Genomic DNA, 62,441 nt, shown 5'->3' with positions numbered 1-62,441 from the left:
TGTGCCCACCCGCCACTCTAGATGTATTAATAAGAGAGGAAGGGGGAAGACACACACAAACCTACTCACACACACACTCACTGTCAAACACACATGCCAGCTCACTCACATACAGTGCCTAGTGAAAGTCTACACACCACTTGCTTGTCCCCGGCAGGGACTGGTGAGTTTGTCAGGATCAAAATAAATATGAAACAAGCAAATTCAAGGTAAAAAGTTAGAGAAAAACCTGCCTCAGTTTTCTGAATACCCTGGTGTTATGACTGTCTGATAGAGTTTATTTTACAGCAAGACAATTACACCAATATTAATGCCAAAGACACACCAGAATGGCTTTCAAAGTGGTGTTGAGTGTTTCTGAATGGTCCAGTCTCAGTCCTGACAAAGTGGTGTTGAGTGTTTCTGAATGGTCCAGTCTCAGTCCTGACAAAGTGGTGTTGAGTGTTTCTGAATGGTCCAGTCTCAGTCCTGACAAAGTGGTGTTGAGTGTTTCTGAATGGTCCAGTCTCAGTCCTGACAAAGTGGTGTTGAGTGTTTCTGAATGGTCCAGTCTCAGTCCTGACAAAGTGGTGTTGAGTGTTTCTGAATGGTCCAGTCTCAGTCCTGACAAAGTGGTGTTGAGTGTTTCTGAATGGTCCAGTCTCAGTCCTGACAAAGTGGTGTTGAGTGTTTCTGAATGGTCCAGTCTCAGTCCTGACAAAGTGGTGTTGAGTGTTTCTGAATGGTCCAGTCTCAGTCTTGACTTAAATCTGCTTGAAAATCAGAGACAATGTTTGAATATTGCAGTCCATCAATGATTCCCTACCAAATGTACTGAGCTTGAGCAATTTTGACAAAAACAATGGATATGTGTTGCCCTAAGAGTTGTGCATAGTTGGTAGAATCTTATTCTAAATGATTTACAGCTGTAATTGCTGCCAAAGGTGCTTCCACCTAGTATTAACTATGGGGTCTGAAGACATCTTCATTTTTAATTTAATAAAAACAGTTCTATACTTTCTTTCACTTTGAAAATCTGGAGCTTGTTGTATATATCAGTAGGAAATAAAAACTATATGTAATCTCTTTTTGAAATATTTAATTTGGCGGCAGAAAATGTGACAACTGTGCAAGGGGTGTATAGATTTTCACTAGGCACTGAACTTTCACCACACCCCCTCCCAGAGAGACCTACTGTAGCATGTCACCTGAATGTACTTGCATTCAAATTCAACTTTATTTATAGTGCTTCTAAACATGCAGGTCCAATAACATACTTCACAAACAAGTTGATCAGAGGAAGGACTCTTACGTTTACAGTCAAATCGGATTCAGAATAATCTAAAGCAGTAACAGACAGGTATTGCAACTAAAACATTTCTGTACATCATTTATCCTTTATTTTTGGTGTCCTTCAGTGATTTGACAGACACTTATAAATAGAACGTAGGATTATATTTTTATTTATACAAACTGAACAGACAGCCCTGGTCAGAAAATTGTCAACAATTATATATGCGGTCATATAGGATACAGTTCTTTACACAACTCTTGATTGTATTAATATGGCAGGTTCACACTTTTGTTACCATGTTTTATCATGTTATAAAGTAAAAAGTTGTAGTGTTTTTGATTGTTTCCTCAAGAAACACCAAAACTGCATGAGGCATCAAAATGTGTGAAATATATGTGGATTTTAGGGAAATTGGTGATAGATCTTTGTTAGAGATAGCTAGAAATCAAATAGTGTATCCTTTTGTGTTTTGTAAACTACTGGTGTCCAGGGTTAAGTGAATACTTGTATAAAAAAAATGTATCCAAAATAAACATGTGAATTTTCAAATGCCTTTGATGGGGTGCAAAAGTATGTTTCAGCAATGTCATTCATTCATTCAACCTGTTGAGAAGTTACTTTAAAGGAGAGTGAGCGTTTGCCCTTCCGGGTTTCCTAAGAAGGAAACAGTGTCAGGTGTTGGCCACGAGGGGGAGTTATGTGACAAAGAATCAAGTGAGAAGAACCTGTCCTGTTTTGGTGAAGAAACTACTACAACAACAAGAACTAAATCACAGATGATCAATCTGTTGAATGATTAATGATTCAAAACCACTGATTCTTGAAGAATATAATTTGAAATGCCTAATGAGCTTACTAATGAGTCTTATCCTCCGTTGTGTACAGTAACTAAGTAAAAATCATTTGAAGTACTTCCTAAAGGAAAATGCCACCCTTTTGGTATTTGTTTCATTAGTACCTTGTTTGATATAGTCCCAAATGTTTTGCATGTCAGCAAGCAAGTTTTCAAGATATATCACTTTCAAAGTACAGAAATATAGCTGGTATGATGCATTTATCATATCATGCAAACCGTAGTGTCATGTGATGCAAAAATCATCATACTGGTTGTATTTCTGTATTTTGAAAGTTATATATCTTGATAACCTGATTGCTGACATGCAAAACATTTTGCGACTATATAAACAATGGACTAATGAAAGAAATACCAAAATATTGTTTTTGGGTGGAATTTTCCTTGTAGTTTTTTTTAGGGGTATCTGTACTTTATAATTTATATTTTTGACAAATTTTACTTTTACTCCACTACATTACTAAAGAAAATATGTGCTTTTTACTCCCATACAATTTCCTTGACCCAAAAGTACTCATTACATTTCGAATGCTCAGGCAGTACAGCAATTATGGCCCAATTCACACACCTATCAATATAATGCATTGTCATTGCTACTGCCTCACTAAGCACAAATACTGTTTTTGTAAATGATGTCTGAGTTTTGGAGTGTGTCCCTGGCTATTTGTAAATAAATAAAAAACAAGAAAATTGTGTCAACTGGTTTGCTTAATATAAGGAATTTGATGTATAGCATTTACTTCAACTTTGAACTTTTACTCAAGTATGACCGTTGAATACTTTTCCCACCACTGTACTTAAGTACATTTTAAACCAGATACTTTTAGATATTTACTCAAGTAGTATTTTACTGGGTGACACTTTCACTTGAGTCATTTCTATTAAGGAATTTTGACAAATGACAATTTAGTACTTTTTCCACCACTGCTTACCCTATCACAACCCTATGATAACCCTATCACAACCCTTTGATAACCCTATCACAACCCTATGATAACCCTATCACAACCCTATGATAACCCTATCACAACCCTTTGATAACCCTATCACAACCCTATGATAACCCTATCACAACCCTATGATAACCCTATCACAACCCTTTGATAACCCTATCACAACCCTATGATAACCCTATCACAACCCTATGATAACCCTATCACAACCCTATGATAACCCTATGATAACCCTATCACAACCCTATGATAACCCTATCACAACCCTATGATAACCCTATCACAACCCTATGATAACCCAAAATGTAAGGTTGTAGAAATTGGATTTAGACGTAGTGTATTATTAGATCTGATACACAGAAAGTTTTGTAGAATTACACTTTTTTTTATACAAAATGGTGTAGTCTATTCAGTGATTTACAGTGAACACTTACTTACCCCCAGCTGTGTTAGTCCTGTGAGGTTTTAAACAAAACCTACCTCTTTCTCCCTCTCTATTTTCTTATCTGTATGTACAGCTCTACATCTCCCCCTTTCTCAGTTTCTCTCTCTTTCCACCTCTCTTCAACTCATGTCCAAATCTCATTATCTTTTTCTTCCCTCAACGCCTATTCCTCTCTCCACACTTCTCCGCCCTGCCTCCCTCCTCCTCTCTCTTGCTTGGGCTCTGTTTTTCCCATTCTTGCTTCCTCTCTCACCTGGTAACCAGACCTCCGGGGAGAAGTGTTGAGTTTCCACTTTCCCAGAGAAGAAGACAATCTGAGCCTCACAAAAGCCCCACAATGGAGCCTCAGCAGCACTGTACCTCCCTGTCTCCCTACCCTGCCTCCCTCTCTCATTTTCGTTCTCTCTCCTGTCACTCTGTTAAATGGTTTTAAGTGAACTATATTATGTGAATTGTCAAACATTTGTTATGTCTGTTTGACGTTTACCTTCATGTTGTACTTCCGGTTCGGTCCACGAGAAGGCCCCTCCAGCCGACCTGCTCCTTTCAATATTGAAATGTGATACAGATATTACATTGAATTTTGCTAAATGACTGGCCAAAATCTAAACTGTTGAAGAGTTTCTGCAAATCTTCAGCGAGTTTCTGCTCCTGCTGATTTTGTCATCTTGATATTTCCTTACTGGTGAGGTCACACAAATCAGGACACTATCAAACTATAGGCGTCTGAATCAGATAGTTCAATCTGCCTCTTCCCAATGAATCAAGAACCATATAGGGGTCGTTGATTGGCATCTGCCATTTCTTTCACCCCTCTCCCTTCTGGTTGGGATCAGTGCAGATGAAGGAGAGGAGAGGAGGTCACTGTTGATTATTGAAATGCACCCCCATGTCTGTGCTTAGGCAGGGGGAGCGGATGAGGGGACAGTCGTATCCTATAAATAGCAGGGAGGTATGGCGTTGATAGGCCCTGTGGATGGAAGTAGGGGGAGTGGGGAGGGGAAGGATTAAAAGAGTACAGGGCCATATTCTGACTTCACTTGTGCATGTGCGTGTGTGTGTGTGTGTGTGTGTTTGTGTGTGTGTGTCTTTGGCAGAGGTGCTTTGTAAATGAGAGCTGTAGATTTTGCCGCTGGGCAAAGTCCTTCCCCCAAAGGTCCCTATGGGGGAGTTTCTGATCTGACGGACTATTAACGTTATTTGGTAGTTGATCTGTCACATTGGTCATGACCACAATATTTGAATTTAGATCTCACATTGACCATCTTCAATGGCCAAAGACATTACGGTAATGTTAAATATGTAATGATGGGCGTCTACACGGTTACTATGGTGTCTAGAAAACGGTCATTTTCTGCACTTAAGCAAAGGTTATGTCACGTTCTGACCTTAGTTCTTTTGTTATGTCTTTGTTTTGGTATGGTCAGGGCGTGAGTTGGGTGGGTTGTCTATGTTCGTTTTTCTATGATTTGGTGTTCCTGTGTTTGGCCTGGTATGGTTCTCAATCGGAGGCAGCTGTCAGTCGTTGTCCCTGATTGAGAACCATACTTAGGCAGCCTGTTTTCACCCTTGAGTTGTGGGCTATTGTTTTCTGTTGAGTGTTGGTATCTGCACCAGACAGAACTGTTTCGGTTTCGTTCGTTCAGTGTTCATTTACTTGAGAATAAAAAGAGAATTGAGAATTGAGAATAAAAAGATGGACACTTACCACGCTGCGCATTGGTTCTCCGATCCTTCCTACTACTTCTCGTCAGAGGAGGAAGAAGACCGTTACAGGTTATCCAACGTTAATTGCGCTGATGTATAATGTTTGTACAACCATGGTACTACTGCTTTAAAAGTGAATGCATGCCCAAGTCTGAAAGTTACCATGAACCACACAACCCTCAAAGCTAGAGATTTTCAACAAGAAAACACCATCTATCAATGTAACCTTCCTTTCCAAAGATAGCAATTGTAACATTATAGCACATGTGCAAAATACTCAAAGGGCAGCTAATAGTGCAAAAGGAGTTTGGTCAATGTCTAGAAATGACATGATCAGTGGATTGTGAGTTAGTTGGGAGAGACTATAATGCAATAAGACAACGATGGATATAAAGTTTCCCTAATGGTGCCGTGTTTCCCGTAGCCATTGTCTTTGTGGTAACTTTGTATTGACAAGCTGTCCGTAAGTGTTAGGCCTGTGCTAAATCGTAGCCTCTGTTGTGACTGTGTTGTGTGTATGTGTCACTCCCAGTTTCTTATTTTGAAACACCTAAAATAGTCACCCAGTTGTCTGAGTAAAATAATGTGTAAATAAACCCTTTTTTCCCTCACCCCTTTCCTTTCTCCCCCTTTGCTTTTCCTTGCTTCCATATACTATCAATCATTTGATAGTATATCTATTGTGCTTATGAGATTAAAGATGTATCAAAATGAATTAAAACCAGCTAAACGTCTACCTGTTGGCTGTCTGAAGCATTCCTCTACATTTCACCCTTTCTCTCTTTCTCTCCTCCCTTTGTCTCATTCCCTCGCTAAACCCTTCCCTGGGGATGGAAGGATTGTCATACCAGGAGAACAGAGGTGGAGCTCTGTCCTAGCAGCACAGGTGTGCTTGTTTTTTTTTCACTCCTTCTCCTAAAGCCTTCCCTTCCTCCTCTTGCCACCTGCCAGTTGAACAAATACCTCAATTAAAGTGAATTACTTCTTTCCTCTTGGTGTCCTTTTGGTCTATTGGCTTCCTCCCCGATACCCAAGGCAAAGGCTTCCTGGCGTGCCATGAACCTACAACGCAGTGGCATTGGGCAAGTGATTTGTGAGGGAAATCTCTCACTCAGCAGTAATTTCCATTTCCCTGCCACTGTTCATTTACATGGCAGAGGTGCAAGATTCTACGAAGGCATGCCCCGAATTTGCTACCATATGACAAAATTATCTCGGAGTCTGTGTTGGCCTGCACAGCATTTATGTATTGAGAACGTACACAAAGCCATAGAACTTATGAAACCTACAGCCTAGCCACTAACACTCCCAGTGATTTTGGGGATTGCAGCAGCAACCCCAAATTCCCTTCAGGGTCTCTCTGAGCAGGTCCTAGGAAATAAAGGGTCAAAGGTCAAGGTTGAACAATATGCTTCCCACACTGGGTCTGTTGTGATCAAGGAAACAAATATACAGGAGAGTCAGATTGGACAAACTATCACTGTGTTTGGAGTTGGTGGGGAGAGAGAGAGAGCGAGAGAGAGAGAGAGAGAGAGAGAGAGAGAGAAGCTGAAGCCATTTTGGTTTGGTGAGGTTAATTAACAAACCAGAGTATGAAGAAACCATAACCATATCTTTGTCCAAATTACTGAATCAAACATAACTAATCTGTTACAGGTCTCTTGAGGACAAAAATGCATGTCGTGTAGAGGTTGAAAAGTTGAATGACTGAAGCTGACATTAATAAATATAATATTGCTCAAATAACTAATTTCTAAAGGAAAATGGGTTAATCAAGTGTTATAACACACAGGTGTGCATGCGTGCATCCCATCCCATTCTTGTTCATTCAAGTGTTGCTGAAGAGCTTCAAAGCAAGTGGACAAAGGTTGGATATGGCATAACTTACATACTTTAAGTCTTAATCTTTCTCCCTACTATTCTTATAAGCGTCTATTTTGTACTGATTGGAGTTCTGTTTGCCTTCTCTCTTTTTTAGCCCATTTTTACTCATTCCCATTTACTCATTCATATACAGTATACTAATATACTTCCCAAGTGTCTCCCTCTCTCCATCATATCATATCTAGCACCTAGTCCCATCACTTTCTTTTGCAAAAATGTTCCCTACCTTTCTCCTTTTGCTCGTTTTCCTATCACTTTCACAACTCATTCCTTCCCCTCCCCCTCTCACTCCCTCTCTCTCGCTCCCTCTATCTCTCTTTATTCAGCCCCATTGATCATGCATGCAGAAATGTATCACGCCCACAGCTCCAGTCAGTCAGTCAGTCAGGATAGGGCGCTAGCTAGGCTCTGTCCTACATACTGTTCTCTCGACATGGTCCACCTCTCCCCCCGCCAGCCCCCACCGCGCCAGCCCCCACCCCCAACACCAGCCCTCACAACCGTTTGACACACATACGCCTGACAGCACGTCTCGTGAGGCTGCACATAAACAGCCACCACTCATTATTGTGTGTGTGTGTGTGTGTGTGTGTGTGTGTGTGTGTGTGTGTGTGTGTGTGTGTGTGTGTGTGTGTGTGTGTGTGTGTGTGTGTGTGTATTAAGTGCAGTTTGATGCATTGGAGGTATTGTAAACACACGTTTATGTGTGGAAAATGAGAGTCTGGTCTAGAGTTTTTAGTTGTTGGAGCCCCCTTTCTCTCTCTCTCTGTCCTTTCTCTTTCTTTCTCTCTTTCTCTCATTCTCTCTCTCTGTCACCACTCAGTGTTTCGATGCATTAGATGTCTCCCATTTCTCTGTAATGCACACATTATGTAGGCTATAGCTCAATGTGCACCTTTCAAATCTGCACAGTAAATAGCAGTAAACAAACTACAGTTTTGACAAGTACACTTTGACAGTTCAGCTAATATACACATAGCTTGTAGGGTAGTACATGCACCTCACTGTACCATAGGACAGGAGCAGTCCCACCAATGCATTTAAAGCCCTCAGGTGACTTTCTTGGCCCAGTGAAGAGGGTAGCCTACTTAGGGGAAAAGCTGTTAATCTGCCACTTAGTTGGTTAAGGCAGTCACATGGGTGGTCACATGGGCATGCAGTGTGGGGGCATAAGGACTTTTGTCTCAAATGTCACCATAATCCCTACACAGTGCACACTTTTTTAACATAGCCATATGGGATCTGGTCAAATCTAGTACACTATGGAATAGAGGACCATTTGAGACATATCCAGGGTGACTTAAAACCTCAGCCATTTGTAAAGAGACAGAGAGCCATAGCAACCTGCTGCGACTAAGAACAGGCATGTACAGTACAGTTAAAACTGTTCAAAATGAGCAGAGGCAGGGTACTGTGTAGCTTACATATCAGGCCTCTGGCACCCCGTGAGCAGAGCAGTTCCTAGAGAGAATGCCTACTATAGGCTTTAGCTCAGCAGGTTAACACAGTTTTGTGGTGTGCAAGAGACACAGGTTGATGGTTTGAACCCAGTCAGTCAGATTGGTGGCACAACCTGGATGGGTCTCTGCAAGGAGGATGTCTAAGGGGGTGTACTGAGCTGGGCCAATAAAAGCTGTACTACCCTGTCCTGGTTATGCATCCAGAAATTGCTGGAACGGTGAAATAAAATATCGTTGCCAGCAGTGTAAAAATAGTAAATCAACAGTATGGTTAGGGTCAACGTGATAGTGTAAAAATCATGTATCTGTGTCTGCAAGGCTTAGTGTAGTTGTCATGAATCCCTGGGGTGTACCCCATATCAAATCCATAAAAGTGTCTTGACGCCACTCCATCCTCTCTGATGCATTAGAAGACGCCTTCCACATTTCACTACATCCCCCCTACACTCAGATTTAGTCACAGAGTGTACTTTATACTTACTTAAAAGCTGGAAGCCTTATTTTACTAGGCATATACTGTGTACTAATAATTTATTCGCATAGAATAGACTTCCTCAAAACTTCCACTATGCACATCATTATCCTTCCGCGGGGAAACGTTTCAAGAGAGCGCCAAACCAACAAGGTGGTGTGGTGAGGGGAGGGAATCGCGAGCACGGAAAAGCGAGAGAGAGGCGGAGCCTGCTTGTGTGTGTGTGTGTGTGTGTGTCAGCGTGCGTGTGCGGGCGCCACGCTCGCTCGTCCCTCCTCCTCTAGACAAACCACCCCCACACCCCTCCGCCACCCTGAGTCTGCTACTCACTGCCTTTCCTCACCTCATAGTCGAGAACAGAGGAACGGAATGGATACGGAAGGGAGCCAAAGCAGCCTGTCCTCGGTGGACAACTCCCCCCACGACCCTTGGTAAATCTCCGGCGCCGTCTCTCCAGCGTCTTGGCCTTGCTTGCTTCCCTATGTATGAGAGATAATAGTGGAGTTTGGTTTGTGTGAAGCCGACCGGAGCGCGGAGACAAAAGACAGGCAGGCATGCTTGTTCTGATGTGCTGTGCTCTCCAATGTGGTCCGCTCAACCGTGTATCAGTGCCGCTCAACCGGGCAGGACCCAATACCTATTCTCTTTTTTCTTTTGAGTGAGGAGATAACTATTGTAACAACTTTTTATTTCCATTTGGAGAGCACTTGATTACAGTATTTTCTCGTAAGCATTTTACTGGCCCGACTTGACCACTCGTGCATTCACAACATGGCCGATTTTCCCCCTTTACTTTATTTAAGTTATTGTGTATATAAATCTATGAATTGCAGTATGGTTTTAGTGTCTGAGGTCTATTTTACGGTAATATGTTGTTCTTACTCTCGCCTTTATCTCTCCCATTCAGCAAAATGTTCATCGGGGGTCTCAGTTGGCAGACAACACAAGGTGAGCTGTCCCGCGAGCGACTTTTAAAGTCCCTGGATGCAAATAGAATGCTTTGATAGATTTAGGCTAGTGTTATTACCCGTTGTATATACTATGTGTAGAAGAATTCTTAACGTTGTTGAGTGGGCTATGTGAAGCTCTCGGAAGTTTGTTAAACAAAACAGTTTTATAGCCTATCCTGCCGAAATCAAAGCTTTCATTCAACGAGGATCAGTAGGCAGCGCAGGATTTGAACTGCAGACTGAAACAGCCGAGACGATATGGGATTAACATTGTATATTTGGACTAGTATTTTAATGTTTAAATGTATTTTATGTTATTTGGGCGGTTGGTTACCATATGGAACACGTTTTTTTATTTTGATATCTGATTGAAGCAGGTGATAACATCGTGCCTTTTGCAGCTTTGAGGGTGTTTTTGTTTGTGATATTGCGTTGTTTCGCTTATTACAGCATCATTGAGGCTAGTGTTCTTCAAAAGCTCATTGTTTGTAAACTGTGTTGCCTATTGGTTGATTATAAAAGTATAGTCTATAGTCAAATCGGCTTATTTGTATACCCTACGTTATATCAATTGTGAAGTAACTATGGTTGTATCAACATAATATAACATGGGCTATCAACCCAGACAGCCATGAGTTGAATAGTCTACCCTTATCCTACTTTCAATGAATGACGTTTCGACAGACTAACAACAACGTGGTCTTGTTCAGATGCGTTGTCTGTCGTCTTAAATACCCTATTATTGCCTACATTTAAATAATATTTCGTCTTTGGAACGCTGTTCGACCATCCTTTCATATATATCTTTTTTTACAGAGGGTTTGAATGAATACTTCTGTAAATTCGGCGAGGTGAAGGAGTGTATGGTGATGCGAGATCCAGTTACGAAGAGATCAAGGTAAGGAGGCGTGCGCACCTCACCGTCCTATCATAGGCGCGCGCTCATTGGTTTATTTTCTTTATAGCCGGGGCGATAGGTTGTGTTTTGTTGTGTCAGCCAGTTATAATTCAAAGGCATTGTTTTTTTCTTCAGGGGATTCGGGTTTGTCACATACATAGACCAAGCTGGTGTGGATAAAGTTTTGGCGCAAAACAGACATGAGCTGGATTCTAAAACAGTAAGTTTATGCTGGCATCCTTATATTTATTTAATCTGATTTTAGAACAGTACATTTATTATTAGGCCTACATGCATCTATGTATTTTATATGGATGACATAATATATACCATGTCATGAAAAGGTAGGCCCTGGTAGAACAGTTTGGGAGATACTATGGGAGCCTCTTTCCTCCCCTACAACCAAATGCTGGTTTAGGGCAGCCAACAAGAAAGGTTCTTTCTTGCTGTTCATCGCCATGGTTACCTGGGGACTGAGACAGGGAGGAGGAGGCTTGAGCTCTCACACCAAAAAGAAAGTAGCGTTTTAGACACACAAAAAAATACTAGGGCTGTGAAACATAAGTTGGGTTGTGACTCACTGTGAGTTCGTAAAACTCTTCAATTACGTTTAACCAAAATCAGAGAACTGTTTAGATTAAGTTAAGCCTACAAAAACTTGAAGCGGTCTATTGTTGTCAACTAGGTCTTGAGTTCAGTCCTTTTTATTATTTTTTATTTCGTTAACTAGGCAAGTCAGTTAAGAACAAATTCTTATTTACAATGAAGGCCTACCCCGGAAAAAACCCTAACCTGTACTACGCTGGGCCAATATGTCAGCATTTCCCAAACTAGGGCCTGCTACCCCATGTGGGGTTGCCTGATTTGAATATGGGGTTGCAGGAGAAACGCAGACCCCTAGTTCATAGACCCACATTTACTTCAGTAACCTCTGGTAACTGCTAGATTCCCATGTAATAAACAGCGGTTTCTGTTTCCTTCCAACAAATGTGTCTCTGTTTTGAATGGTTTAAGCTACAAAATATTATGACCCCATCACTGAAAGATAAGACTCTCTGAAACACGTGCATGTCTTCTGTTTCCCTCTACAATGTCCACAAGCCACCGCAGGACTCATTAGAGCAGAGTGGACAAGACCAGGAAATACATTGGACTGGGGGGAAATAACATCAATAATGATAATGTTCTTTTCATAGCCCCAATTAAGAAATGTAACATTGGCCGTTGATTACATCACCTTTTTACATGGTGGGGTCGCAATTTATTTTAAATATCAAAATGGGGTCGTTGGCCAAAACAGTTTGGGAACCCCTGGGCTATGTTGACTTCAGTGTTGTAGTACTCGAGACTGGTCTTGTCTTAGTCTTGTCTCGGTGTCCAATACATTTGTGCTCGGCCTTGACTCGGTTTCGGACAGTGAGGACTTGCAATTTCTTCCCGAGACCAGCGGAGTACAAAGCTCATCATTATCAGCTTTCATTCAGTCAGCGCATAAAACTACTTTGCCAGGCCAAATATATACACTCCTTTCTTGAAACATTAATACTGTCGGTCTTTGTATCTAGACATGTTTGCTCAGTGGCGGACCTATTGGACATTCAGTGTGTGGCAGGTTCATGATGCTGAAAGGACAGCAATGGTAATACCAGCGCACTCATGTAGGAGAGTGTACTTTTTGTAAAACACAAAGGGCCAGTGGCATAGTGGAGGGTATACGCTGGTATACACCGTATACCCACTTAAAAAAAAATGGGCATTGCATAGACTCACTTCTTATTCCCCACTGATGCTTATCAAAGTAGTAGTGTAGGTATACCATTTTTGATAAGTATAGTGTAGGTATATCAAGGATGTAGTACAATAGATAAATCATGCACAAAGTAGCCTACGCAATCACAAAGCACGTGAAAACTATTCACACAGCCTAGTTTTAGCAGAATATCATCTGCGGGCAACAAAAGCGTGTAGTGCTCAACTGGTTTTGGAATGGAGCAGCTCACAGAAGAATGACATCGGTCAACTAGGGGTCGACCGATTAATCGGAATGGCCGATTAATTAGGGCCGATTTCAAGTTTTCATAACAATCGGAAATCGGTATTTTTGGGCGCCGATTTCCGACTACATTTTTTTTTAATAACTTTTTTAATACCTTTTATTTAACTAGGCAAGTCAGTTAAGAACACATTCTTATTTTCAATGACGGCCTAGGAACTGTGGGTTAACGGCAGAATTTCACTTTGTCAGCTCAGGGGTTCCAATCTTGCAACCGCACAGTTAACTAGTCCAACGCTCTAACCATTGCACTCCACGAGTAGCCTGCCTGTTACGCGAATGCAGTAGAAGCCAAGGTAAATTGCTAGCTAGCATTCGTTCATTGCACGCAGAGTCAGGGTATATGCAACAGTTTGGGCTGCCTCGCTCATTGCGAACTAATTTGCCAGGATTTTACGTAATTATGACATACATTGAAGGTTGTGCAATGTAACAAGAATATTTAGACTTAGGGATGCCACCTGTTAGATAAAATACCGAACGGTTCCGTATTTCACTGAAATAATAAACGTTTTGTTTTCGAGATGATAGTTTCCGGATTTGACCATATTAATGACCAAAGGCTCGTATTTCTGTGTGTTATTATGTTATAATTAAGTCTGATTTGATAGAGCAGTCTGACTGAGCAGCAGCAGGCCCGTAATCATTCATTCAAACAGCACTTTCGTGCGTTTTGCCAGCAGCTCTTCGCAAGCACAGCGCTGTTTATGACTTCAAGCCTATCAGCCTAATGGCTGGTGTAACCAATGTGAAATGGCTAGCTAGTTAGCTGGGTGTGCGCTAATACTGTTTCAAACGTCACTCGCTTTTAGATTTGGAGTAGTTATTCACCTTGCGCTGCAAGGGCCGCGGCTTTTGTGGAGTGATGGGTAACGATGCTTCGAGTGTGGCTGTTGTCGATGTGTTCCTGGTTCGAGCCCAGGTAGGGGCGAGGAGGGGGATGGAAGCTATACTGTTACACTGGCAATACTATAGTGCCTATAAGGACATCCAATAGTCAAAGGTATATGAAATACAAATGGTATAGAGAGAAATAGTCCTATAAATACTATATTAACTACAACCTAAAACCTCTTACCTTGGAATATTGAAGTCTCATGTTAAAAGGAACCACCAACTTTCATATGTTTTCATGTTCTGAGAAAGGAACTTAAACGTTAGCTTTTTTACATGGCACATATTTTACATGGCACACATTTTTACATGGCACATATTACTTTCTTCTCCAACACTTTGTTTTTGCATTATTTAAACCAAATTGAACATGTTTCATTATTTATTTGAGGCTAAATTGATTTTATTGATGTTTTATATTAAATTAAAATAAGTGTTAATTCAGGACAGGCCGTTTGCGAAATTACTGGGCTGGTCGTTTGGGAAATGATTAGCAAAATTTGAGTATGCCCACCTCTCCAGGCACCACTACACTAAATGCAACAATGTTACGCACATACATTATTTTCAAAGAAATGGCTAACAAGAGCAAGCGAGCTGCAATAAAAACACAGTTCCACTCACCAAATGACGATCAGTTGAACCTTAACTTCTTGTTGAAAGTCATTCTTGAAAAGGGAGAATCTATCAAATTAGCAACAATATCCTCTTTGATAACACCTGTTGCAGTTGCTGCAAACTAGCCTACAACAGAAGATAGCAAGCTAGACAGTGGGAAAACTACTGCTCGCTATTGCACAGTGACCTGTTGGACTTTGAGAAGGCAGAAGTTTCCATACATTTTTGGAAAAACGGTCCCACCCATTACAAGTAAAAATGTGATTTGTTGATTCCACTGTCACTCCAAAATGTTGCCCTAATACAGTTGAATGGCAGATGCCTTCTATCTAGCTTCTGATGGCCTAGCCAATGGCTGACTTAGCTAGCTAGATTTATCTCCCCAGACACTCCGGTCTTGGTCTTCAATCGCTCTGGCTTTAGGTGGTCTCGAACACAACACTGGTTTACTTGAATGGAAATGTCAGGTCTATTCATTCTAATTCTATGGAAATCACTGTAGTGTTTGAAGCCGACTGGTGATGCCACGCACAGTAACATAACCATTGACGAAGCTTGTGTCTAAACACTTTGTTGTTGATGGCCAACACAAAGATTGATTGCTGCTAATATCAACATTTGAATGACTATACAAGGTGTGAGTATGTGTCTGTGTGACTTTGTGTTGCATACAGCTTTGTCAGCAATGGATGTGTGGGTGTTTCTCCATCCTCCACCCCTCGATACATACTCTCACATGTGCACACACTACTATTACCACAAACACACACTGCCTGGCCCTGGAGGGTGAAAGAGAGAGGGAGGATAGAAGGCAAGTGTGGTTACATGAAGCAGGTCTGTTGCCCTAGGTGAAATCATTCACATTCACAGGGGACATTAAGGTGACTCGACAGCCTAGTGGGACTTTTGTCTTCATGATCAATGCAGCATGTGCTGCTGCCACCCAAAGGATAATAGCCAGTATGTCATAAAGACATACAGTTGACTTCGGAAGTTTACATACACCGTAGCCAAATACATTTCAACTTAGTTTTTCACAATTCCTGCCATTTAATCCTAGTAAAAATTCCCTGTCTTAGGTCAGTCAGGATCACCTCTTTATTTTAAGAATGTGAAATGTCAAAATAATAGAGAGAATGATTTATTTCAGCTTTTATTTCTTTCATCACATTCCCAGTGCGTCAGAAGTTTACATACACTCAATTAGTATTTGGTAGCATTGCCTTTAAATTGTTTAACTTGGGTCAAACGTTTCAGGTAGCCTTCCACAACCTTCCCACAATAAGTTGGGTGAATGTTGAACCATTCCCCCTGACAGAGCTGATGTAACTGAGTCAGGTTTGTAGGCCTCCTTGCTCCCTAACGCTTTCACAAATTTTCTATAGGATGAGGTCGAGGCTTTTTGATGGCCACACCAATACCTTGACTATGTTGTCCTTAAGCCATTTTCCACAACTTTTGAAGTATGCTTTGGGTCATTGTCCATTTGGAAGACCCATTTGCGACCAAGCTTTAACTTCCTGACTGATGCCTTGAGATGTTGCTTCAACATCGGCTTGCAAGCATCCCCTTTTTTCCTCCAAACGTAACGATGGTCATTATGGCCAAACAGTTATATTTTTGTTTCATCAGACCAGAGGACATTTCTCCAAAAAGTACGATATTTGTCCCTATGTGCAGTTGTAAACCGTAGTCTGGCTTTTTTATGGCGGTTTTGGAGCAGTGGCTCCTTCCTTGCTGAGCGGCCTTTCAGGTTATGTTGATATAGGATTCGTTTTACTGTGGATATAGATACGTTTGTGCCTGTTTCCTCCAGCACCTTCACAGGGTCATTTGCTGTTGTTCTGGGATTGATTTGCACTTTTCCCACCAAAGTACGTTAATCTCTAGGAGACAGAACGCGTCTCCTTCCTGAGCGGTATGACGGCTGTGTGGTCCCATGGTGTTTATACTTGCGTACTATTGTTTGTACAGATGAACGTGGTACCTTCAGGGCGTTTGGAAATTGCTCCCAAGGATGAACCAGACTTGTGGAGGTCTACATTTTTTTCTGAGGTCTTGGATGATTTCTTTGGATTTTCCCATGATGTCAAACAAAGAGGCACTGAGTTTGAAGGTAGGCCTTGAAATACATCCACAGGTACACCTCCAATTGAGTCAAAAGATGTCAATTAGCCTGTCAGAAGCTTCTAAAGCCATGACATAATTTCCAAAGCTGTTTAAAGGCACAGTCAACTTAGTGTATGTAAACTTCTGACCCACTGTGATACAGTGAATTAATTATAAGTTAAATAATCTGTCTGGAAACAATTGTTGGAAAAATTACTTGTTTCATGCACAAAGTAGATGTCCTAACCGACTTACCAAAACTATAGTTTGTTAACAAGAAATTTGTGGAGTGGTTGAAAAATGAGCTTTAATGACTCCAACATAAGTGTATGTAAACTTCCGACTTCAAATGTGTTTACATGTTTGTCATTTGGCAGATGTTCTTATCCAGAGCAACATACAGTATTAGTGAGTACATGCTTTGTCATACTGCCCCCCACATGGGAATTGAACCCACAATGCTGTCATTGCAAGCACCATGCTCTACCAACTGAGCCACATGGCAATAGGAAGTAGTTTTACAGGTCCTTAGTTACATAGCTTTGACGTGTAAAACGTGTTTTTCAGTTACAATTCACCTCTTCAATATAGCTAACAGTTTATGATGCGATAATATGCCTATTATAATTTTTTTGCAAAGCAAATGCACTGGCTACAGGCTATAGATTCTACAGTAATTACAGTAAAATTTGTGGGTTTTGTGTATACAGTAAGCACATTGTCATAACATGGTAGATATACAGTATGTTTGTGAAGATGTTGAGTTGTATTCATATGACCACCACTCCAAATGAATCACCTGTTCAAGACAGATAAAAATACTATTACGTTAACTATCCTATAAATAGATCACACCATTTATATCTTGTTTACTTGATCGAGGTGGTAATGTTTTTTGTGTAACCCTGTTGGTATTTTATAGCCTGGTTGCCATCTCTGTTCAGCTATTACATTCCACTCCTTGTACATATCTTTGGCATATGACACAAAGAGTCGACTGTTACAGAGACAGGTACCCAGACTAGGTATTTTACACTTCAGAAATGGTTTGAAATCAGGAGCAGATGTGTGGGTTGGGTGTCATGGCGATATCTTTGTGGATCCTAGTGACAGAAGGCCTTGTATTGTCAGAATTGTGTGTGTGTGTGTGTGTGTGTGCGTGCGTGTGTTTCTCAATCTGATCTTTGAATATCTGATGAGCTTGGTGACATTTGACGACCCCGGGCTCTACTGTGTTGATGTGTGTGTGTGTAAAAGTGTGATGGTCAATCATTGAGTTACCGTGTCTGGATGACGCAGCGCATAATGTTTGAGAATGAGAGGGGAGTCTGTGATGCTAATGCTTGGCCATAGGTAGGAGGAGGCCAAGCCTCTGAAATCACAGCAGGGTTTGGTTTGAGACATATCACCCTGAAAGGTGAATGTTGTGACCATGTTGAGGGTTGAACGGCAGGGACACCATTTTTGATTTGTAACAATATTTTGGTGCAGCTCACCGTGTTATGTTTCGGTGTGCTGATTTCACATACAGTACGTCAATGGATAAATCATGTCTCTGTGTAATTGGAAAAAAAGGTCCATTTTGGTCTTCCCGTCTCCCTAACTCTGTCTCTCTCTTTCAATTAAATTCTATTAAATGTGCTTTATTGGCATGACGTAACAATGTACATATTGCCAAAGCCTGCTTTGGATATTTACAATATGAGAATTGTAAATATAAGAATAAATAATAAGAATCAAAATTGTCAACGGGACAACAGTAACAACAATAACCAAGGGTCAAAATAACTATACATTGAACAATAACAATAAGCATACAGTGGAGGATATGTGCAGGTTGATTGGTCTGTCAGACACTGTCCCTCATCTCTGGCAGCAATGTAGTGCGCTGCCAGAGAGGTCTTTGAAACCTTGAATAAGGGTTTCAAATTTGGGGAAATGACACTAATTGTTTTATATTTTTGACATATTGTCAGGAAATGCAGCTATGTCTCAGGTTCTGCTGTTGTGCAGTGGTTGCACAGCCTTTCCTCTACAGGGAGCCAGGTTTTCCTGTGTCTACCCTTCTCAATGACAAGGCTGTGCTCACTGAACCTGTACTTTGTCAAGGTTTTTCTAAGGTTTTGATCAGTAGCCATGGTCAAATAGTTAGCCACGGTGTACTGCCGATTTTGGGCCAGATAGCACTGCATTAGGCTTTGTGCTTGTGTTTCCCAATAAGCAATGTAGTTTTGTTTTGATGGTGTTGTAATTTGGTTTATTCTGATTGATTGGATGTTCTGGTCCTGAGGCTTCAGTGTGTTAGTAGGTGTGTTAGTAGCCCCAGGACCAGCTCTTGGCATTGCAGGGCTTGGTAATGATATTAGAGGGGGTCACTGAATGTTAGATGATTCCAAAACTGAATTGCTCTTTTTTGAGTTTGTATTATTAGTGGATATTGGCCTAATTCTGCCCTGCATGCATTGTTTGTAGTTTTCCTCTGGACATATAGGAGAATCTTACAGAACTCTGCATGCAGGGTTTCAATGGGGTGTTTGTCCCTTTTGATGAAATCTTGATTTGCAAGTGGACACTACACCTCGCTGCCATAAAGTGCAATTGGTTCAATGACACATTCAATTAGTTTTAGCCAAATCTTAATAGGTATTTCATTTTGAATCTGTTTTTTAATGGCGTAGAATGCCCTGTGTGCTTTCTCTCTCAGTTCATTCACTGCCTCATTAAGGTGTCCAGTGGAGCTTATTTTTAAACCTAAGTAATTGTAGTGTGTGCAGTACTCTATATTTTGTACCAATTGAGAACTTTGGTCTAATTCCCTGAGATCTGGATCTTCTCTGGAAAATCATTATTTTGTCTTTTTGGGGTCTACTGCCAGGGCCCAAGTCTGGCAGTACTGCTCTAGCAGGTCCAGGCTCTGCTGTAGACCATGTGCTGTGGGTGACAGCAGGCATAGGTCATCTGTGAAGAGTAGGGATTTAACCTCTGATTTGTGGAGACTAACACCAGGGGCTGAGGATTTTTCTAGAATAGGGGCCAATTTGTTGATGTAAATATTGAAGAGTGCAGGGCTCAGATTGCAACCCTGGCGAAGGCCCCGTCCCTGGTTAAAGAATTTGGTTATTTTCTTGCCAATTTTAATGCTGCACGTATTGCCAGTAAACATTGATTTAATTATGTCATATGTTTTACCCCCTACACCACTTTCAATAACTTTGCAGAACAGTCCTGTATGCCAAATAGAATCAAACGCTTTTTGGAAGTAGATAAAGCAAGCGTATATTTTGGTATTATTTTCGTGGACATGTTTATCTATCAGGGTGTGTAGGGTGTAAATATGATCAGTCGTGCGATGTTTTGGTATAAATCCAATTTGGCTTTTACTCAAGACATTGTGCTTATTAAGGAAGTTTAGAACTCTTATATTTATAATACTACAGAAAACCTTCCACAGGTTACTGTTCACACAAATACCTCTGTAATTGTTAGGGCCAAATTGTCTCCGTTCTTAAAGATTGGGGTTATGAGTCCTTGATTCCAGATGTCAGGGAAATAACCTACACTCAGGATCAAATTAAACCGTTTCAATATAGCCAATTGAGATTTTGCACTAGTGAGTTTGAGCATCTCATTTAGGATGCCATCAGGTCCACATGATTTTTTAAATTTGAGGGCCTGAAGTTTCTTATAGAGCTCCTGGTCAGTAATTGGGGAGTCCAATGGATTTTGATTGTCCTTTATAGCTTTTTCTAAACCATTCAACTTCTCGTGAATTTGGCGTTGTTCTGCGTTTGTGTCAATTTGAACAGTGTTGTAGAGTGTTTTAATATGGGTTGTCCATATGTCACCATTTTGTATCGCAAAATTTTTTTTTATCCAATTTTGCCAGAAGTTGTTTGTGTTTATGGACTCTTCAATTAGTGTCAGCTGCTTGCTGTTGTACTGTGCTTTTATGGTTCTGAGTGTCCGTTTATAGAGTTTTAAAGTCTCACAGCAACGAAGGCATAATTCACCATTATTTGGGTCTCAGTGCTTTTGGTTGGTAGTGTTCTATGTTTTTTCCTCATAATTTTACAATCTACATCAAACATTTCTCTCTCTCGTGCTTTCTCTCTCTATCTGACTCTTCCATATTTTTAACTTCTCAATGTCCCTCACCTTCTCTCTGCCTATCTATTCACCTATTTCAGCCTGTCCTCTTTTTGTACCATCTCTTCTACTTTCCTTGTGCACTTTTACCTCTCGAAAACTCCCTCCCTCTCTCCCTCCAAACCGTTTTCCCTCTCCCTTGTGGATGGCTATTGTTTGACCAGCATGAGATGAGAAGGAGAGTGAAATTCCTTTCTGGAATTAGAAAGAATGTTCCACACTTTGAGTGTTTTTTTTCTATGCTAACCCCATGGAGGGTGAGAAAGAAACAGAGAGAGAAAGGCCAAGGTGAATGAGAGGGGTTTGGCAGTAGGAATGGGGGCAAGTTTAAGCACTTTGAAAAGCAGTGACAATACGCTTGACACTGTAAAATCAAAGAGCTGGGGACAAATAGAAGAGATGTGATGTATTTTTGCCAACTACGTGATTAGGAAAGTCTGTGTTGCTAATTGTAATTTTCAGATAGAAAACATAGCACAGTCTAATCATATAAAGGAAAGGGAAAGGCGGATACCTACACCTCACACACATGGTTATGGGCTTAAAAAAAGAAGCCACTTGTACCATGTCAGGTATAGAGTTGAAATTTATTCAATTTTGAGTTTGCATTCCACCCATGAGGCCAAAGAGGGCGCTTTTGGTCACTGACTGCAGGAAAGGGCTTAGTCACCCATATCTCAAGTTAGGCCTCGCCCCTCAGAAGCCAACTTTCGTGTTGTTATTGACAATGACACTATTGACCAATTGAATACGTTTTCTATGAGCGATGCATATTGTTGATATTTTGTTCTACTTGTTTGGCTACTTCAGAGGACTTGGACACAGGGCAGTAGTGTGATGTAGTGCATAGAAAAGAGGACCCGTGTTGTTTCCTGTCTGCAGTAGGACTATCCAGGGTCGTTTTTTATTAGTGCACCTAATGGGAAAATGTTTTGTACCGGAAAATGGAAATTAGTCTTTCTTATTGGACTAGTCTGGGTAGTCCTGTCTAAGTCATATTTATTCCATTTGATGCCTAATGAACTAGACCCGGGTCCTATTTTGACTATGCAAAACAAATATAGTATATTACTAATAGACTTTAGCACATCAAATCGTCGTTACTAGTACAACGTAAGTTTGGATTGCACGGATTTCCAAAGCACGTAGTCAAATTCCAAGCCCACACAATTTTTTGTTGATGTTCTAGCACAACACAGCTAAGTAAACCAATCAGTTTATTAGGTATGTTAATCCTACTGCGTTAAATATACCTCATGAAGAGTGTGAGAAAGAGAAATAACTTTGGTTACACTTTAATATCATATTTGAAGGTCTGGTTAAGGGCTTGTCAGTAAGCATTTCACGGTAAGGTCTATCTGCACTTGTTGTATTCGGTGCATGTGACAAATAAAGTTTGATTTGATTTGGTCATAAACTGCCCATAAACGTTACCATTACATGTAGTTAACCATTGCATTAGATTAATACACAATTATGTTGATTATAATTTAGGCAGATTACTAACAATGCTTTATGCATACATGTATTTACATATTCTAATACATACATGTATTTACATATTCTAATACATACATGTATTTACATATTCTAATACATACATGAATGGACAGTCTACTGATGTTAGTAATTCTAGAGCAGTTTAGTGATGACCGCTGCAGTCTAAGGTGTCACTACAGACACCCTGGTTCGATTCCAGGCTGTATCACAACCGGCCATGATTGCGAGTCCCATAAGGTGGCGCACAATTGGCCCAGTGTTGTCCGGGTTTGGCCGGTGTAGGCCGTCCTTGTAAATAAGAATTTGTTCTTAACTGACTTGCCAAGTTCAATTTTAAAAAAATGCCACAGGCCTGGTTAAAGTTAGCTATCAATGCTGAGATGCCGCACCAAGAAAAGGCTATTAAATGTTTTTGTCACAAGGGTATAACTCATTACTGGACTCAGAGCAAGTAAAGAGATTTAGCATGATTACAAAATCTGCTACGCTTGCAAATCTGATCATTGGATTTGGCTGTGTGTCTGTTTACTGGTGAGTGATTGGTCTCCATATGGGGTGAGACCTAAAAATTCTAAATATGGGATGAGAACTAGGTTAGCATTAACATTAGCTGTTTGCAATGTCGCAGGTCATGGCTCTGTGGAGATTAGCGCTCTGGTGGTGGCGGGCAGAGGAGACAGAGAAGGGGATGGAGGAGAAGATGGAAAGGAAGAGAGAGACAGAGAGGCCCTGGTCTGTAATTAGTATGGATCTGAAAGGAACCTAATCGGATTGAAGGAAATAAAGTGTTTCTTCTGAAGTATAGCATCATCCCTGAATGTGTATCTTCCCTCCTGAAGGAATTGATCAAGTTACACACACACACACACACACACACACACACACACTCACAAACACACATGAAAACACTCACACACACATTCACTCGCACATTAAAACACACACACACACACACACACACACACACACACACACACAGGTTGTCCTAGCTGGGTCTTAGGGGTAGGGGGCCTTCGTTAACTAATTACTCTGCCATTGTTCAGCTGTGCAGATTGACCCCGATAGCCCAGACCCAAATCCAATCGCTGTCCACAGTGGTACAATAGCCTAGCCACCTTCCAAATGTCTTGTTATGGCTGTTTCTAAACAGATTTTATAATGTCTTGAATTATGAGATGATAGGATAGCACATTTTTGTTAACTATTTGTGTGTGTTTTCCTCGCAAACATTTTGTGAATGAGAGTGTTAGAAAAAACAGTGATTTGGTGGAGCATATTGTGTGGGTGTGCGTGTTTTAGGTGTTTAACCGCACAATGAGTGTGTGTGTGTGTGGGGGGGGTCCCCTGTTCCTCTGTGGGCCTGTTCCTCTGTGGGCCTGTGCCTCTGTGGGCCTGTGCCTCTGTGGGCCCATCTGTTTTTTCCTCCTTTTGTCCTGTTAATTAATCAAATCAGAAGGGCTGCCTTCTGGGCCAGGACTCCCTGCACACACACGGTGGAGTTTTTGTTTTAAAATGAATGGTCACGCTTTCTCTTTCTCTCACATCTTTTCCTCTTCCTCGATCTAGGCCTATCTCCCTTTTCATCCTTTTCACCCTCCCCTTCACTCCTCTTTGGTTTACATTTACATGTTTAGTTTAGCAGACACTCTTATCCAGAGTGACTTACAAGAGCAATTAAGTAGTTAAGATTTTTCACCTAGTCGGCTCGGGGATTTGAACCTGCGACGTTTCGGTTTCTTGCCCAAAGCTCTTAAAGGGATACTTAAAGCAATACGTATGTTTATCTACATCCACAGCGTCTGATGAACTCGTGGATAACTTTTATGTCTCCGCGTGTAGTTTGAAGGAAGTTGCTAACTAGTGCTAACGCAATTCCTAACTAGCGTTAGCGCAATAACTGGAAGTCATACCCATAGACTTCCAATCATTGCTCTAATGCTAGTTAGCATTGGCGTGCCGAACTACCTCTAACTTCCTTCAAGACATAAAAATTGTATCCACGAGTTCATCTGTAGATAACAGGCCTCATTGCCAACATCCCAAAGTATCCCTTAACCACTAGGCTACCAATAGACTACCTGCCACCCTAGTTCTTACTGTTTATTCAGTTCATTCTTGCTTTCATTCTATCTCTTCCCCCATCTCGATCCGAAAAAAAAAAATACACAAGATAAAAATGTGAAAATATCAGTAGTGCTGTGAGAGTATAATGCGAATGTTGTAAGACTGCAACTTTTTATGTTGTTCTCTGCCTTTGCGACATGTGTTGGCAACTGGGTGCTAATGATGATTTGTAATGCCTTCACTTTGTTTGTTTGTTTCAGTTTTAAACATATAGGATAGGATAGGTTTGGCAGTTTGAGGTGACTATCGGATGTAGTCTAGTCCTAAAGGGATACCTCGGGATGTTGGAAATTAATCTACTTCCCCAGAGTCAGATGAACTTGTGGATAACATTTTTATTTCTCTGCGTGCAGTTTGAAGGAAGTTGCCAACTAGCGCTAGTGCAATTACTAACTAGCGTTAACCAATGACTGGAAGTCTGCTAGCGTTAGGTATCCCCTATCATGCTAGCAGATAACAATAGACTTCCAGTCATTCCTTCATACTGGACACAGAGACAATGAAATGGTATCCATAAGTTAATCTAACTCTGTGGAAGTAGAGGTCTCAGAGTATTAATTATTATTTGTTATTATTTGTTACTTTATTTCTTAATTTTTTGGGGTATGTTTCCTAAAACTGCGTTGTTGGTTAAGGGCGTGTGAGTAAGCATTTCACTGTAAGGTGAAATTGTATTCGGCGCATGAGACAAATAAAATTTGATTTGTATTCCTTTAACATAAAGCACTCAACCAATACGCTCTGGCTTGATGGGATCCTTCTCTGCTCTCTAGTATCCACCCGGGATGTATGTCACAAAGCAAGAAGTTGGCCGGCGAACATTTATAAACTCAGTTATAACTTTGTTACTATTATTCTCTGCTTTATAACGTAGAATATGTTATTGAGTCAGTTATACCATTGCCATTTTAAGTTGTTATTCGCGATCAAGGACATGTTTCTGAATATTTATGGATGTTAGTTGGGAAATTGCTCCTGGTTTGTGGAATAGACTGATTTGGGCTAAACTAAAATAGTTTCCTATAGCGGCCATGTAGTCCGAACATTCACTGTACTATCGATACCTATATATACCTACCTGCTTTCTGCTTCATTCAAGGTGCTGTAGATCTGTACCCTGTCATGTCTTTATAATGTAATGATACTAAACAGCATGGCAAGATGTAGCCTATGTAGCTTATAGCACAACTCTAGTAGTCGATACTTTAGGTCCAATACTTAGTTAGGGGTGTCGGTCCTTTCCTCTTTGATGTGTTTCTCTATCGTTATGACGAACATGCTTTGTTTTACTGATTCATGAGCACTAGAGGGAACAGGAACATGCTTTGTTTTACTGATTCATGAGCACTAGAGGGAACAGGAACATGCTTTGTTTTACTGATTCATGAGCACTAGAGGGAACAGGAACATGCTTTGTTTTACTGATTCATGAGCCCTAGAGGGAACAGGAACATGCTTTGTTTTACTGATTCATGAGCACTAGAGGGAACATGAACATGCTTTGTTTTACTGATTCATGAGCACTAGAGGGAACATGAACATGCTTTGTTTTACTGATTCATGAGCACTAGAGGGAACATGAACATGCTTTGTTTTACTGATTCATGAGCACTAGAGGGAACAGGAACATGCTTTGTTTTACTGATTCATGAGCACTAGAGGGAACAGGAACATGCTTTGTTTTACTGATTCATGAGCCCTAGAGGGAACAGGAACATGCTTTGTTTTACTGATTCATGAGCACTAGAGGGAACATGAACATGCTTTGTTTTACTGATTCATGAGCACTAGAGGGAACAGGAACATGCTTTGTTTTACTGATTCATGAGCACTAGAGGGAACATGAACATGCTTTGTTTTACTGATTCATGAGCACTAGAGGGAACAGGAACATGCTTTGTTTTACTGATTCATGAGCACTAGAGGGAACAGGAACATGCTTGATAGGAATGTTTTGAAATAAAATGGCACTAAACTATTGGGATGATCAGGCTCTTGTTTGACCCCAAAAATTATTGTTTGTATCATGGTGTGATCACTCTGCCACAAGGGCCAATTCAGTCAAGTGTCATTAGGCATATGTATCGAGCGTCAAGTGTGAGATCATCAGTAGAATTCATGGTTTCTTCCAGGCATACGGGGTAAATGAGAAGCAGAATTTGAAAAGTTCCAGGTGCTCAACACTCAACAAGAGCTGTTGTGCCACACCTGCCAACGTAGCCATGCTATGTAGTCCCCTTCCGTCGTCAACAGTACCCTCTGACACTGAAGGCAGCCGGAGATGACAGTCCTCCCCTCCTCTCCATCCTACACCATGGGGTGAGGAGGAGCCCTCTGTCTCACTCAAACATCAGCCATTAATGTGTCATTTAGCAGATGCTTTTATCCAGAGTGACTAAAAGTAGAGTGAGTACATACACTGAGTGTACAAAACATTAAGAACACCTTCCTAATATTGAGTTGCACCCCCTTTTGGCCTCAGAACAGTCTCAATTCGTCGGGCATGGACGCTACACGGTGTCGATAGCGTTCCACAGCGATGCGGGCCCATGTTGACTCCCAATGCTTCCCACACTTGTGTCAAGTTGGCTGGATGTCCTTTGGGTGGACAACCATTAATGATACACACAGGTAACTGTTGAGCGTGAGAAACCCAGCAGAGTTGCAGTTCTTGACACGCTCAAACCGTTGCACCTACTACCATACCCTGTTCAAAATCACTTTCCTAATGTTTTGTACAGTCATTGTAGATTTTAGTAGTATGTAACCCCAGCATGAATGGAACCCGTAACCCTGCCATTCCTAGACCAATGCTCATACCAACAGAGCCTCACACGACCGCAGCCCCTGATTTGACTTGAAAACCTGAGCCTTTATGCAAATTTTCCACAGCATACAATGCTCTGATTTGCACAGAAGCTTTTTTCTCAGTTCAGACAGTGTTTTCCACAAGTACTCACTGTCAACATGAGTCTATTCATTGATATACTGTGTGAACTTAAAGTTTTTTTGTTTGTTGCTATTGTAGAGTATTATACTGTGGTATGCTAGCCCGGTCCCAGATCTGTTCTTGCTGTCTTGCCAACTCATATGGCGTGACCATAGGAGTTTGCCAGACAGAACAAGCAGATCTGGGACCAGGCTGGTGGTATGCAGTCTGCCACTACATTGGATAAAGTCATATAATTCCAGTGTATCACAGGTTGGGGATTGTCAAAGAAATGGAATGTAATACTTTTAAAATACCAGAAAAGCTTTGTATCATAAAGTTTGTATCATTCAAGTTTGTGATCCATTGTCTTGAACTTTGAGTCACAATTACCAGTATGGTCTCTAAATGTTTTTCTCCGTCTGTTTCTAACACATCGTCTCTCCCTTGCTCTCTCTATCTCCCTCTCTTTCCAGATTGATCCCAAGGTAGCGTTTCCTCGTAGAGCCCAGCCCAAGGTGAGTTCTCATCCCTGCCAGGGTTAACTCCTAGATGCCTAGGTGACGTCACAGCCGCCATGTATCATCAGGAGAGGCCTGCCTGGCGCACCAGATTATGTTCCTATATTCCGTTCACGTGATGAAGGGGCAGTAATCCTCCGTCCTCCCTTACCCCCAACCTCATCCGACCTGTATATGACCCCAATACATAAGAAACGGGGTGGCTCTACCAGCCTAAAGACTCATGCACACATACACACTCATACACACAGTCACACACTGGGTCAAATGAATTGTGTTATTACTGTACTATGCTGTTCCGAGTGCCTGGCAACCACCGCCCTAGATATTTTTTTTTACTGCTTAACAGATCTTAGAGCTTTATTATCTGAAACATCTACCTTTTCAATTTGCTGCGTGTTAATGATTGTGTGTCCTCTTCCCCTGTGTTGTCAGCTGGTGACCAGGACAAAGAAGATATTTGTGGGAGGTCTCTCTGTGAACACAACCATCGAAGACGTCAAGCAGTACTTTGACCAGTTTGGAAAGGTAAATGTGACACACTGTCTTAAGACACGTTTGTTGACATGATCAGGGATCGGGAACTGGCGGGCCGCATGCAGACAGGCTACCATTTGAAAGCCCTCGGATAAAATGTCGATTTTTTTGGGAACTCAACTTACTGTTGTGAGGCAGAATAGTAGAACAAGGTGCAATTTAGAAATGTGTTTGTCCATCAATGGGTTTTCTCTTGTTATGTCAGTCCCTGATAGTGACTCGTTTTTTTAGATTGGCCAGCTATCTAAACTTGTAGTAATCAAGGTCGAATTAGAGCCCGGCAGGCCCTCATTGATTTTGTTAGTCAGTGTCACTCAAATATCATATTAAAAATTGCAAACACTTCTTTCCACCCAATGGCAAAATGTTTAGAATGGCAGGAAATTAGCTGTACAACATTTTTTTGTTCCCCCACCCCATCAAAGTTGCCCATCCCTGTACTACTTGTATATATTGAATCAGTAGTAGTTCTCCAGTTCTCCCCCATCACTCTATATCTCATGTTTTCTCAGTCTATGTGTCTCCCTGTTTCTCTCTCTTTTTCTCTTATTCCACATTTGGGTTAGAGACAGGGTAAGCGTGGCTAATTTCAGAGAACAGTTGAAAGGGAGGAAGAGAAGAGGGAGAGAGGGATCCCAAAAGAGGGAACACAACAGCATTATGTTTGATATTTACTGTCAAAAGGCATTCTGATGGATATTAGCACTTCTGTCTTCCATTTTTCTCCCGTTGTTGTTGTTTGAGTTGCTTCGGCTGTTCAATTTTTCTTCAAGCCAGTTAAGCCTATTTGAATGAGATGCAGTGAAAGGCAAACTCATGCTGGGATGACAGAGGAGTGGATAGAGAGAGAGAAAGAGGGAAGGGGGAGAAAGAGGGACACCACCTGGAGAGAGGTTGGGGTACTCAGAAGGGAAGTGTTTTCAAGCTGCAGGAGAGAAGAGGAACACAGACATGTATGAGAAGAACCAACTCTCACTCAAATATAAGAGAGGTTCCAAATAGGCTGAAGAACAAGTGTCATAAAGGGATGACAAGTGGAACAGATGGAAAGAAAGTTGACAAACAGTCTTGAATCAGTGGGAAGGAAGAGGTGGAGCGGTGTTAGGGAGAGAACGAGTGAAGAGGTGGAGCGGTGTTAGGGAGAGAATGAGTGAAGAGGTGGAGCTGTGTTAGGGAGAGAATGAGTGAAGAGGTGGAGAGGTGTTGGGGAGAGAACGAGTGAAGAGGTGGAGCGGTGTTAGGGAGAGAACGAGTGAAGAGGTGGAGAGGTGTTAGGGAGAGAATGAGTGAAGAGGTGGAGAGGTGTTAGGGAGAGAATGAGTGAAGAGGTGGGAAGTGTTAGGGAGAGAACGAGTGAAGAGGTGGAGAGGTGTTAGGGAGAGAACGAGTGAAGAGGTGGAGAGGTGTTAGGGAGAGAACGAGTGAGGGGTGAAGAGGTGTTAGGGATAGAACGAGTGGAGAGGTAGGGAGGTGTTAGGGAGAGAACGAGTGAAGAGGTGGGAAGTGTTAGGGAGAGAACGAGTGAAGAGGTGGAGAGGTGTTAGGGAGAGAACGAGTTAAGAGTTGGAGAGGTGTTAGGGAGAGAACGAGTGAAGAGGTGGAGAGGTGTTAGGGAGAGAACGAGTTAAGAGTTGGAGAGGTGTTAGGGAGAGAACGAGTGAAGAGGTGGAGAGGTGTTAGGGAGAGAACGAGTGAAGAGGCGGGAGGTGTTCGGGAGAAAACGAGTGAAGAGGTGGAGAGGTGTTGGGGAGAGAACAAGTGAAGAGGTGGAGAGGTGTTAGGGAGAGAACAAGTGAAGAGGTGGAGAGGTATTAGGGAGAGAACGAGTGAAGAGGTATAAAGTGTTAGGGAGAGAACGAGTGAAGAGGTGGAGAGGTGTTAGGGAGAGAACAAGTGGAGAGGTGTTTGGGAGAGAACGAGTGAAAAGGTGAGAGGTGTTAGGGAGAGAACGAGTGAAGAGGTGGAAGGTGTTAGGGGGAGAACGAGTGAAGTGGCGGGAGGTGTTAGGGGGAGAACGAGTGAAGAGGTTTTAGTGAGAGAGAGGTGTAGTTAGGGAGGGAGGATAGTGGGGAGGAGGAGGAGAAGGGTCTCTAATTCTGAACTAATCTAATGCAACAGCTGCTCTTGCCACGAGACCCCCCCCCCCCACACACACACATAAAAAAACACACACACTATCATAAACACACACACACACACACCCCATCCCAAAACACACTCTTACCCCCTGCACCTGTCTCAGTATGTTGCCTTGTTGACCTGCTTTAGCCAATGTCCCTTGGTAATTTAGCAGTATGTCTGTGTGTGAGGCTTATGTCTCACACTCACCGACTTAAAAGAGTGTGTCCTGACTGTATTGAGCAGCAGTGGACAGAAAACCTTCTAGAAAGACAGAATCACCATCCCCTCAGAAGGGGCTTAATGATGTCACTTTGAGGCGGGAGAGAGAGGAATAAACTAAAGGATGGAAGAGACTGAGAGAAAGGGGAAGAAAAGGAGTTCTGGTGGAGGATCCTGTCAAGTATCTCTACATAGTGGATGCTTGGGCCAAATAAAATCTTTGCAGATTTCCACATTGCGTTTTCAGCATTTGATTTGTACAGCAGCGTGTTTTGGACAGAGTTTGTCACATGATTTAAGAATGGACAGTCTCGTCAAATCATCTGGTACACTCAACAGAACTGTTAGTTTCTTACCATTGTGGTCTGTGCACTTTCAAATTAGGTCAATGTCAGTGTAGTGCAACACATAAGCCCTTTTTTCTTTGATGTGATTGACCAACCGGATGTAACTGTACGCGGGTTGCTCAACCGAGCCGATCCCAGCGCTCACGGGCGACCATGTTTATCTGGGAAGCAGGTCAGAATCCCACAGAGACGCGTCTCATTTTACACCCCTGCCTTGCCTGGCCAGAAGTCCGCTGTGTTGCCCGGCACTCTGTCCTGGTGTTCCCACTATCCCATTCCCAGACCTGTCCTCCCAAACAGTACTGGGAAACCATCGGATAGCACTCTACCTCAAAGTACAGTGCAATAATTCCACAGCACCAGCTTCACTTTGAAGAGTCAGCAAACTATAGGCCTAATTTAGGGGGAGGGGAGGGGTGGAGATAGAGGGAGGGGAGAGATAGAGGGAGGGGAGAGATATAGGGGGGGAGAGATAGAGGGGTGGAGAGATAGAAGGAGGGGAGAGATAGAGGGGTGGAGAGATAGAGGGAGGGGATAGATAGAGGGGTGGAGAGATAGAGGGAGTGGAGAGATAGAGGGGTGGAGAGATAGAGGGAGGGGAGAGATAGAGGGAGGGGAGAGATAGAGGGAGGGGAGAGATAGAGGGGTGGACAGGACAGACGGATAAGTTGGGCTCCAGTCAGCCATGTGAGTTTGCAATTAGAGGGCTTCACTGGACACTTTGTCTGCTGGCTTGTTTGGAGAGGTGGGTGGAGAGAGGGATGAGAGAGAGGGAAGGAAAGAGAGCTAGGGAAGAGTGAAACAGAAAGGAATGAGTGAGGTGGTTGAGGTGAGAGTGTGACCGAAAATGTCCTCAGAACGTTCCTGAAAAGTTCCTTGTCAATGTAACCTAATGAGAATGTTATGTGCCATGCTGCAAGGGGCATGCTCTCTCTACTGGGCAGTGAGTGTGAACTGTGCTGAGGTAAATACTAGACACTATAGTTCAGCCAGATAGTATTAAACTGCTCTGGACACAGTGGACAACAGGTTGTTTACCTTTGACTTCGGCCTCGAGGCTAACTTTCCTCTCAGACACAAAGATAGCTTGTTGCATATCCTAGTGACTCTGTAACAGTTGGCCTAACACTTTTGTTATTGATACTGACGGCAATAAAGCTTACCCACAGCTATACGCTTCAAGATGTTAGCTAGCTAGTAAATTTGTATAATTCACCATTAGCCATCCTCACAGCTCGATAATAGGGCTGAAGGTGACTGATTTGTGTTCACACCCACACGCGTTAGCCTAATGCTAACGGGCCTAAATGAACATGTAACACACCGCTTATGATAACATGTCTCTGGTGCTGCAGCTGTCCACTTGCTGTCCCTGGCCCGACTTTGCTCTGTCATTGGGTTTAAAGGACCGTAAGGGTGAAGGGAGAGGGGGGAGATAAAACTGAATGAAGGACAGAGGGTGGACTGGGGGGGTTGTGTGTGTGTGTGTGTGTGTGTGTGTGTGTGTGTGTGTGTGTGTGTGTGTGTGTGTGTGTGTGTGTGTGTGTGTGTGTGTGTGTGTGTGTGTGTGTGTGTGTGTGTGTGTGTGTGTGTGTGTGTGTGTGTGTGTGTGTGGTGTGGTGTGGAAGAGAGAGAGAGACTCACTTGGACTAACGGGTCTCCAACCCTGACCTTTTCCATATTTCATGGTCACACGCAGGGACACACACCCAGATACATACACTCACACACAAAATCTTTCTCTCACAGTCAGAGAGACAGATGCACACATGCACAGCTTGTGTGAGCTTACTTGACAGATTGAAATAAATATTTTTTTTTATATGCACTGCTTTCATTAAGACACTATCAGATGATCTCAAAGGTTAGAAATCAAACTGAGTCTAGAGCTTTCCTCCACTCACATTTCACCCTGTGTTAGGTTTCATTGCACTTCACTGATAGGTAATGAAAATAGCAATGCAGTCATGCTGTGTGTGCGTGTGTTAGCGTTGGTACAACTGATGATGTCTCTCACTGGCAAAGCGTGGAGTAGTTTCACAGTTTCTCTATTAGAGGAGAGTTTGTGCTAACTTTCTTAGGAGAGCGAAGAGGGCAGGGAGGGAGGAGGTCAGCATGAATAGGGCTGCAGGGAGTGGGACAGAAAAAAAGAAAAGCGAGGAAGAATTAAATGGGTGCGTGTTGACAAAGCCCCACTTCTCTTTGTTCTCTCTCTCTCTCACTTTTTCTCTCCCTGTCTCTCCCTCAGTCTGTCTTTCTGTCCATCCATCCAACCCTCTCTCGCCCCCAACTCTTTTCTCCTTTTCACTCTCAACCCACTCTTTCATATGCACCAATCCGCCTCCCATCTTTATTCTGTCCTGAACTATCTCTCGTTTCCTCTCTTCTCTTCAAGTCCACGAAAAATTCATTTTCTCTCCTTCTAGTAAGCCCTTTTTCAACTGTGTCCCCCTCTCTACATTCCCCCACCCCTCTCTCTCCCTCTCTGTAGTTCTATTCATAGTGAGAGTAGTGAGAGGAGGGTGAATTCTCCTAATTTAAATTCTTTACAGGGTCTCCATGGGAATAGTAAACTTTGTGGAGAGGAGAAGAAAGAGAGAGAGTGAAACAAAGAGAGAACAGGACACAGAGTTTGTGAAAAGCTTATCCCCCTTACCAAACAGAGAGAGAGAGAGAGAGAGAGAATGGGGGAGAGAATAGTCCCTCCTCCACTCTTAGAAAAAAGGGTTCCAAAAGGGTTCTTCGGTCTCTCTTCTGAGTAAAGGGTTCTTTATGAAACCCAAAAGTGTTCTACCTCGAACCAAAGGGGTTCTACCTTGAACCAAAGGGGGTGTACACTGAACCAAAATGGGTTCTTCAAAGGGTTCTCCTATGTGGACAGCCGAATAACCATTTTATGGTTCTAGATAGCACTTTTTTTTGTAAGAGTGTGGAACTTTGGGAGTGAGTTAAACAGCAACTCTTTAACTTCACAGAGATGGGACCTCCTTTTCCTATCTCTTCTCATTCTCCGCTTTTCTCTTTACCTCCCCCACATTCTTTCTCCTGTCCCCCCTTCTTTCTGTCCTCCTCCTTTGTCACCTGTCACCCCCCTGCTCCCTTCCTCTTTCTCCATCTGTTGGCCCCCTCTCCTCTCTTGCTCCAAAGGACAGGCCCTGAAGGAGGGACAATGAAGCCCCATGCTGTGTAATGGCCTGTGCGTGTGTGCGCGTGCGTGCGTGGTGTCCAAGCTCATCTCTCTCAATGAAGTTAAATTCAAACAGTTTTAATGGCATGGGGGGAAATGTGTTTACATTGCCAAAGCAAGTGGAATAGACAATCAACAAAAAGGGAAATAAACAATCAGAAAATAACTGTAAACATTTCACTCACAAACATTTTAAAAGAATATAGACATTGTTATATTATTGGCTATGTTGTAACAGTGTGGGAAATATTGCTGCTGTGGTGGCACTCTGGTATTTAACCTACTAGAAATGGGGGTTTATCAATATTGGATTTGTTTTAAAATTCTTTGTGGGTCTATGTAATCTGAGGGAAATATGTATCTCTATACATTTGTCAGGAGGTTAGGAAGTGCAGCTCTGTTTCCAACTCATTTAGTAGGCAATGGGCACACAGCCTATCTTCTCTTGAGAGCCAGGTCTGCCTATGGCAGCCTCTCTCAATAGCAAGGCTATGCTCACTGAGTCTGTACATAGTCAAAGCTTTCCTTCATTTTGGGTCAGTCACAGTGGTCACACTCAACGTCAACAAAACTAAGGAGATGATTGTGGACTTCAGGAAACAGCAGAGGGAACACCCCCCTATCCACATCGATGGAACAGTAGTGGAGAGGGTAGCAAGTTTTAAGTTCCTCGGCATACACACCACAGACAAACTGAATTGGTCCACTCACACAGACAGCATTGTGAAGAAGGCGCAGCAGCGCCTCTTCAACCTCAGGAGGCTGAAGAAATTTGGCTTGTCACCAAAAGCACTCACAAACTTCTACAGATGCACAATCGAGAGCATCCTGTCGGGCTGTATCACCGCCTGGTACGGCAACTGCTCCGCCCTCAACCGTAAGGCTCTCCAGAGGGTAGTGAGGTCTGCACAACGCATCACCGGGGGCAAACTACCTGCCCTCCAGGACACCTACACCACCCGATGTCACAGGAAGGCCATAAAGATCATCAAGGACATCAACCACCCGAGCCACTGCCTGTTCACCCCGCTATCATCCAGGCGAGGTCAGTACAGGTGCATCAAAGCTGGGACCGAGAGACTGAAAAACAGCTTCTATCTCAAGGCCATCAGACTGTTAAACAGCCACCACTAACATTGAGTGGCTGCTGCCAACACACTGACACTGACTCAACTCCAGCCACTTTAATAATGGGAATTGATGGGAAATGATGTAAATATATCACTAGCCACTTTAAACAATGCTACCTTATATAATGTTACTTACCCTACATTATTCATCTCATATGCATACGTATATACTGTACTCTATATCATCGACTGTATTCTTATGTAATACATGTATCACTAGCCACTTTAACTATGCCACTTTGTTTACATACTCATCTCATATGTATATACTGTACTCGATACCATCTACTGTATCTTGCCTATGTTGCTCTGTACCATCACTCATTCATATATCATTATGTACATATTCTTTATCCCCTTACACTGTGTACAAGACAGTAGTTTTGGAATTGTTAGTTAGATTACTTGTTATTACTGCATTGTCGGAACTAGAAGCACAAGCATTTCGCTACACTCGCATTAACATCTGCTAACCATGTGTATGTGACAAATAAAATTTGATTTGATTTGGTCAGGTATTCTGCCACTGTGTACTCTCTGTTTGGGCCAAATAACATTCCAGTTTGCTATGTTTTTGTTGTTGATTCATTCCAATGTTTAAAGTAGTTATCTTTTTGTTTTCTCATAATTTGTGTTGTTGTCCTGCAGCTCTGTGCAGTCTGTTTGTGTTTGTGAACTGTTTGTGTCTCTCTGTCTCTCATAGGTTGATGATGCCATGCTCATGTTCGACAAAACCACCAACAGACACAGAGGTATTGCCACGAAACACCAGCCCACATACACACACACACACACACACACACACACACACACACACACACACACACACACACACACACACACACACACATACAATTAAAATTTTACTGCAGTGGGCTAAATCAGGGTCACACAGAATCCCACAGAGATTCTTGGTGAGTCTTAAACAAATCTACTGTGAAACAAAAGTATTCACCTCACACACATGGTTATGTGCTTTATAAAAGAGACACATGCACCATGTCACACACACACACACACACACAAATATATATATATATATATATATATATATATATATATATATATATATATATATATATATCAATAAACTCAGCAAAAAAAGAAACGTCCCCTTTTCAGGACCCTGTCTTTCAAAGATAATTTGTAAAAATCCAAATCACTTCACAGATCTTCATTGTAAAGGGTTTAAACACTGTTTCCCATGTGTCACGGTTGTCGTAAGAACGGGACCAAGGCGCAGCGGATTTGAGTTACACATTTTTATTGAAAAGTGAAACATAAAGCAAAAACAAATAAATCAATAAACAAACAACTAAACGTGACTAAGTGGTTCACAGGCACAAACACAAAACAATATCCCACAAACACAGGTGGGAGAAATATCTACTTAAATATGATCCCCAATTAGAGACAATGATTACCAGCTGCCTCTAATTGGGAATCATACCAACATAGAAAATATAAACTAGAACACAACATAGAAATTATAAACTAGAATACCCCCTAGTCACGCCCTGACCTACTACACCATAGAGAAACAAGCCCCCCCCCCCCTTCAAAGGTGCGGACTCCGGTCGAAAAACCTGAAACCAAATTTGGTGGTTAGGGGGGGGTGACTAGTGTCGGTGGCGGCTCCGGGGCGGGTCGTAGCCCTCCTCCCAGACTCCGGATCCGACCATTGACCCGGGCTGAACACAGAGGAGGACTCCGGCCCGGGAGTTGGGTTGGACGCCGTTCCTGGACCTGGCATCGGCGCAGAAGAAGGCTCCAGCCATGGAGTGGGACTGGACACCATGCCTGGACGGGGCACCGGCGCAGAGGAAGGCTCCGGCCTTGGAGCGGGGCTGGACACCGTGCCTGTACTGGTCATCGGCGCAGAGGAAGGCTCCGGCCTTGGAGTGGAGCTGGACACCGTGCCTGTATTGGTCATCGGCGCAGTGGAAGGCTCCGTCCTTGGAGCGGGGCTGGACACCGTGCCTGAACTGGGCACCGGTGCAGAGGAAGGCTCCTGCCATGGAGTGGGACTGGACACCGTGCCTGGATGGGGCACTGGCGCAGAGGAAGGCTCCGGCCTTGGAGCGGGGCTGGACACCATGCCTGGACTGGTCATCGGTGCAGAGTAAGGCTCCGGCCTTGGAGCGGGGCTGGACACCATGCCTGGACTGGGCACCGGCACAGAGGAAGGCTCCTGCCCTGGAGCGGAACTGGACACCGTACCTGGACTCTCTGGACCGTTGATCCTCGCTGGAGGTTCCGGACCATGGACCGTTGCTGGAGGTTCCGGACCGTGGACCATCGCTGGAGGTTCCTCACCGTGGACCTTCGCTGGAGATTCCGCACCGTGGACCTTCGCTGGAGATTCCGCACCGTGGACCGTCGCATGAGGTTCCGGACCGTGGACCGTCGCCGGAGGTTCCGGACCGTCGCCGGAGGTTCCGGACCGGGGACCGTCGCCGGAGGTTCCAGACCGGGGACCGTCGCCGGAGGTTCCAGACCGGGGACCGTCGCTGGAGGTTCCGGACAATTTCCAAACGCCTGAAGGTACCACGTTCATCTGTACAAACAATTGTACGCATGTATAAACACCATGGGGCCACACAGCCGTCACACCGCTCAGGAAGAAGACACGTTCTGTCTCCTAGATCAATCCAAGATGGCGTAGCAGTCAGACGTATTTGTCCTTCGTCTTGTCGTGTCCCATGTATATATATTTTTATATATTTTTCTTCGCATATCTTTTTATATTTTTCTAAACCCTTACTTCAAAATACTCTCCTGCAGCCCGCCTCACCCAATGTGGTGTGGACCTGCTTTTTCTCGAAAGTATTTTTCTTTGCCTCTATTACTGGAGCCTCTCCAACATAAACTAGCCAGCTAACGGTCATCAGCTAACCCCTAGTTCGGAAAGCTCTCGCCAGTTTGTACACCGCGATTCAACCAGAGCATACCGGACCTATTTTTCTCTCCATATCCCCGGATTCCTATCGCAAGCTCTGAACCCTCTCACCTTCCGACCTTCGCAGCTAACGTCCCCTGAATGCTAGCTGTCTAGAGCACAACGGACTGTTGGCTTACAAGGCCCATCGAATCCATTCCGAAGCCACTAGCTAGCAGTCAGCTATCCTTTGCTAGCGGTCATCAGCCAACTTTATCCCGGACAACTCTCGCCAGTCTGTACAGCGTGACTCAAACTAGAGCTAGTCTGACTTATTCTTCTCCATATCTCCGGATTCTTACCGCAAGCTCTGAAGCTATTTAAAAAAAAAAAACATTTTCATTATGATAAAAGAAATCCCCACCTGGAATTATAGCAGCTAACGACCCCTGAACGCACAGCGACTAATCTGCGGCCTGCTAGCTATCTAAAGCACATTGGACTGCTGGCTTAAATGCTATTTCTAGAGATAATATCTCTTTCATTATCACTATATGCACAGGTTTACCCCCACTGTATTCACATCCTACTATACCTTTGTCTGTACATTATGCCTTGAATATATTCTACCGTGCCCAGAAATCTGCTCCTTTTACTCTCTGTTCTGAACGTACTAGGCGTCCAGTTCTGTTAGCTTTTAGGCGTACCCTTATCCTACTCCTCCTCTGTTCCTCTGGTGATGTAGAGGGTAATCCAGGCCCTGCAGTGTCAACCTCCACTCCCATCCCCCAGGCTCTCTCATTTGTTGACTTCTGCAACCGTAAAAGCCTTGGTTTCATGCATGTTAACATTAGAAGCCTCCTCCCTAAGTTTGTTTTATTCACTGCCCTAGCACACTCCACCAATCCGGATGTCCTAACCTTGTCTGAATCCTGGCTTAGGAAGACCACCTAAAACCTTGAAATTTCCATTCCTAACTATAACATTTTCAGACAAGATAGAACTGCCAAAGGGGGCGGTGTTGCAATTTACTGCAAAGATAACCTGCAGAGTTCTGTCTTACTATCCAGATCTGTACCCAAACAATTTGATCTTCTACTTCTAAAAATGAACCTTTCCAGAAACAAGACTCTCACCGTTGCCGCTTGCTATAGACCACCCTCTGCCCCCAGCTGTGCCCTCAACACCATATGTGATTTGATTGCCCCCCATCTATCTTCTGAGCTCGTGCTGCTAGGTGACCTAAACTGGGACATGCTTAACACCCCGACCATCCTACAATCTAAGCTTGATGCCCTCAATCTCACACAATTTATCAATGAACCTACCAGATATAACCCCAAATCCCTAAACACGGGCACCCTCATAGATATCATCCTAACTAACTCACCCTCCAAATACACCTCTGCTGTTTTCAACCAAGATCTCAGAGATCACTGCCTCATTGCCTGGATCCGTAATGGGTCTGCGAGCAAATGACCACCCTCATCACTGTCAAACGCTCCCTAAAACACTTCTGCGAGCAGGCCTTTCTAATCGACCTGGACGGGATATCCTGGAATGACATTGACCTCATCCCGACAGTAGAGGATGCCTGGTTATTCTTTAAAAGTCCCTTCCTCACCATCTTAAATAGGCATGCTGTAACGACGGGTGAGTGAAATGAGTGAGGAGTCAGATGCAGAGAGCGAAATGAACGGGAAAACGCTTTAATATTCTTCAAATCGTAACAGATCCAAAACATGGGTGAATGCCCAAAACACTGGCGCTAAACCAACCCAAAACCTAGACGCACACTGGACAACGAAAAACCCCAAAACCAAAACACGATACATCACCAAACGTAACAACCAACAAGCCCGCACATACACCAGTGGGCAAAACGAACTTAAATAACACCCATCCCAAAACCCCAACAAGGAACAGGTGAAAACATTTAGACAAAAACAAACAAAAAGGAAAAAGGGATCGGTGGCAGCTAATAGACCGGCGACAACGACCGTCGAGCGCCACCCGAGCAGGAAGGGGAGCCACCTTCGGTGGTATTCGTGACACATGCCCCATTCAAAAAATGTAGAACCAGGAATAGATAAGCCCTTGGTTCACTCCAGACCTGTCTGCCCTTGACCAGCACAAAAACATCCTGTGGCGTTCTGCATTAGCATCGAATAGCCCCCGTGATATGCAACTTTTCAGGGAAGTTAGGAACCAATATACACAGGCAGTTAGGAAAGCTAAGGCTAGCTTTTTTAAACAGAAATTCAAAAAAACTCAAAAAAGTTCTGGGACACTGTAAAATCCATGGAGAATAATAGCACCTCTTCCCAGCTACCCACTGCTCTGAGGCTAGGAAACACGGTTACAACCGACAAATCCACTATAATTGAGAATGTCAATAAGCATTTTTCTACGGCTGGCCATGCGTTCCACCTAGCTCCCCCTACCCCGGTCAACTGCCCGGCACCCTCCACAGCAACCAGCCCAAGCCCCCACCATTTCTCCTTCACCCAAATCCAGATAGCTGATGTTCTGAAAGAGCTGCAAAATCTGAACCCCTACAAATCAGCTGGGCTAGACAATCTGGACCCTCTCTTTCTAAAATGATCTGCCGAAATTGTTGCAACCCCTATTACTAGCCTGTTCAACCTCTCTTTCATATCATCTGAGATTCCCAAAGATTGGAAAGCTGCCGCGGTCGTCCCCCTCTTCAAAGGGGGAGACACTCCAGACCCAAACTGCTACAGACCTATATCTGTCCTACCCTGCATCTCTATAGTCTTCGAAAGCCAAGTTAACAAACAGATTACTGACCATTTTGAATCACATCGTACCTTCTCCGCTATGCAATCTGGTTTCCGAGCTGGTCATGGGTGCACCTCAGCCACGCTCAAGGTCCTTAACGATATCATAACCGCCATCGATAAGAGACATTACTGTGCAGCTGTATTCATCAACCTGGCCAAGGCTTTTGACTCTGTCAATCACCACATTCTTATTGGCAGACTCAACAGCATTGGTTTCTCAAATGATTGCCTCGACTGGTTCACAAACTACTTCTCTAATAGAGTTCAGTGTGTCAAATCGGAGGGCCTGTTGTCCGGACCTCTGGCAGTCTCTATGGGGTGCCACAGGGTTCAAATCTCGGGCCGACTCTCTTCTCTGTATACATAAATGATGTCGCTCTTGCTGCTGGTGATTCTCTGATCCACCTCTACGCAGACGGCACCATTCTGTATACTTCTGGCCCTTCTTTGGACACTGTGTTAACTAACTAATACAACTCTCCTTCCGTGGCCTCCAACTGCTCTTAAACGCAAATAAAACTAAATGCATGCTATTCAACCGATCAATGCCCGCACCTGCCCGCCCATCCAGCATCACTACTCCGGACGGCTCTGACTTAGAATACGTGGATAACTACAAATACCTAGGTGTCTGGCTAGACTGTAAACTCTCCTTCCAGACTCACATTAAGCATCTCCAACTCAAAATTAAATCTAGAATCGGCTTCCTATATCGCAACAAAGCCTCCTTCACTCATGCTGCCAAACATACCCTCGTAAAACTGACCATCCTACCGATCCTTGACTTCGGCGATGTCATCTATAAAATAGCCCCCAACACTCTACTCAGCAAACTGGATGTTGTCTATCACAGTGCCATCCGTTTTGCCACCAAAGCCCCATACACTACTCACCACTGCGACCTGTACGCTCTCGTTGGCTGGCCCTCGCTTCATACTCGTCGCCAAACCCACTGGCTACAGGTTATCTACAAGTCTCTGCTAGGTAAAGCCCCGCCTTATCTCAGCTCGCTGGTCACCATAGCAGCACCCACTCGTAGCACGCGCTCCAGCAGGTATATCTCACCGGTCACCCCCAAAGCCAATTCCTCCTTTGGTCGCGTTTCCTTCCAATTCTCTGCTGCCACTGACTGGAACGAACTGCAAAAATCACTGAAGCGGGAGATTCCCATCTCCCTCACTAGCTTTAAGAACCAGCTGTCAGAGCAGCTCACAGATCACTGCACCTGTTCATAGCCCATCTGTATACAGCCCATCTATCTACCTCATCCCCATACTGTATTTATTTATTTTGCTCCTTTTGCACCACAGTATCTCTACTTGCACATCCATCTCCATTCCAGTGTTTAATTGCCATATTGTAATTACTTCGCCACCATGGCCTATTTATTGCCTTAACTCCCTTATTTGACCTAATTTGCACTAACTGTATATAGACTTTGTTTTCTTTTTTTCTACTGTATTATAGACTGTATGTTTTCTTCATTCCATGTGTAACTAACTCTGTGTTGTTGTATGTGTCTGCTTTATCTTGGCCAGGTCACAGTTGCAAATGAGAACTTGTTCTCAACTAGCTTACCTGGTTCAATAAAGGTGAAATAATTAAATAAAAAATGAACATACTTTGGTGCGAAAAGTGCAAATCAATCCCAGAACAACAGCGAAGGACCCTGTGAAGATGCTGGAGGAAACAGGTTCAAAATTATCTATATCCACAGTAAAACGAGTCCTATATCGACATAACCTGAATGGCCACTCAGCAAGGAAGAAGCCACTGCTCCAAAACCGTCATAAAAAAGCAAGACAACGGTTTGCAACTGCACATAGGGACAAAGATCGTACTTTTTGAAATGTCCTCTGGTCTGATGAACACCATCCCAACCGTGAAGCACGAGGGTGGCGGGATCATGTTGTGGGGGTGTTTTGCTGTAGGAGTGTCTGGTGCACTTCACAAAACAGATGGCATCATGAAGTAGGACAATTATGTGGATTTATTGAAGCAACATCAGTCAGGATGTTAAAGTTTCGTCGCAAATGGTTCTTCCAAATGGACAATGACCCCAAGCATACTTCCAAAGTTGTGACAAAAATGTCTTAAGGACAACAAAGTCAAGTTATTGGAGTGGCCATCACAAAGCCCTGACCTCAACCCTATAGAAAATGTGTGGGCAGAACTGAAAAAGTGTGTGCGAGCAAAGAGGCCTACAAGCCTGACTCAGTTACACCAGCTCTGTCAGGAGGAATGGCCAAAATTCAACCAACTTATTGTGGGAAGTTTGTGGAGGGCTACCCGTACCGTTTGACCCAAGTTAAACTATTTAAAGGCAATGCTACCAAATACTAATTGAGTGTATGTAAATTTCTGACCCACTAGGAATGTGATGAAAGAAATAAAAGCTGAAATAAATATTTTGAAATAAAACTATTATTCTGACATTCACATTCTTAAAATAAAGTGGTGATCCTAACTGACCTAAGACAGGGATTTTTACTAGGATTAAATGGATATATATAGGCAAGATGCAGTAGATGGTATAGAGTACAGTATATAAATATGAGATGAGTAATGTAGGGTATGTAAACATATAAAGTGGCTAGTGATACATTTATTCCATAATTTTTTCCATTATCGAAGTAGCTAGAGCTGAGTCAGTATGTTGGCAGCAGCCACTCAATGTTAGTGATGGCTGTTTAACAGTCTGATGGCCTTGAGATAGAAGCTGTTTTTCAGTCTCTCGGTCCCCGCTTTGATGCACCTGTACTGACCTCGCCTTCTGGATGATAGCGGGGTGAACAGGCAGTGGCTCGGGTGGTTATTGTCCTTGATGATCTTTTTGGCCTTCCTGTGACATCGGGTGGTTTAGGTGTCCTGGAGGGCAGGTAGTTTGCCCCCGGTGATGCATTGTGCAGACCTCACTACCCTCTGGAGAGCCTTACGGTTATGGGCGGACCAGTTGCCGTACCAGGCGATGATACAGCCCGACAGGATGCTCTCGATTGTGCATCTGTAAAAGTTTGTGAGTGTTTTTGGTGACAAGCCAAATTTCTTCAGCCTCCCGAGGTTGAAGAGGCGCTGCTGCGCCTTCCTCACCACGCTGTCTGTGTGGGTGGACCATTTCAGTTTGTCCATGATGTGTACGCCGAGGAACTTAAACCTTTCCATCCTCTCCACTACTGTCTCATCGATGTGGATAGGGGGCTGCTCCCTCTGCTGTTTCCTGAAGTCCACAATCATCTCCTTTGTTTTGTTGATATTGAGTGTGAGGTTATTTTCCTGACACCACACTCCGAGGGCCCTCACCTCCTCCCTGTAGGCCGTCTCGTCGTTGTTGGTAAGCAAGCCTACCACTGTAGTGTTGTCTGCAAACTTGATGATTGAGTTGGAGGCGTGCATGGCCACGCAGTCGTGGGTGAACAGGGAGTACAGGAGAGGGCTGAGAATGCACCCTTGTGGGGCCCCAGTTTTGAGGATCAGCGGGGTGGAGATGTTATCTACCCTCACCACCTGGGGGCGGCCCGTCAGGAAGTCCAGGACCCAGTTGCACAGGGCGGGGTCGAGACCCAGGGTCTCGAGCTTAATGATGAGTTTGGAGGGTACAATGGATGTCAGGTTGGGTGGAGGTGATATGGCCCTTGACTAGTCTCTCAAAGCACTTCATGATGACGGAAGTGAGTGCTACGGGGCGGTAGTCGTTTAGCTCAGTTACGTTAGCTTTCTTGGGAACAGGAAAAATGGTGGCCCTCTTGAAGCATGTGGGAACAGCAGACTGGGATAAGGCTTGATTGAATATGTCCTTAAACACATCAGCCAGCTGGTCTGCGCATGCTTTGAGGACGCGGCTGGGGATGCCGTCTTGGCCTGCAGCCTTGCGAGGGTTAACACGTTTAAATGTTTTACTCACGTTGGCTGCAGTGAAGGAGAGCCTGCAGGTTTTGGTAGCGGGCCATGTCAGTGTCACTGTATTTTCCTCAAAGCGAGCAAAGAAGTTGTTTAGTCTGTCTGGGAGCAAGACATCGTGGTCCGCGATGGGGCTGTTTTTTCTTTTGTAGTCCGTGGTTGACTGTAGACCCTGCCACATGCCTCTCGTGTCTGAGCCGTTGAAGTGCGACTCTGCTTTGTCTCTATACTGACTCTTAGCTTGTTTGATTGCCTTGTGGAGGGAATAGCTACACTGTTTGTATTCGGTCATGTTTCCGGTCACTTTTCCCTGATTAAAAGCAGTGGTTCGCGCTTTCAGTTATGAGCAAATGCTGCCATCAATCCACGGTTTCTGGTTGGGGAATGTTTTAATAGACGCTGTGGGTACAACATCACCGATGCACTTGCAAATAAACTCGCTCACCGAATCAGCGTATTCATCAATGTTGTTGTTCGACGCTATGCGGAACATATCCCAGTCCACATGATCGAAGTTGAAGTGTACCTATGATGAAAATTACAGGCCTCTCTCATCTTTTTAAGTGGGAGAACTTGCACAATTGGTGGCTGTACATACTTTTTTGTCCAAGTGTGCATACACATATATATGTATATATATATACATTATATACATACGTATATATATATATTTAATATATACAGTGCCTTGCGAAAGTATTCGGCCCCCTTGAACTTTGCGACCTTTTGCCACATTTCAGGCTTCAAACATAAAGATATAAAACTGTATTTTTTTGTGAAGAATCAACAACAAGTGGGACACAATAATGAAGTGGAACGACATTTATTGGATATTTCAAACTTTTTTAACAAATCAAAAACTGAAAAATTGGGCGTGCAAAATTATTCAGCCCCCTTAAGTTAATACTTTGTAGCGCCACCTTTTGCTGCGATTACAGCTGTAAGTCGCTTGGGGTATGTCTCTATTAGTTTTGCACATCGAGAGACTGACATTTTTTCCCATTCCTCCTTGCAAAACAGCTCGAACTCAGTGAGGTTGGATGGAGAGCATTTGTGAACAGCAGTTTTCAGTTCTTTCCACAGATTCTCGATTGGATTCAGGTCTGGACTTTGACTTGGCCATTCTAACACCTGGATATGTTTATTTTTGAACCATTCCATTGTAGATTTTGCTTTATGTTTTGAATCATTGTCTTGTTGGAAGACAAATCTCCGTCCCAGTCTCAGGTCTTTTGCAGACTCCATCAGGTTTTCTTCCAGAATGGTCCTGTATTTGGCTCCATCCATCTTCCCATCAATTTTAACCATCTTCCCTGTCCCTGCTGAAGAAAAGCAGGCCCAAACCATGACGCTGCCACCACCATGTTTGACAGTGGGGATGGTGTGTTCAGCTGTGTTGCTTTTACGCCAAACATAACGTTTTGCATTGTTGCCAAAAAGTTCAATTTTGGTTTCATCTGACCAGAGCACCTTCTTCCACATGTTTGGTGTGTCTCCCAGGTGGCTTGTGGCAAACTTTAAACAACACTTTTTATGGATATCTTTAAGAAATGGCTTTCTTCTTGCCACTCTTCCATAAAGGCCAGATTTGTGCAATATACGACTGATTGTTGTCCTATGGACAGAGTCTCCCACCTCAGCTGTAGATCTCTGCAGTTCATCCAGAGTGATCGTGGGCCTCTTGGCTGCATCTCTGATCAGTCTTGTCCTTGTATGAGCTGAAAGTTTAGAGGGACGGCCAGGTCTTGGTAGATTTGCAGTGGTCTGATACTCCTTCCATTTCAATATTATCGCTTGCACAGTGCTCCTTGGGATGTTTAAAGCTTGGGAAATCTTTTTGTATCCAAATCCGGCTTTAAACTTCTTCACAACAGTATCTCGGACCTGCCTGGTGTGTTCCTTGTTCTTCATGATGCTCTCTGCGCTTTTAACGGACCTCTGAGACTATCACAGTGCAGGTGCATTTATACGGAGACTTGATTACACACAGGTGGATTGTATTTATCATCATTAGTCATTTAGGTCAACATTGGATCATTCAGAGATCCTCACTGAACTTCTGGAGAGAGTTTGCTGCACTGAAAGTAAAGGGGCTGAATAATTTTGCACGCCCAATGTTTCAGTTTTTGATTTGTTAAAAAAGTTTGAAATATCCAATAAATGTCGTTCCACTTCATGATTGTGTCCCACTTGTTGTTGATTCTTCACAAAAAAATACAGTTTTATATCTTTATGTTTGAAGCCTGAAATGTGGCAAAAGGTCGCAAAGTTCAAGGGGGCCGAATACTTTCGCAAGGCACTGTATATATATGTGTATATAGTATATACACTGCTCAAAAAAATAAAGGGAACACATCCTAGATCTGAATGAATGAAATATTCTTATTAAATACTTTTTTCTTTACATAGTTGAATGTGCTGACAACAAAATCACACAAAAAATATCAATGGAAATCAAATTTATCAACCCATGGAGGTCTGGATTTGGAGTCACACTCAAAATTAAAGTGGAAAACCACACTACAGGCTGATCCAACCTTGATGTAATGTCCTTAAAACAAGTCAAAATGAGGCTCAGTAGTGTGTGTGGCCTCCACGTGCCTGTATGACCTCCCTACAATGCCTGGGCATGCTCCTGATGAGGTGGCGGATGGTCTCCTGAGGGATCTCCTCCCAGACCTGGACTAAAGCATCCGCCAACTCCTGGACAGTCTGTGATGGATGGAGCGAGACATGATGTCCCAGATTGGATTCAGGTCTAGGGAACGGGCGGGCCAGTCCATAGCATCAATGCCTTCCTCTTGCAGGAACTGCTGACACACTCCATCCACATGAGGTCTAGCATTGCCTTGCATTAGGAGGAACCCAGGGCCAACCGCACCAGCATATGGTCTCACAAGGGGTCTGAGGATCTAATTCGGTACCTAATGGCAGTCAGGCTACCTCTGGCGAGCACATGGAGGGCTCTGCGGCCCCCCAAAGAAATGCCACCCCACACCATGACTGACCCATCGCCAAACCGGTCATGCTGGAAGATGTTGCAGGCAGCAGAACGTTCTCCACGGCATCTCTAGACTGTCACATGTGCTCAGTGTGAACCTGCTTTCATCTGTGAAGAGCACAGGGCGCCAGTGGTGAATTTGCCAATCTTGGTGTTCTCTGGCAAATGCCAAACGTCTTGCACGGTGTTGGGCTGGAAGCACAACCCCCACCTGTGGACGTCGGGCCCTCATACCACCCTCATGGAGTCTGTTTCTGACCGTTTGAGCAGACACATGCACATTTGTGGCCGGCTGGAGGTCATTTTGCAGGGCGCTGGCAGTGCTCCTCCTGTTCCTCCTTGCACAAAGGCGGAGGTAGCGGTCCTGCTGCTGGGTTGTTGCCCTCCTAGGTTCTCCTCCACGTCTCCTGATGTACTGGCCTGTCTCCTGGTAGTGCCTCCATGCACTGGACACTTCGCTGACAGCGTAAACCTTCTTGCCCCAGCTCGCATTGATGTGCCATCCTGGATGAGCTGCACTACCTGAGCCACTTGTGTGGGTTGTAGACTCCGTATCATGCTACCACTAGAGTGAAAGCACCGCCAGCATTCAAAAGTGACCAAAACATCAGCCAGGAAGCATAGCAACTGAGAAGTGGTCTGTGGTCACCACCTGCAGAACCACTCCTTTATTGGGGGTGTCTTGCTAATTGCCTATCATTTCCACCAGTTGTCTATTCCATTTGCACAACAGCATGTGAAATGTATTGTCAATCAGTGTTGCTTTCTAAGTGGACAGTTTGATTTCACAGAAGTGTGATTGACTTGGAGTTACATTGTGTTGTTTAAGTGTTCCCTTTATTTTTTTGGGGCAGTGTAGTATATATTTATAAAAATATTAATATCATACAGTGGACACCTAAGCCTATAGGCCTTTGCATGCAATGCCCTGATACATTTAGTGCTCAAATCTCTGACAGCTGAACCATGAGGTCGACAATTATTGTTTTAGAAAAGTAGCCTAAACAAAACCTGTTAAGTTTTAGGCTGGAAAGTTTTACATATTCTACACATCGAAACACATGGAATTATGTTTTTGTAATTTGTTTTCGGCTGTTTTTAAGGACAAGTAAATGTGGCTCATTTGGTCAACATCCCTTGTTTATTGATGGCGCTGGCTGCAGCAGTTTGTATCTGAATGCATATGGATGTCCATTACATTTCTCAAATATCCAGTAAATTAAAATCTTCCCAGTCATGTTGTCCAGCGCCAAATTTTCCTAAAGGAAACTGAAATGGCATATTGTTTTTTGGAAGATTTAGAATATTCACATGAAAAGTTGTCGTCAGTTGAATGGAAACCTAGCTATAGGCACCCTAAAGACTCTGGCAAGGGTGCTAGTCCAGTGTCACTTTGATTATGCCTGCACATGGTTCACCTGCAGGCCCAAACATCTAAAGAATAAGCTACCAGCCAAACAAGCTTGTAAGAACTGTACTTAAACTCCTCCCTCATTTTTTCGTCTCTGTAATTTGTCTGTTTCTCTGTAATGTGTCTGTATCTCTGTAATGTGTCTGTATCTCTGTAATGTGTCTGTATCTCTGTAATGTGTCTGTATCTCTGTAATGTGTCTGTATCTCCGTAATGTGTCTGTATCTCTGTAATTGTATATGTATTTATGTCAAAAATAGGGACCTCAATGGAAGTAAGTCCCCAACTTTATTGTGTAATCCTGGTCACTTTGTGTAAAAAACTTTTTTTAACTGACAAATAAAATCAATCAATCAAGCCAAACTGTGCATAATTGATAAATGGAAAGAGACTTCTGACATTCGGAGACTGTCAAGCCTTCGATACTGAGTAAGCCTACACGGTAGGGAGGGATGTGTATTTTCTGTTTGTTGAGATTGACCAAGTCTATTTATTGTTGAAAACGCAAACCATGATATTGAATAGCTCAAAGTCGGTATGCTTTGTTTTTTGGTTGTGTGGTGCATTGGCACAGAAACCTGTTGGTGGAAAATCAACAGTACAAAGGTAGGGTCATGTGAAAAATGTTGGAACTTTGGGGAGGGAGGCGCTTTTTTTCTTTAATGCCACTTTGAGTTATACCAGCCCCCCCCTTAATTCCGATCTGTCCGTAATGGGTTAGGGAGAGAGAGGGAAAAGGGGTAGAGACCAGGTGAGTCTCAATTCTTTGATGTAGTCTCCGCTACCTATTTGTTCTTTCATCTGAAAGGGATTGAATAGTTGAAAGCAAATAAAACATGCTTTGAGGGAGAAAGGAAGGGTATATATAGATTTTTTACCTTTATTTACCAATGCAAGTCAGTTAAGAACAAATTATTATTTACAATGATGGCTTACGAACAGTGGGTTAACTGCCATTTTCAGGGGGCAGAACGACAGATTTTTACCTTGTCAGCTCAGGGATTCGATCTAACAACCTTTCGGTTACTTGCCCGAAAAGTGAGGGAAAAGTGAGCATTAAAGGGGCTGTGTCCCAATCATTAACTTTCTTTCCTCGCCTCTTCCCCTAGTCTCCTTGTCTTCATTGGTGATCCCTAACCTGAAAGAACTGGACATGTGAAGTCATGATTGCAGTCAGTCTGATAGAAATTTAAAACAAATGGCCATAGTGGAAAGCTAAAGCAGTCTGTCTGTGTTCCTGTGTCCCCCAGGTTTCGGCTTTGTGACCTTTGAGAATGAAGACATGGTGGAAAAAGTGTGTGAGATCCACTTCCACGAAATCAACAACAAAATGGTATGTATGTGGACAACATATACAGTGTGTGTGTGGACAACATGTACAGTATGTGTATGTGCGAGTGTGTGTGGGTGTCAGTGTTGATGGCGAGGAGTGTGTGTCTTTGTGCAGAATATCTAAAAGTATTAGCTTTCATCTCCAGGTGGAGTGCAAGAAAGCCCAGCCCAAGGAAGTGATGTCACCGACGGGTACGGCTCGAGGTCGTGCCAGGATTATGCCCTACGGCGTGGACGCTTTCATGCTGGGGATCGGCATGCTGAGTAAGAACAGAACATCAATAACACGGTCATGTTGCCACCACTAAACACTGGAACCATATTCACAAAACGTCTCTGAGTAGGGGTGCTGATCTAGGATCCGTTTTGTGTTTTGAATTCACAATGAATACGATTTACATGATATAACCGGGGAGACCTGATCCTAGATCAACACTCCTACTTAAAGAAGCTTTATGAGTTCAGGACCAGTACTGGAGAGCAGGGCTAAAGAGATGGGAGGAGAGGTAGAGGGAGAAGGTGTTTCAGTGGAACTCAAGTAAGCCATGGCCCACAGTGAAATCATTGTCTCTTGCTCCACCTACAGTTATGGCAACAGCATGGTACAGAGTTGTAGTGCTAGTTGCTACATGCTACATGAGATCTAATATGAAAGCATTTTCATCTCCTTCAGCCTTGATCAGCCATATCCTGATGGGTATTTATTTGTCTCTCTCTTCGCAGGCTACCCAGGCTTCCAAGCAGCTACGTACGCTAGCCGCAGCTACCCTGGCATCGCTCCTGGATACACCTACCAGTTCCCTGGTAGGAACATCACTCTCTGTCACATTGATTCATGGAGAGGTTGAGTTACAGATGTACAGACGACTTGAGTCTGTTATTCATCCAAAGATCTGCCTAGGAAACAATGCATTGGCCTAGTGATCCAAACAGATACATATTGATGTTATTTTTATGTTAGTTGATAAACATATACACACACACCTACGCTTTATACTCCATATATAAGCACATATAGCAGAGTATCTGGCTGCTTGTAGATTTCAGAGAGTTGTATTTAGGATTTCTCATCCTCCTCTTCCTGGTCTTCTTCTCCATTTCCCCTCCCCTCTCATGGTAAAAGTAATCTTGCAATCTGTTAAAATGTGCTGTACTTCTATCTCCCTCCCCATCGCCTAATTTTCTCCTTCTTTCATGTCCACTCTCCCCTTACGGCTCTTCCTTCCTCTACTTTTTCCTTACCACCCTTCTCCCCTGTAGTCTCTTCACTGTAAATTGCTTTCTTGTGTGTGTTCTCCTGTGTGTGTGTGTGTGTGTGTGTGTGTGTGTGTATGTGTGTGTGTGTGTGTGTGTGTGTGTGTGTGTGTGTGTGTGTGTGTGTGTGTGTGTGTGTGTGTGTGTGTGTGTGTGTGTGTGCGTGCGTGCGTGCGTGCGTGCGTGCGTGCGTGCGTGTGTGTGTCAGTAGGCACATGGATGGTGTTTGTATTAAAAAAGCGCTCTCTTGACATTTCTGTTCTAGAATTCCATTTAGAGAGGACCCCCCTTCTGACATCACCCCACCCCTCTGAGCTCACAGGTCAGTGACTCCTCTAAGATCTACAAGCAGCTCTCTTTCTCTTTATTTGCAAGGCAACAGCGCAAGCCTGGAATGGTGTAATGGCCCTCCTTTTCCAATCGGGAAGAGTTCAAGCCTAATAACTTTAATATAAGCGCAACTTTTGCAACAACAAAAAATATTGATGATCATGGAATTGACCGCAGCAATATAAAGCTTGGATATTTTTTGCATGGTTTCACCAACTACCTGACGATGAATGGTTTGGTGAACTAAATTCGCACACTGCCAAACACTGTGAAATTGTCCCTCTCTCCTCTGTCCCTCAGCCATTCCACTGTCAGCCTACGGACCAATGGCAGCGGCAGCAGCAGCTGCTATGAGAGGTAAAGATAATTCTCCTTCATCATTCTGTTTGTGTCTGTCTGTCGTCCATGTGTATGTGACTGACTGACTGTCTCTCTCTCCCCTCTCCCTGTCTCTCTCTCTCGGTTTTTCTCTCTCTCTCTCTCTCTCTCTCTCTCTCTCTCTCTCTCTCTCTCTCTCTCTCTCTCTCTCTCTCTCTCTCTCTCTCTCTCTCACACTCAGGTTCCACCCAGTCACGTAACTCAGGCTACCTGGGCACCAGCAGCCCTGGGCCAATGGCTGACCTGTATGCAGCAGCAAGTCAGGACTCAGCAGTCAGCAGCTATCTCAGCACAGCCAGTCCTGGCCCCAACTCAGGATTTGGCCACGGTCTCGGGGTACGTCACTATCACTGAGACAGAACAGGGTCGTTGTGTTCATTAGGGCAAACCATAGCAAAATGATTTGCAATGGAAAATGAGCATTTCTTATTTGACAAGTCCAGGTAGTCCTTCCTTGCTTCAGTCTGTTTTGTTCCTTTTGGTTCCTAATGAATACAACCTAGGGTTGGAATATCGCAAAGAGGGATCTATAAGAATCAGCTAAAGGAGCCCGCTTGGTGGCATATATATGTATCTGATGCTAGGGGAAACCAGGGGTTTGCTTACCAGTTTAATATGGAAGTGTAAAGCTGCCAAAATTCGATTTATTTGATAATGACAAATCACTGCACTATTTGCAATTTTGTTTAATCATCTCCTTTCTGAATTTCAAAATATCTACCAGCTGCACTCTCTAATAGTCTGTGTGTCTCTCTTCTTTCTCAGGGTCCTCTGATCGCAGCCTTTACCAACGGGTACCACTAAGTAGATTCAGCCAATCACCGGACACGGAAGGAGGTTTCTTCTGCTGACGAGCCAATCAAACTGCTGTGTGCCTACCCATGGCACAATCCAATTGGCAGCCACAGGTCAAACCCCACCCCTGGCTCCCTCTGAATCCACCCACCGACTGAAGAAGATATTTTATATTTTAGACTCCTGTATCTTGTATTACTGTACTAATATCACTTCCTCTTCTCAGTCCCCCCTTGTTTCTTCTATTCTTTACCTTCACGTAGGTTTATTTAATTAGATTCCAATGCTGTTTCTTTTTAAAAATATTGTTCTGACAGAAAAATACATGTGAAAAGAACGACTGTGGGTTGCGCTCATGGCAAACACAGATTCTGTCAGATATATTTTTACTTTATATCTGAGGAATTTCTATTTAATCACAATGTTTTGATTTATTGTCTGCTCCTTTGACCTCCCTTTAATGTGTTACTGAGGTGAGATGGAGAGAACGAGGAGAATAGAGGGGTAGAGAGAACTGAAATGGTGTGTGGGATTGGGTCTCCTTGTCAAAAGGAGTTCCTAACCCATTTTAAACAGTGGAAGAACAAAGAAATGATGTCCCAGGAAACATGAAAAGAAAACTAAAATGTATATTTTGATAGTTTTTAAAACAAAACATTTGTAATATTGTTATTAATATTGAACGTAATGGTGATAATCGGTAAGGTATTTTATTCCGTAATTGGTTTTGAAAGGAATATTTTATTTCCTTCCTGTAAAATATTGTATATAGAGTTTGAGGGGGGGTTGTACTTTGATTGGCAGGTAAGGTTACTATTAATCGTTCGGGCGCCATTTAAACTGGAAGTCTTTTTAACTTCTACTTGAAAGTGGCTATCCCCTAAGCATTTGTTTAGTGTTTAGGCCAACAACATGCATGAGCAGGGTTGAAGACTAGATGATATTTGTAAATAAGTCGGAATGATAAGATCCTATTCATTAGAAATTGGTTTCAGAGATGATCCAAAAGTAACAACAAGAGAACACGCTTGAATTTACATGCGGTTGAGTTTCATTCCGTGTCTTACTGTTAACATTTATTAACTGTAGTGTGTGAATTCCAAATCTGCATTTTGTCATACAGCGCTACAACAGAGTTATTTTTGATGTGTGCCAGTAACCGGTTTCTATTGAATCGTGCCCCTTAAAGGCACAGTCTTATCACGTCACATGAACATAAAAATATAATTACTTGAATGGGGATTTCCATTCTAGTAATTCTAGTTATATGGACATGACATCCACGTATCCCTCAGAAGAACTTGAATTGGAACAGATGATTGGATAAGGAAAAACTTAAATGAGGCCCTGTTTTTTTAATATATTGGCTATGGTGAGGGTGCATGGGTGGGGTTAAGGGGGATTGGTGGGATATATTTTGTGCTATTTTAGGTATATTTTGCGCTATTTTCCTTCATTATGTTTTTTCTTTCTTTCTTGGTGTTCAATGTACAGGTCATATGGACCATAGAAACAAATGAAGGACTTACTTAACAAAGCAATTGACTCTTAAAATACTATTACATCATGGTTGTATTTGTCCTCTGATGACTTTTGAAAGTGCGAGTGTCATTATGTGTGAAAGTGTGTTTGTGTGTGAGTGTTTGTGTACACGCACAATAGTGAGGTGAAGTATGGAACTAGCTACATTCGACAGTTGAGATGCATTTTTAAAATTTTGGTACAGCCATTTTGGTACTGATATGTTTGCCTGGTTCCATTTAGTCTAACACCCCGCACATAGGGACTAGGGCTAGATATATCCAAATAGAATAGGGCCTCTGTCCCAGTCAGTACAGAAAATAGGTATACACAGACCAGTAGCTGGAAGGGAGGAGGAGACAGAGTGTCAAAGCTATTTCAATGAGAATCACATGAATTTTGTATATTTTCCTCAAAGTCTTCCAATAAACATGAAAAAGAATCTCCCATTTTGAACTGGCTAGTACTGCCCTTTTCCGACTGGCTGGGTCACTACACAAAACTACTGCTGGACACGAACACTGTAACTTTTTAACTTACAAAAAGCAATAAGTTATTTTTTACCTTAGAAATGATAATGATATTAATAGCAATATGAGTATTGATAATTCCATGGCATTAAGACTTATTTTCAGAACAAAAAAAACTATATTTTTCTTTTGTACGATTTCGTTCCCCATGTACAATAATGATTCAGTGATTTTTAAGACACTGGTGTTTTTTGTTTGTGTTGATGCTTTCTTCAGGGTCGGGAAAGGGGCAAGGCCTTGGTTGTTAAAACTCCAAGGTCTTTACCAACACTGTAACTAAACTTTTATTTGGACTGTTCCCCGCCCGCTTTGTCATATGTATTTCTTATTTTGTTCTACTCTGGAAATTTCAATTTTACAATTCCTAATAAATTATTTTAAAGCATTCCACTGAGATTGTGGTTCTGTTTGTTTTTCTGAGAGTTCGAGACTAAGTTGTATGAAAGCAGATTAATACCAAAACAAATATTTTGATTCAAATTTGTATTTGTTTTCGCATGGATCTGCTTCCATAAATGTAGGTATAACATAAATAAATATTGAAGGAGAGACATTCTTGAATATTTATTTTTGTATATATGCTTTTATACCTTTTATGTATTTTGACGGTTGTCCTATTGCAAGTTATACAATGCGTTATTGGGTCGCAGTGTTGCAATTTTATTTTAGAATGTCTTGAAATTTGATATTAACTTAATCCTGCAGAACAGGTACCATGACATGTCAACATGTGCTTAGCTACAGTGTCATCTAGACGGTTGTGTCATCACTCTCAGGGACTGATGTCATTTGTACTAGCCTCTAGTAAGCCCATCTATAGTAGGAGGAGAATATAAATGTATGGGAAGAATTAGCACATATATTTTGGCAGGACTACAGCACCACATCTGACCTTGGCAGTGTCACAAAGCAAATCATAATAATAATATGTAACATTTTTACTAGGTATATTTGTCCTGTTTCGTGCCTACTGAACATGAGCTGGGTGTGCTCAAGGTGGGCTGAAACAGAAGCAGTAGGGTTGGCTATTCACCCTTGTGTATTGATTGCAGTGTGAGTAAATGTTGTTTGTGAGTGTGGGGAATAAAGTGTTGTACATTTACCAAACTGTCATTTGGGGATGCTGGAGATTCCAGTCTGTCTGTAGGTCTATGTGTGTGAGAAAGAGGGATATTAATGTTAACCACAGCAAATTAGGTCTAGTCCTGATCTCTCTTCTCCCTCCTTTCTCTTGCCTGGGGAGGGGGGTGAGGTGTGTGGGGGTACAGTCCTCCTCACGCCTAATCCCACAACTACCTCCCTTCTTCAGACCTCTCACACAGTTTCGATCAGTTCCAGGAAGCTTGACAACCTTTACTCCTTCACTGGCTATTCCATTGTTCCTTTGTCAAAGTCTGATTTTATACCCTTTTTTCGTCTTGAGTGGGACTTTTACTTGTACAGTGTTTCCTGTACCATCCCTGAAGCTCCAGGGTTCAAGGTCATTTGGCCATTATTTTTTTCTTCGTTTTTTTTTTTTGGGGGGGGGGGGGGGGGGGCTGAGATTTCTTTATCTCTCTCTGTCCTACCTTTCCATTTGTTTTTGGTCGTCGTTTTGTGGCTCTTCTCTCTTTTTCTCTCTTTTGGCTGTTTTCTCTCTCTCCTGCCGTTATCTGTTGCTCATACCATGGCCCTCTGGTTCTGGAGCTGATAAGAGGGCATTTGGGAGCTAAGAGTTCCATAAATTGGAGTGCAAACTTTGACATACTGAGTTTTATGGGGAAACAGCATCCTCCACCTCCAGTCCACAATTACCTGTAGCTAACAATCCTTTCCAGCTTCTGCCCCGCTTACCCAGTCAAATCAAATCATATTTGTCACATGCAACGAATACAACAGGTGTAGACTTTACAGAGAAATGCTTACCATTAAGCCCTTAACCATGCAGTTAAAATAAAAATAAGTGTTAAGTAAAAAAAATAGATAAGTAAAAGATAACAAATAGTTAAAAGGAAGCAGTTAAATAACATTTCAAATCGTCTGGGTAGAAGCCTTTTGGACCTAGACTTGACGCTCCGGTACCGCTTGCTGTGCGGTAGCAGAGAGAACATTATGACTAGGGTGACTGGAGTCTTTGACAATTTTTAGGGTCTTCCTCTGACAGTGCCTGGTATAGAGGTCTTGGAAGGCAGGAAGCTTGGCTCCAGTGATATATTGGGCCGTACGCACTACCCTCTGTAGTGCCTTGCGGTCGGAGACCGATCAGTTGCCATACCAGGAAGTGATGCAACCAATGCTCTTGATGGTGCAGCTGTATAACTTTTTGAGGATCTGAGGACCCATGCCAAATCTTTTCAGTCTCCTGAGGGGGAATACGCTTTGTTGTGCCCTCTTCACGACTGTCTTGGTGTGTTTGGACCATCGATGACAATGTGAGCGTGCTCGGTCCTCCTTTTCCTCTAGTCCACAATCATCTCCTTTGTCTTGATCACATTGACGGAGAGGTTGTTGTCCTAGCATCACACGGCCAGGTCTCTGACCTCCCTGTAGGCTGTCTCATCGTTGTCGGTGATCAGGCCTACCACTATTGTGTTGTCGGCAAATGTAATGATTGTGTTGGAGTCGTGTCTGGCCATGCAGTCATGAGTGAACAGGGAGTACAGGAGGGGACTGAGCACGCACACCTGAGGGGCTCCCGTGTTGAGGATCAGCGTGGCAGATGTGTTGTTACCTTACCACCTGGGGGCGGCATGTCAGTAAGTCCAGGATCCAGTTGCAGAGGGAGGTGTTTAGTCCCAGGGTCCTTAGCTTAGTGATGAGCTTTGAGGGCACTATGGTGTTGAATGCTGAGGTGTAGTCAATGAATAGCATTCTCACATAGGTGTTCCTTTTGTCCAGGTGGGAAAGGGCAGTGTGGAGTGCAATAGAGATTGGATCATCTGTGGATCTTTTGGGGTGGTATGCAAATTGGAGTGGGTCTTGGGTTTCTGGGATAATGGTGTTGATGTGAGCCATGACCAGCCTTTCAAAGCACTTCATGGCTACAGACATGAGTGCTACAGGTTGGTAGTCATTTAGGCAGGTTACCTTGGTGTTCTTGGGCACAGGGACTATGGTAGTCTGCTTGAAACATGTTGGTATTACAGACTCCATCAGGAACAGGTTGAAAATGTCAGTGAAGATACTTGCCAGTTGGTCAGCGCATGCTCGGAGTACACGTCCTGGTAATCCGTCTTGTGAATGTTGACCTGTTTAAAGGTCTTACTCACATCGGCTATGAAGAGCGTGATCACAGTCTTCTGGAACAGCTGATGCTCTCATGCATGCTTCAGTGTTGTTTGCCTCGAAGCGAGCATAGAAGTGATTTAGCTCGTCTGGTAGGCTTGCGTCACTGGGCAGCTCGCAGATGTGCTTCCCTTTGTAGTCTGTAATAGTTTGCAAGGCCGGCCACATCCGACGAGCATCAGATCCGGCGTAGTACGATTCAATATTAGTCCTGTATTGACGCTTTCCCTGTTTGATGGTTAGTCTGAGGGCACAGCTCTACCCTTTAGCTCAGTGAGGATGTTGCCTGTAACCCATGGCTTCTGGTTGGGGTATGCACATATGGTCACTGTGTGACGTCATCGATGCACTTATTGATGAAGCCAGTGACTGATGTGGTGTACTCCTCAATGCCATCGAAATAATCCCGGAACATATTCCAGTCTGTGCTAGCAAAACAGTCCTGTAGTTTAGCATCTGCGTCATCTGACCACTTCAACATCGTAGCCCTGGTCTCAGTACTGGTGAGTAGGGGACATCCCAAGCATATGGGAAACAGTTTACTCACTGACTAATTTATGTGTTAAAGCTGATGTAAGTTTATAGAATACTGAATGAGAAATATATAGAAACATTTCAATTCTTGAGCGCAGTATTTGCAGTGTGTAACGTCCTGAAAAGTAGGCCAACATCAGGTACATTTCCATGAAAGGAAAAGCCAATGTAGAGTGTGATATATTGCATGATGAATACATTGTAAAAATATGGGCTATTGTATTTCACAATATTTGCAATTGTGCAAATAATCCTATTTTCATGTTCTGTTGCTGTAGTATTATTTTTATATTATTAAGTATTAAGTTTAACTTATTTTTTTACTTCCGTTTTTCAATTTATTGGAAACGTCCATAATAATCTGTCTAGTTTTTTGGAAAATGTAGCAATGCTTGTAGAAATATAGTCTCTGTTAGCAGTTATTCAAAAGCATGGGGAAAGTGGAGGAGAGTGGAGGAGAGCGCTCTGCTCTAGACATTTCCCCATGCTTTTGAATGCAATATTAATCTGGTTAACAATCCGCTTCCATGTTGTTTCTCTGTGATCCCAGCAACACGCAGTAAACATTGAGATCTGGTGTACCAGCTAAAATGCTTGGCAGGACAAAGTGCTACTCTGCAATTCTCACATGGTCTTAAGCTAACGTTACATGTCAGTACATAAGATACAGAGTTGAGAGCTGGCTGATCACACTAGGATCTCTAGCCCAACTTTCCCACGATGTGTGTGTGTGTGTCATACAGTGCCTTCAGAAAGCATTCCCACTCCTTAACTTTTCCCACTTTTTGTTGTGTTACATCCATAATTTAAAATGAATAAATGTAGATTTTGTGTCACTGGCCAACATACCATACCCCATAATGTCAAAGTGGAATTATGTTTTTACAAATGAAAAGCTGAATTCTCTTGATAATGTTATGGAAAGCCTAAATAAATTCAGGAGTAAAAGCTTGCTTAATAAGTCACATAATAAGTTGCATGGACTCATCACTCTGTGTGCAATAACAGTGTTTAACATCTCATCTCTGTACGCCACACATACAATTATCTGTAAGGTCCCTCAGTCGAGCAGTGAATTTCAAACACAGATTCAACCACAAAGGCCAATGTCTCGCAAAGAAGGGCACCTATTGGTAGATGGGTAAAAAATAAAAAAGCAGACATTAAATATCCCTTTGAGCATGGTGAAGTCATTCATTACTTTCTGAAGTCGTTGTATGTCTGTGTGTGACCAAGAAAGAGCAATGGTGTTAGTAACATGTGATAGAGTCTACAAGTAATCTGGTGTGCATTTGAGAATCTGCCTGTGGCCTTTTGTGTATACATGGTGTGTGTGTGTGTGTGTGTCTGTCTGTGTGTGTTTGAGGAAAAGAGCCACACATGTCTGATGAGAGGAACAGGTGTGTGTGACAGGGCATGGTTTAATCTAATTGCCCTCTGACATACACGTCACTGACACACTTTCCTATCCAAGAGTTTGGACTCCCTTACTTTCTCTCCCACCCCGCTCTTCTCCCTCTCACTCAGACACACAATCACACAATGTTATGCAGACCTGTGTTCATTTAGTATTTTTTGGAGGCACTTGATTGAGCTTGCCTGGTGCAATTTAATCAATGGAATAGTTAAAAGTGCAGATCCCACCCATCTGGCACTCCAGCCAGGCTCAATCAAACACTCAAAATATTTGAAAGAAAATGGATACTATTTGATCCCATGCTTGGTTTTATGTATACTGTACAGTACCTCATTCCCATGTGAAGATCACATATAAATTTGACCGTTTTTTTTTACTCCAAATAATTTAACAAGTACAGGTATTGTAACGGCCGTCGTCGGTGAAAGAAGGTGAGGACCAAGGTGCAGCGTGTTATGTGTTCATGATTTTTAATATAATCAAAACTGAACACTAAACAAAATAACAACTAGGAAGGGACAAACAAATGAAACAGCCCTGTCTAGTGATGACACACAAAACAGAAAATAAACACCCACCAAACACAGGTGGAAAAACGCTACCTAAGTATGATTCTCAATCAGAGACAACTAACGACACCTGCCTCTGATTGAGAACCATACCAGCCCAAACTCAAAAAACCAACATAGAAAAACCAACATAGACTGCCCACCCTAACTCACGCCCTGACCATACTAAAACAAAGACAAAACAAAGGAACTAAGGTCAGAACGTGACAGTACTTTGGCAGCTCAGGACAGACTGGCGGCTCTGGCAGCTCAGGACAGACGGGAGACTCTGGCAGCTCAGGACAGACGGGAGACTCTGGCAGCTCAGGACAGACGGGAGACTCTGGCAACTCAGGACAGACGGGAGATTCTGGCAACTCAGGACAGACGGGAGACTCTGGCAACTCAGGACAGACGGGAGACTCTGGCAGCGCTGGGCAGGAGGAAGACTCTGGCAGCGCTGGGCAGGAGGAAGACTCTGGCAGCGCTGAGCAGGCGGGAGCACCTGTAGGAAGGAGATGGAGAGACAGAATGCTTAACAAAACTTTTGGCACTTCAGTTACTGTCAGGTCCAAAATTATTGGCCCCCTTGATAAAGATAATCAAAAAGACTGTATAAAATAAATAATTAAAATACAAAAAAAGAGGGAAATTATATTATTTTATACTAATACAATTGCTCAGAGAAAGTTTTGTTTAACAAGTAACAATAACAACAACAACAAAACAAGATAATGTCAAAATTATTGTCAACCCCTAAAAATTCTTATAAATAAAACAAAATGAAATATGCATTAACATTCTACGTTAACATTCTAAATTCATGTCATCTTCGATTTGACAACATCCGGTGAAATGGCAGAGCGCCAAATTCAAATTAAATTATTAGAAATATTTAAATTTCATACAATCACAAGTGCAATACACCAAATTAAAGCTTTACTTCTTGTTAATCCAGCCACCGTGTCAGATTTTAAAAAGGCTTTACGGCGAAAGCAAACCATGCTATTATCTGAGGACAGCACCCCATCAAACAAACACAGACAATCATATTTCATCCCGCCAGGCACGACACAGAACTCAGACATAACTAAATAATTCATGCCTTAGCTTTGATGAGCTTCTTCTGTTGGCACTCCAATATGTCCCATAAACATCACAAATGGTCCTTTTGTTCGATTAATTCCATCGTTATAGCTCCAAAATGTCCATTTATT

General features: G+C 42.9%; 1 protein-coding gene across 2 annotated transcripts; it reads left to right on the top strand.

Moving 5' to 3' along the window:
* The first annotated feature begins 9,343 nt into the window (after positions 1 to 9,343).
* Positions 9,344 to 55,855, top strand: LOC110528278 (RNA-binding protein Musashi homolog 1). Of its 2 annotated transcripts, XM_021610213.2 has the most exons (14): positions 9,344 to 9,478; positions 9,955 to 9,995; positions 10,814 to 10,895; positions 11,031 to 11,115; positions 27,745 to 27,786; positions 28,225 to 28,317; positions 36,034 to 36,082; positions 50,572 to 50,654; positions 50,800 to 50,917; positions 51,377 to 51,457; positions 52,173 to 52,229; positions 52,538 to 52,594; positions 52,797 to 52,951; positions 53,381 to 55,855. In XM_021610213.2, exons 1-14 carry the CDS (start codon positions 9,417 to 9,419, stop codon positions 53,417 to 53,419), a joined length of 1,044 nt encoding a protein of 347 aa, XP_021465888.1. In that variant the 5' UTR covers positions 9,344 to 9,416; the 3' UTR covers positions 53,420 to 55,855. The 2 variants fall into 2 exon arrangements, with proteins under 2 accessions (XP_021465888.1, XP_021465889.1); XM_021610214.2 differs by lacking the exon at positions 52,173 to 52,229.
* The last annotated feature ends 6,586 nt before the right edge of the window (positions 55,856 to 62,441 follow it).

The sequence above is a fragment of the Oncorhynchus mykiss genome, chromosome 7, assembly GCF_013265735.2.
Source record: "Oncorhynchus mykiss isolate Arlee chromosome 7, USDA_OmykA_1.1, whole genome shotgun sequence".
Classification (NCBI taxonomy): Eukaryota; Metazoa; Chordata; class Actinopteri; order Salmoniformes; family Salmonidae; genus Oncorhynchus; species Oncorhynchus mykiss.
Note: the sequence above shows the minus strand (reverse complement) of the source record. Positions and strands in the feature narration are given on the sequence as shown.

Excerpts from the sequence above, each read along its gene's own strand:
- LOC110528278 (XM_021610213.2), top strand. The coding sequence starts at position 9,417 with ATGGATACGGAAGGGAGCCAAAGCAGCCTGTCCTCGGTGGACAACTCC. Across the intron at positions 9,479-9,954 it reads AACTCCCCCCACGACCCTTG|CAAAATGTTCATCGGGGGTC; the intron begins GTAAATCTCCGG and ends TCTCCCATTCAG. Across the intron at positions 10,896-11,030 it reads CCAGTTACGAAGAGATCAAG|GGGATTCGGGTTTGTCACAT; the intron begins GTAAGGAGGCGT and ends TTTTTTCTTCAG.